The sequence below is a fragment of the Mytilus galloprovincialis genome, chromosome 8, assembly GCF_965363235.1.
Source record: "Mytilus galloprovincialis chromosome 8, xbMytGall1.hap1.1, whole genome shotgun sequence".
NCBI classification, from domain to species: Eukaryota; Metazoa; Mollusca; class Bivalvia; order Mytilida; family Mytilidae; genus Mytilus; species Mytilus galloprovincialis.
This window is the reverse complement of record NC_134845.1, coordinates 77,605,632-77,677,720: the sequence shown is the minus strand read 5'-3', so window position 1 is coordinate 77,677,720 and position 72,089 is coordinate 77,605,632. Positions and strand designations below refer to the sequence as shown.

At 33.8% G+C, this 72,089-nt stretch overlaps 1 protein-coding gene and 1 long non-coding RNA gene across 3 annotated transcripts; one reads left to right on the top strand and one right to left on the bottom strand.

The window, feature by feature from the left end:
* Positions 1 to 21,938: 21,938 nt before the first annotated feature.
* LOC143043539 (uncharacterized) lies at positions 21,939 to 23,027 on the bottom strand. Its single transcript, XR_012968450.1, has 2 exons — positions 22,710 to 23,027; positions 21,939 to 22,207 (listed from the first exon to the last, which is right to left on the bottom strand). It is a non-coding gene; the product is annotated as an uncharacterized LOC143043539 (long non-coding RNA).
* Positions 23,028 to 28,773: 5,746 nt separating this feature from the next.
* Positions 28,774 to 63,599, top strand: LOC143042615 (uncharacterized). 2 transcript variants are annotated; one of them, XM_076215018.1, is made up of 4 exons: positions 28,774 to 29,264; positions 53,340 to 53,378; positions 60,733 to 60,927; positions 62,836 to 63,599. In XM_076215018.1, exons 1-4 carry the CDS (start codon positions 28,820 to 28,822, stop codon positions 63,435 to 63,437), a joined length of 1,281 nt encoding a protein of 426 aa, XP_076071133.1. In that variant the 5' UTR covers positions 28,774 to 28,819; the 3' UTR covers positions 63,438 to 63,599. The 2 variants fall into 2 exon arrangements, with proteins under 2 accessions (XP_076071133.1, XP_076071134.1); XM_076215019.1 differs by lacking the exon at positions 53,340 to 53,378.
* The last annotated feature ends 8,490 nt before the right edge of the window (positions 63,600 to 72,089 follow it).

The following is a 72,089-nucleotide window of genomic DNA, read 5'->3' as shown; positions in this document are numbered from 1 at the left end:
ACTCTGGCAATGTAATTTTAAATTAAATTTTAAGGAATGACTGTAATATTTTGTCTGTCTATTATAAATGACATCATAAATACGGTGCACACAAGACAAACAGTAATCTGCTAAGATTTGATATATAGATTATTAGGGTGGTTTTTCACTATACTGACTACACATAAGTGTCTTGCACGATCGGTAGTTATTATCTAGAGGGATCAAAGAAAACTGAAAAATAGAGTTTACAGTTAGCTGCCTTTATTCAGATCTAGTTAATCTATTTTACGATTAAACAAGTCAAATAAAAACAAAATAAGTAAAAACATGAAATGAAGGATGCACTTATGTTAAAAAAATCAAATCTAGAATTTATTATTCATACTGTCAGTCATTAGAGCATTAGTAAAGGAACAGAGTGAGCTAAGATAAGTCCTGGTTGGATCGGACCGGGGTTCTTAACCAATTTATTTGTTTAATGAAACTATCAAACAAAACTCTCAGAGAAGTGTGATTATCAACTAGTTAAAAAAAACAGGTTTAACCCGCAATTTTTTAACAATGATTTAAAAGTGACTTAAAAACTCAACATGACACTTACCAAAGAGGAAATCCTTGATAATAGGTCTGTTCTATGCTCCTTTTGAATTTCAACCAAGGATTAAGAACTGGATCTTCCATAACTGTATTCGGTACCCCATAAGTGTCCTTACAAATAACAGTATACTGATAGGTCTTCCAATTACTCCACGAAACCTCTTTCTAAATAATCAATATCTATTCCATCAGCAATCAAAGCTTAAAAGCTATTGCGAAACTGTCTGTTTTAGAGGTGGCGTGAATTAGATGTTGATACTAAACAATTCCAAAGATCTATTAGAGTACATACAATCTAAGACTCTTTTATCTTACAATAGTATTACAACATTTGACTTTTTCTACACTTTACACGAGTACTCCCCATTCGAAATAAAAGACAAATTAAAAGAGTTGGTAATGTTTTGTTTCATAAAAAAAAATTGGCCAACTTAGATACAAGTATCTTATCTTAGGGAGGAATAAATCCTACCTTGATGAGAATTCCTCTTATTCAGACAAAACATTCTCGATTTCAACTTTTCTTACATATAGTATTTATGGTCTTTAACTCAGCCCAATAGAGCAGGAAACAGTTTGTTTGTTTTACATAAAATATTTTAGGTTTTTGTAAAAATCAGATGAATGTCAAAGATGGAAAACGTTGCAGTACATCAACCTGTTACCTTAGGCCAGTCTTAGATAGACGGAACTTGCAAGTCAGTTTGCGATCTCGTGTAACAAAGGTAATGATTTTCTGTTTCTATATGTTTACTTTAAAGAACGTCTATGACCATGCGCCATTCTTAGTACTCTACTATCAAATTCGGAACAATTAAGAGATGGCAAATAATGAAGAAGAGAGACAACTCGTTATTGCCTTTAGTAAATGTTGTGTAATAGTATTCTAGTACAAGCGGTTTTAATACTGGAGATATCTTTGCTACCATTTCCATAAAAGCAATAGGTTTTATAGAGAACACAACAGTTTCGATAAAACAGTGATACATGCACAACAATTTTGAACGGCAACGGCAGAGCATAAGCCGGCAATACATACGTATAGTTTATACTTTGACTTTGAATTTTACGCCATCATGAGTTGGTTAGCTGTTATGAAATAACCTTTTCACAAATGATATCGGATATGTTCCTTACGTCGTAACTACAATCCCCTTCCCTTTAATGAATGTGACCTACCGAATTAGACTATTTACCGGATTTGTTCTAAAATGAGCAAAACGGCGGGTGCCACATGTGGAGCAGAATCTGCTTACCCTTCCGGAGCATCTAATATCACTACTAGGTTTTGGTGGGGTTCGTGTTGCTTATTCTTTAGTTGTCTAATGTTGTGTAATGTGTACTATTGTTTGTCTGTTTGTCTTTTTCATTTTTAGCTTTATTTTTTTATTTATGAGTTTGACTATCCCTCTGGTATCTTTCGTCCCTCTTTTACTCTATATATAATTCAATAAGTAATTCATAACACTTGAATATGTCGCCAAGACTAAATGACATCACAGAATTCCAATGGACGGCAATAAAAAGTTCTTAAATTTGTTTATTCAAGGGCGAAAGTTATTTAATAAACCTTTCTAAAATTGTTCTTTCATAAATTTTGAAATTTTTAACTCCCTTAGACAAAGTTGACTTTAAATGAGTTTGGCTATTTATTTTAGGTATTTTTGTCACATAGCTCTTCAACGGTTTCGGTTTCGGATTTCAAATGTTTGGCCCTTTGAGCGTTTCGGAGGAAGGTAAATCCAGAAAAAAGCGCTTCGGACGCATAACATTTATTTTACGTGTTGTTTTAATTTTTTTACAATAAAAATGACTATGAATCTAATATTAAATTTGAAATTAAAATTTATCCTTCAACTTACGTGCATTCACATTTGAATTATGTTTCGATATACAAATATTTTACTAAATTATAATTGAATCCCATTGTATATCTTTCCTGCTTATAGATAAAACTAAACATTTATCTATTATCTATGACATACAGGTTTTAATAAGAAATAACAAAGCTGTTGGAGTTGAATTTGTAAAAGATGGAAAGAGGCTACGGATATTTGCAAAACATGAAGTTATTCTTTCAGCTGGATTTATACGCTCCGCTCAGATTTTGATGCTCTCGGGAATCGGCCCCCGCAAACATCTTCATCAAATGAAGGTAATATACAAAAAAAGGTGTTTTCACGTTTTGAAATTGGGAATAAGTATGATATCTCGCACGTTTTGATAGCTTTCATTTTGTTTTGTTTTTGCTTACACATACATTCTTACTTGAAACCGATTAACTCTGTTTTTCGTTATCGTTGGTCCAAAGCAGACATTGAAATGAATGCCACTCACCAATTTCATGCAAACTTTTGTTGGATTTAAACAAGTGTTAATCGAAGTAAGCAGCTGAACAGCTTATTCATATTCAGAAAACATTTCACTTCAATCTTCGATGCATATTTATTGATTTTTACTATGTTTTGTTTATTTGTGTCGTCTGCGTGATGTATACTTTATACTTTCATTGAATTGTAGTTGATTGGTTTCTTTTATGAAAATATGTCAATATGTACACTACTCCAAAATTCAAAACGTGATAAACAGTTTTTGAGTAAAATGTACTTACTCAAACACAAAGTGAAAAGCATTGAAATGTTTCGTGCAGACAATACAATAGCTCATTTGAACATAAACACCAAAAAACGTGTTTTATTGTATTGAATATACATATGCATACGTTGACAATAGTAGTTTATCAACGTGCAAATATCATAAATCGATGACGTACATCAATCAATGTAATAGACAAAATCTAACGACATGAACTCATGATAAAAAGAGAGCCACACATGTAGATATGGGAGCGCTTCTGCTAATCATTAGGTAATGTCAAAATATAACCGAAGAATCAGCTTTTACAAAAGGTTAAAGAAACTCATCATAGATACCATGATTCAAATTATACAGTTACGTTCCGTCTACAAAAGACTCATCAGTGCCCCTCGAATCAAAAATGTTCTGCTAAGAATATATCAAAGATGTGATAAAAAATTGAGAATGGAAATGGGGAATGTGTCAAAGAGACAACAACCCGACCATAGAACAAACAACAGCAGAAGGTTATAAATAGGTCTTCAATGAAGCGAGAAATTCCCGCACCCGGAGGCGTCCTTTAGCTGGCCCCTAAAGATATATCTTCTTCTACAGATACCATTAAAAGTTGATCTGCCTGTTGGACAGAATTTGTATGATCACTTGCTGTTTGCTGTTCAATATAACATAACTGCACCATTGAATATTAACAATAAAAAGGCTTCAGAACCAGAAAGAATTCTTGATTATATTTTCAACAGAAAAGGCAAGTAATGCAACTTAACTTTTCATGAAGTTTTTAGGTTCCAATTTTTCATCTTTACGTTTGTTTTATTTTTATTAAATGTGCCACGTAACAATTACTTTAAAGTGATAAGATTCGTGTATTGTGTAAAGTATTATTCAAAATACCGTCATGCATTTGTATAATATAAAGTAAACAAAATTGAATACAAAGTTTTTAAAAAAGGCTATTTGGTACACGCGTTTTTTCATTTTTTTATTTACTTAAGGAGGCTCGAGGGTATAAAAATTTCAGAAAAAAATTAAACATTTGTTTTTCATTACAAATTTTATTTATTACCTTTAGTAGTTGTTATTTTATCTTATGGTACAAAAATCATTCGAAACAATCAATTCGTGTTTCCCCAAGATGACTTTTAAAATGTATACATCTTTGAAAAAGTTCCAAGTGATCTCCCTTTGGTTGAAAAATGCCATTTTTTGGCTTTAAAATTGAAATATCTTTTTTAACTCATCGGTGACCTATATTTTTTAATATAATTTCCATATAAGCTGTACTTAAACTAAATTATTGTAAAATTTGAGCGAGTTCTGTAATAAATTTCCTTTTTTTATTTCGATATTAACTTTATTTCTCCTATTACTTCAACAGAAAAAAAAACACCTTTACAAAAATGTATGCTTCTTTCGAAGGCAGATTGTGAGCGAAAATGAACGGTGACCCCACTTTTTTATTTAATTTTTCTATTAACTATAAGATAAAGTTCATTTATAGAAAAATATAGAGAAATCCTATATAAATGATTTAGACCCGCGAACCCCCTTAAGACCAATCTGTAATGCTTGAGTAACAAAATACAAAATACAAAAAAAAAAAAAACACATTAAAACGGTCTAAATAGTAAAACAATGTTTTATCATATGACTACGCAGAGTAAACACATGAAAAGTAAATAATGAAAAACCTTCGAATTATAAACACGTCTATATCAATATCTTAATTTGTATTTTGTAGAAATTTTTTCAAGAAATGACGTTGAAGGAATAATTTTTCAAAATGTCAACCCTCTATATACAAGAGGTCCACAGATTGAACTTCTGTTCACTAACCGTGCATATGAAGAGGGTTTTGTTCGTAAGCCATATCCGGCATTTAAAAAAGAAGTATATACAATAACTTTAAAAGCTTATAACTAATAAAAGTCTGAAATGGCCTATATCTGTACTCGACTGTACTGATTTTTACTCGACCAGTCTGAATTGGTCTGAATTTTACTGAATATTACTCGACCCCAGTCTTAACCTTACTCGACTGTACTGATAAGTACTTGACCATTATTTATGCCATTGAAAAAAGTCTAAACCTGTACTCAACCAGTCTGAACCTGTTCTCGACCAGTCTTAACCTGTACTCGACCAGTCTTAACCTGTACTCGACCAGTCTTAACCTGTACTCGACCAATTTTTAAAGTCTGAACCATACTAGATCAAAGGTCTGAACCATACTCGACCAAAGTCTGAACAATACTCGACCAGTCTTAACCATACTCGATAAAATAACCTCTACTTTTTCAATTAAAATTGTTTACAAAGCTTTTTTGAATTTAATTTTATACAGATTCATTTAATAATTGCAATAAATGCTAGTGAACAATCTCCTGTACTGATATTATGACTTTTAAATAAAATAAAATGAAAATTTAAGAAACTGGGAACTTTTGACCTATCAATTTTGTAACTTAAGAAATAACCTTAGACTTTCTTTCAATTTTCTTTAGTGACAATGACCTTGCAATTTCTGTCATTTTAACTTCATAATGACCTAAGACTTTTTGTCAATTCACCTATTTAATATATCTATTATCATGGTAACTAGACAGTTATAAAAATGTCCCAAAGTCAACATGACAAAAAGTAAAAACTAAACTGGTTACAATTATTGTAAGACAATTTTGAATAGAATATTCTTGAAATGCATCATTTCATCTAAATGATTCGATTATTTTTGTAAATAAATAAGTTGTGCACAAACAGTGAATATATTTATATTACAGGGATTTTCTAAGATCAGGAATATTATAACTCCCTAAAATAATTAAATCAAAATCCCTGAATTGTTATAATAATTCTATAATATCACTGAAACTTTTGCTTTGGATTTTACTTTTAATCATTGAAATTGTTAAGCATAATATCATTTTGCCTTTTTATACGACCGAGCAATCGCAACCACGTCTTATTCTTTTTTTATTAGATGTAAAAGTAGTTTCAGAGTATGGATTTGAGAACGATAGAGAATTTCTTTTGATATGCTTAAGATAATGGGATGTACTCTTGAGGTCCCAACAGTTCATGAAGAGAGAGATCAAGTCAAGCGCTATTGGTAGTTTAATATTTCACTCGAGATTCACAATATAGTGCTGGCGAGACTAAATGTTAAACAGTAAAGATCTATAGAAGCTTAAAGTTTTTCGTTGATATATATATTAGGTGTAATTTCATACCTTTTGATTACGGCGATGTTGTTTAAAGAGTATGTAAAAGTAGAAACGAACTGTATAAACCTTTACCTTTGACTAATCATAGATTACTACAAAAGGTTATCAATTCAACGCCGTAGTATGCTCTTTGAATATTGTATATATCGGTACAAACATTGATTTCGTTATTATTAGATACTTTATTACCAATTGTGTATTGCCATAGTTATAAACGCTAATGCTATTACAACCTTTTGTTACTAATATTTTGGCATTACACAAGTTCATGCTCTTTTTTGTAATGCCTTTACACTATTCAATGACTATGTACTGATTGATATTTCATGCTTGAATGCATGATTGTTTTTTTTATATTAATCCATGTCAACTAGATTTCAGGAACTGCGAGTAATTATAGATCGATACTTTGTGCCTCTAATCTATTAAAGTTGTTTTGACTTTTGTGTCAATCTAATGATTTAAGCCTTTTGCAACTGTTATTATGTTAGTGCTTTTACACAAATGTCCCAGGTAAAAATGTGGAGTGAAGAGCACACAGACATGTTAACCCCTACATGTCTGCTTGTGTCTGTCCCACGTCACTTAGGATATAAATAAGAAGATGTGGTATGAGTGCCAATGAGACAACTCCCCATCCAAGTCACAATGTATAAAGAGTTAACAATTGTAGGTCAAAGTACGGCCTTCAACACGGAGCGTTAGCTCACACCGAACAGTATAGCTATAAAGCCTGTAATTCAGTTGTAATGGTGTTGTTGCTATAAAAAAGAAGATTTGGTGAAATTGCCAATGAGACAACTCTTAACAAGAGACCAAATGACACAGAAATTAACAACTATAGGTAACCGTACGGCCTTCAACAATGAGCAAAACCCATACCGCATAGTCAGCTATAAAAGGCCCCGAATTGACAAATGTAAAACAATTCAAACGAGAAAACTAACGGCCAAATTAATGTACAAATAAATGAACGAAAAACAAATATATAACACAGCAACAGCTGTCTATATGTGGTGTTCTTACATTTATTGTTTTGTACACCAATCAGGTCATTTTTTTTTTCTCTTTTTCTCTTTTAAACAGTGGCGTGGCTTGATATGCGCTTGAGGTTATGCTCATTGTTGAATTGTGAATTGTGACCTATGGTTGACACCTTCTACATCGTCAAGAGTTCACATAATGTTTTTTTTAGCGCTCTTGATGAAGCGCTGATAAAGTATATATAGTCTTTTGACGTGTGGGGATATCAAGCCTTCAGCTAGATCTGTAATGCTTTGTGCTGGAGGTATAAAGTCTTGCACTGTAAATACAAAAGCATCTATATTGATTACAGTTGCATATAAGACGTAGAATCTTGTAAAGATGCTTTAAGTCTTCCGATGCACGTGGAATGTTTTGCGCTGAAGGTATAAGGTATTATCCTGAATACCGTATATTATGTGAAAACACTTTTAAGATCGGGTATGTGAAAACACTTTTTAGATTGGGTCCGTTTGAAGCGCAAGACTTAACAGCCTTATAAATGAAGACTCACTAACATTGACATCTCCAGTAATAGGTTTAACACATCCGTCAGAAGACTTAAAACATGGTTAACTTTTTATGCAACCCTGTTGGTTTCATGCTCATAAGGACATATTATGCATGACTAGAAAAATAAAACTTATCAAAGATATCAGGCGAAATATTTGCACGCCAGACGCACAATTAGACTCATCAGTGACGCTCGCATAAAACAGCAGTATGTATTACTATAGTATTAATAAATGGGTATTTTCACAATGGCCCAGTTATATGCCCACGGTCTAATGATAGCCACGGATGCATGAACATGCACATGTTAAAAAGCTAAAAAATATAAAGTTGAAGAGCTTTGAGGACCAAATATTTGGACATAGATTATCCCAAATACAGCTAAGGTAAATATAAATGCCCGAGGTAGGAAGTCTCTAGTAATTTGAGTCCTACACTAGGATGTAAAGTATAGCGATGTTGTAGGTCCTATTAAGTCTAGAAAATGTTTAGTCTACCGCTTTAGATTTAAACTCAAGTTCTGAAGATGTATTTTCACGCAGAAAAGAGTCTTGTTTACTCCATGACAAAATCTAAGACAAACTCTAGACTTTATACATCTTCAATACTAAAACTGAAATTTTCAACGCTCGAAATCTTTAGAGCTTCAGTAAGACATCTTCAGCGCTTGAATTTACATTTCTTCAATCTACATTGCTTGCTCTGAATTTTATATAGTTTACTTATAAACTTTACCGTCATAGAGTTTGAATTTTTAAATACACCTCGAAATATTTATTTCTTAACCATTTTCAATAAAAACTTCAGTGCTGGAGCTTACAATTATAGTGTTGTTATATGTTTTAGCACTTCATTTCGAGTAAAAAGGGCTTCAGTTTATAACATCTTCAATTCTAGATCACCCAATATCTGCAACTTCTTTTCTGCACTCGCATTTGCAGTTATAAATCTCTTAATCAAAATACATTTATGACAAAGTCGTTCCTCTCTTGGGATTTTGAAACATCTTCCCTTTTCAATTAAGAGGGAGTGATCACTTAGTCTAAATGTAGTGATCAATCTCCTTATCTGAAAATTAGATATATTTAGATAAGATTCAAGTTTACAATCTTTTTTAAGTTTTTTATATAGATAAAATTTACTTTTATCATCAATGTTTTCAAATATAGTTTCAATTAAATCTTCATATCTATTTATCATTTTTAACTTTATATCATTTTTTATTTTATTTACATCTTTTATGTCCTTGCAAGTAGAAAATATATTAAGGTCAATATTAGTCTCTACAACAATATTTTTTGCATATGTATACCATGAATAAGTTCCATTCAGATCTAGAGACTGTGTTAGAGAAAAAGCTTCCTTTAACAATGGATTAATATTATCATTATATAGTCTAGCTAAATATAAAAGGGTTTGTGTTTTAATAAAACATGTTAAACCATAGACTTTACATCGTCATAGTATACTTGAAACACGGTAGGGTTTGTTATGTGCAATCAACAACACTGCAGTATGAGCAATAATCATGAGTATATAGCAAGGGTAATTTATATAGAGAACTTTAGAATCCAGGCATTGCCTGTTTGAATTTTGAGATGAAATCTTCATCCCATGGTGATAAGTTTATTTTACAGTGGTACTTATTTTCTTTAAAAACATTAGATGTGCTATTGTCTTTTAGACTGAACCACTGTGTTTGGCAAAAAAGACTATAGTAGTCTAATCAGATCTTCATAAAGTGGATTGACCCTTAATATTGCCCATTGAACAAATTATACAAAAGAGTATTTTAGACCCATTTAATAATCTGTTTGACCAAAGGGATAGAAGCTATCTCTTGTGGTGCTATACTCATTTTTGTTGGTGTTATATTATTTAATGAAATATACCACTAAAGTCCTCTGTACTGAAAGATTGGACCATAGGTGCTTGTGGACCAACGGGCCTTAATAATCACCTAAGACACTATAAGAGTGTTTAAGACCCCTTTTCCCATCTGTTGGACTAAGCGGAAAAAGCTACCTCTCATGGTACTGAGTCCGTTTTTGGTGGTGCTTACATTTTAAAATGAAATATACCACTAGACGCCTCCATACTGGAAGATTGGTCCACAGGTTCGTGTAAGTCAATGGGCCTTAGAATCACGTTAGATCCTAAAAGAGTGTTTTAGACCACTTTTACCCAACTGTTGGACCAAGGGGACAGAAGCTACCACTCGTGGTACTAAGTTCATTTTTGGTGGTACTCATAGTTTTAAATGAAATATGCCACTAGAGGCATCTGTACTGGAAGTTTGGAACACAGGTGCTTGTGGACCAGTAGACCTTAGAAATAACCTTTTACCCAAAAAGAGTGTTTAAGACCCCTTTATCCATCTGTTGGACCAAGGAGACAGAAGCTACCTCTCGTGGTGCTAAGTTCATTTTTGGTGATGCTTATATTTTTCTTTAATGAAATATACTATAAGAGACCCCTATATTTGAAAATTGGACCATTGGTGCCTGTGGACCAATGAGCCTTAGAGACCGACTTAGAACCCCAAAGAGTGTTTTAGACCTCTATACCCGTCTGTTGGACTTGAGGGAGGGAAGCTACCTCCCGTGGTGCTAAGTCCGTTTTTGGTGGTGCTTATATTTTTCTTTAATGAAATATACTATAAGAGACCCCTATATTTGAAAATTGGACCATTGGTACCTGTGGACCAATGAGCCTTAGAAACCGACTTAGAACCCCAAAGAGTGTTTTAGACCCCTATACCCGTCTGTTGGACCTAAGGGAGGGAAGCTACCTCCCGTGGTGCTAAGTCCGTTTTTGGTGGTGCTTATATTTTTCTTTAATGAAATATACTATAAGAGACCCCTGGATTTGAAAATTGGACCAATGGTGCCTGTAGACCAATGAGCCTTAGAAACCGACTTAGAACCCCAAAGAGTGTTTTAGACCCCTAAACCCGTTGTTGGACTTAAGGGAGGGAAGCTACCTCCCGTGGTGCTAAGTCCGTTTTTGGTGGTGCTTATATTTTTCTTTAATGAAATATACCATGAGAGTTCCCTATATTTGAAAATTGGACCATTGGTACCTGTGGACCAATGAGCCTTAGAAACCGACTTAGAACCCCAAGGAGTGTTTTACACCCCTAAACCCGTCTGTTGGACCAAAGGGAGAGAAGCTACCTCCCGTGGTGCTAAGTCCGTTTTTGGTGGTGCTTATATTTTTCTTTAATGAAATATACCATAAGAGTCCCCTATTGTTTAAAATTGGACCATTGGTACCTGTGGACCAATGAGCATAAGAAACCGACTTAGAACCCCAAAGAGTGTTTTAGACCCATATACCCGTCTGTTGGACCAAGGGGAGGGAAGCTACCTCCCGTGGTGCTAAGTCCGTTTTTGGTGGTGCTTATATTTTTCTTTAATGAAATATACTATAAGAGACCCCTATATTTGAAAATTGGACCATTGGTGCCTGTTGACCAATGAGCCTTAGAGACCGACTTAGAACCCCAAAGAGTGTTTTAGACCCCTATACCCGTCTGTTGGACTTAAGGGAGGGAAGCTACCTCCCGTGGTGCTTAGTCCGTTTTTGGTGGTGCTTATATTTTTCTATAATGAAATATACTATAAGAGACCCCTATATTTGAAAATTGGACCATTGGTACCTGTGAACCAATGAGCCTTAGAAACCGACTTAAAACCCCAAAGAGTGTTTAAGACCCCTATACCCGTCTGTTGGACCAAAGGGAGGGAAGCTACCTCCCGTGCTGCTAAGTCCGTTTTTGGTGGTGCTTATATTTTTCTTTTATGAAATATTCTATAAGAGACCCCTGGATTTGAAAATTGGACCATTGGTGTCTGTGGACCAATGAGCCTTAGAAATCGACTTAGAATCCCAAGGAGTGTTTTACACTCCTAAACCCGTCTGTTGGACCAAAGGGAGGGAAGCTACCTCCCGTGGTGCTAAGTCCGTTTTTGGTGGTGCTTATATTTTTCTTTAATGAAATATACCATAAGAGTCCCCTATTGTTTAAAATTGGACCATTGGTACCTGTGGACCAATGAGCATAAGAAACCGACTAAGAACCCCAAAGAGTGTTTTAGACCCCTATACCCGTCTGTTGGACCAAGGGGAGGGAAGCTACCTCCCGTGGTGCTAAGTCCGTTTTTGGTGGTGCTTATATTTTTCTTTAATGAAATATACTATAAGAGACCCCTGGATTTGAAAATTGGACCATTGGTGTCTGTGGACCAATGAGCCTAAGAAACCGACTTAGAACCCCAAAGAGTGTTTTAGACCCCTAAACCCGTCTGTTGGACTTAAGGGAGGGAAGCTACCTCCCATGATGCTAAGTCCGTTTTTGGTGGTGCTTATATTTTTCTTTAATGAAATATACTATAAGAGACCCCTGGATTTGAAAATTGGACCATTGGTGTCTGTGGACCAATGAGCCTAAGAAACCGACTTAGAACCCCAAAGAGTGTTTTAGACCCCTATACCCGTCTGTTGGACCAAGGGGAGGGAAGCTACCTCCCGTGGTGCTAAGTCCGTTTTTGGTGGTGCTTATATTTTTCTTTAATGAAATATACTATAAGAGACCCCTATATTTGAAAATTGGACCATTGGTACCTGTGGACCAATGAGCCTTAGAAACCGACTTAGAACCCCAAGGAGTGTTTTACACCCCTATACCCGTCTGTTGGACCAAAGGGAGGGAAGCTACCTCCCGTGGTGCTAAGTCCGTTTTTGGTGGTGCTTATATTTTTCTTTAATGAAATATACCATAAGAGACCCCTATATTTGAAAATTGGACCATTGGTACCTGTGGACCAATGAGCCTTAGAAACCGACTTAGAACCCCAAAGAGTGTTTAAGACCCCTATACCCGTCTGTTGGACTTAAGGGAGGGAAGCTACCTCCCGTGGTGCTAAGTCCGTTTTTGGTGGTGCTTATATTTTTCTTTAATGAAATATACCATAAGAGACCCCTATATTTGAAAATTGGACCATTGGTACCTGTGGACCAATGAGCCTTAGAAACCGACTTAGAACCCCAAAGAGTGTTTTAGACCCCTATACCCGTCTGTTGGACCAAGGGGAGGGAAGCTACCTCCCGTGGTGCTAAGTCCGTTTTTGGTGGTGCTTATATTTTTCTTTAATGAAATATACCATAAGAGTCCCCTATATTTGAAAATTGGACCATTGGTACCTGTGGACCAATGAGCCTTAGAAACCGACTTAGAACCCCAAGGAGTGTTTTACACCCCTATACCCGTCTGTTGGACCAAAGGGAGGGAAGCTACCTCCCGTGGTGCTAAGTCCGTTTTTGGTGGTGCTTATATTTTTCTTTAATGAAATATACTATAAGAGACCCCTGGATTTGAAAATTGGACCATTGGTGTCTGTGGACCAATGAGCCTAAGAAACCGACTTAGGACCCCAAAGAGTGTTTTAGACCCCTATACTTGTCTGTTGGACCAAGGGGAGGGAAGCTACCTCCCGTGGTGCTAAGTCCGTTTTTGGTGGTGCTTATATTTTTCTTTAATGAATTATACTATAAGAGACCCCTGGATTTGAAAATTGGACCATTGGTGTCTGTGGACCAATGAGCCTAAGAAACCGACTTAGAATCCCAAAGAGTGTTTTAGACCCCTAAACCCGTCTGTTGGACCAAAGGGAGGGAAGCTACCTCCCATGATGCTAAGTCCGTTTTTGGTGGTGTTTATATTTTTCTTTAATGAAATATACTATAAGAGACCCCTGGATTTGAAAATTGGACCATTGGTGTCTGTGGACCAATGAGCCTAAGAAACCGACTTAGAACCCCAAAGAGTGTTTTAGACCCCTATACCCGTCTGTTGAACCAAGGGGAGGGAAGCTACCTCCCGTGGTGCTAAGTCCATTTTTGGTGGTGCTTATATTTTTCTTTAATGAAATATACTATAAGAGACCCCTATATTTGAAAATTGGACCATTGGTACCAATGAGCCTTAGAAACCGACTTAGAACCCCAAGGAGTGTTTTACACCTCTATACCCGTCTGTTGGACCAAAGGGAGGGAAGCTAAGTCCGTTTTTGGTGGTGCTTATATTTTTCTTTAATAAAATATACCATAAGAGACCCCTATATTTGAAAATTGGACCATTGGTACCTGTGGACCAATGAGCCTTAGAAACCGACTTAGAACCCCAAAGAGTGTTTAAGACCCCTATACCCGTCTGTTGGACTTAAGGGAGGGAAGCTACCTCCCGTGGTGCTAAGTCCGTTTTTGGTGGTGCTTATATTTTTCTTTAATGAAATATACCATAAGAGACCCCTATATTTGAAAATTGGACCATTGGTACCTGTGGACCAATGAGCCTTAGAAACCGACTTAGAACCCCAAGGAGTGTTTTACACCCCTATACCCGTCTGTTGGACCAAAGGGAGGGAAGCTACCTCCCGTGGTGCTAAGTCCGTTTTTGGTGGTGCTTATATTTTTCTTTAATGAAATATACTATAAGAGACCCCTGGATTTGAAAATTGGACCATTGGTGTCTGTGGACCAATGAGCCTAAGAAACCGACTTAGGACCCCAAAGAGTGTTTTAGACCCCTATACTTGTCTGTTGGACCAAGGGGAGGGAAGCTACCTCCCGTGGTGCTAAGTCCGTTTTTGGTGGTGCTTATATTTTTCTTTAATGAATTATACTATAAGAGACCCCTGGATTTGAAAATTGGACAATTGGTGTCTGTGGACCAATGAGCCTAAGAAACCGACTTAGAACCCCAAAGAGTGTTTTAGACCCCTAAACCCGTCTGTTGGACCAAAGGGAGGGAAGCTACCTCCCATGATGCTAAGTCCGTTTTTGGTGGTGCTTATATTTTTCTTTAATGAAATATACTATAAGAGACCCCTGGATTTGAAAATTGGACCATTGGTGTCTGTGGACCAATGAGCCTAAGAAACCGACTTAGAACCCCAAAGAGTGTTTTAGACCCCTATACCCGTCTGTTGGACCAAGGGGAGGGAAGCTACCTCCCGTGGTGCTAAGTCCATTTTTGGTGGTGCTTATATTTTTCTTTAATGAAATATACTGTAACAAAATGGGGGTTCTTTGAAATGGAACTTGTTTTCCCTAAAATTGTGTGATGATGTTGTTAAAACCTTACCGTTTATTGACTGTTTTTATTTTATATTTCTTGTACAACTTTGTGTAAACATTGTTAACTTTTTATTATTCTTAACGTCCATGTTTTGAATTTATATTCGGAACTCCCCTCGATTGTTCATATCAAATGAAGTACATAAACGTTTACCAATCGTTCCGAACATTATTTTGGTAATTACCAATTCCGGTTTTGGTATTTTAGGTATTTTACCTAAATGGTAAATGGTAAATCATTTCGGTAAATGGTAAACCATTTCGGTAAATGGTTTACCAAAGTATAAATACTGAGGAGAGAAAGGAGAAGGCTGAGTACGACTTTACCCTGGGCAAGTGACACACGCTAATTCCAAGCGATTGAATAACCAGAAATAACCAGACTATTTCCGTATAATGTTGGCTTGTTAGTTCCATAACAAGTGGTATTTAGAGAATTACTTCTCGAGAGAAACGTTATCAGTTTTGACATTGAATTTCCGTTACCATTTGCCGATTACCAAACTATCTTGTTCGTAAACTTTCTAGGTATTTATGTATTATAGTTCCGCTATCCATTTTCTTTACGATATTCTAATAAAGTAAGGTATTTATTTGTTAAACTAGAATCCTGTTACTTAAGTTATTTATTATGTCTACGAATTGCTGATATTTATTGCACGTATAAAATACAAGTTGATTTTTATTCGACGAGTCTGTTATTCTTACAAAAACCTAAACGGAACCAAACTAAGATCTATCAGAATACCACAACGTACCACAAAACCTATACAGAACCAACTGTAGATCTACCCGAATACCACGATACCAGAGAACCACGTTACCAAAGAAGAGTCGCCAGTTATAACTTTAGTTCATATATTCCAGTCTTATAGCAACACACTAAGGGTTCCAATATTTATAGTTAACACCAAAGCTTGACCGCTCGGTTATCGTTACAGTGGTGGCAGCGGAGGCACGTACCTACATTTTTATATTCTTACAATAAGTTTAATAATAATTTAAGATAAGGCATAAATAAAAATAAGTAAAATGGATAGCGGGAAAAATAGATTTGAAACACCTACTAGGTTAACTGCCCAGGGTAGACCAGTACTCCCCCGATCTCGGTCCTGTGAAACTTTCCATGATCTGACGCCGACCGGAGAGATAAGCATAAGAGTGAACCAAGATCAATGGCCCTCACAAGAGAATACAGATAGATACGAAAAGGATGGTATACACCATACTGACAAAAGGCCATTGTCAGGAGGTCTATCACCATCAACGAAAGTGGCCATTGACCAAGCGAAAAATAAGGAAGTTTCAAATAGGGCAACGGTTGTGCATTTAGAACCAAATGCGACGTGGCCGGTAAAACAGAATCTTGGTGAAGAGTCAAGCACTCTTTATAACCATGCTGCCAGTTCTAGGTATGGGTTTTGGAGTCAGAAAGCAGAGGGTTCTACTATAGCAGAGGGTACTGCTATAGCAGAGGGTTATGCCGGGGCAGAGGTTACTGCAGAGGCAAAGGGTTCTGCTGAGGGAGACTCCGGGAATACAAGACGAGGCGCAACGTCTTGTGAATCCAGATGGGATTCGGGAGATTTACCTAGAACATTGGACCGGGGCGTACTCCATAATATGGGGGCAACGTACCAAGCATTACCTTTGACGTCCCGCGGACGATTCAGAGTTGGGGTTAACAGGACCGACCATGAACACCGTACTGATGAAATGACCAGTAATTTAAATTATTCTGGCATTAGTAATAAACCAATTTTTGACCATGATTATGATATAAACTTACCAAATAAAAACTATTACAAAAAGAAACCAGTGCTTTATGATGGAGAGACTAATTGGGAAGACTATTTAGTTCAGTTTGAATTAATTGCAGCAATTAATAAATGGTCTGACCTAGAGAAAGCTTTAGAATTAGCTACTAGCTTAAGAGGTACCGCCCAAAGTATTTTAACCAATTTAAAACCAGAGATGCGGACCAATTTTGTACAACTGACTGCAGCTTTAGCGTCACGTTTTCAACCAGAAAACCAAGCAGAAATGTACAGGGCGCAAATGAAAAGTAGAATACGCGGTCGCACGGAACAAATACCTGTATTAGGCCAAGACATAAAACGCCTTGTAAGATTAGCGTATCCATCAGCTCCAATGGAAGTTAGGGATTATTTAGCACGTGATTGTTTTATTGATTCTCTAAATGATGCTGACATGGAATGGGCTATTTTCCAGGCCAAAGCAAAAAATATTGATAACGCCATTCAAGTAGCTCTGGAGTATGAAGCCTTCCAAAACAATAGACGTAAATTACGACACTAAGCCAGTCCGTGCTGTAAATAAATATATAATAATTTTGATTTAGATAGGGATTTGTCTGAACAATTTGATGACATTTCAGGTCGTCTTTCAAAAATTTAATATAACAGAAATAACAATTTTTAATTCCAAGAAATAAAAGTGGTAGACCAAATGACTGGTCGGGGAAACTATTAGTAACTGAAACTGAGTACCAAGTTTTAGCTGAGACTAATTATGATTTATAGGAGAGTCCAATAATTTTGAAAAATTGAGTCAGATAAATATATTCTGATAGTTTATATGTAATTGTCAATGTTTTTGACATCGAATTAAATTGTTTGATTGATACCAGGTCCATTGTATGTGGGTAGTTTTTTTTATTATATGTTATTCATCCATGAATAATACCATGTCCAAGATTGTGAAGACAGTGTTAACCAATACACGTAGTGGGATACCCCTGCATGACTAATGGAAGCGTAGTTATGACGATGGGAACTGCTGTATTACCAACACAGTCTGATAAATACTCGGTATCGTGTCTCATTATTGCTGACATAGATATACTTGTATCAATGATTATTGAGTGTGATTTTTATAGATAAAAGTCCATGTATTTATTGGATAAGGGAAAGAGTTTTTGTAGATGAAATGTAATTTTATTTCAGATTTTTATTGATATTGTGTACATTTGATGATTGTTGTGTAATATGTAATTTGTTTTCAGGAAAATTATTTGTAAATAGCGCAATATGATCATTCGTCCCGCAGAGAATATTTGATGGTGCTCTATAAACATTTGTCAGAATACACAGAATCATCATAGTATTTCTGATGCGAGAACATGCATAACGAGAAGAAGAAGTGTTGCTGTTTAATGAACATTCGTCTAGAACGTCAAGTGAAGAAGATTTGTCAGTACTCTATATAAACATTTGTTAAAAATAAGCAGAACTCGTATTTTATGAACTTTCGTAATGAGAAGAAGATGTGTTGGTGTTTTATGAACATTTGTCAAGTGAAGAAGATATGTCTGTGTTCTATAAACATTTAATTGTTAAAATAAACAGAACTCGTGTTTTATGAACAATCGTCATGTGAAGAAGAAATGTTGGTGCTATATGAACATTTACAAAATTAAAAGATCATAAAGAACTGTGCGGAAGCTTCAACTTTGCGGGAAGATGAAAATGAACAATGTACACTCAGAAGATTGTATTTATATTTGATCAAATATTGTTTTATAATTTTGAATATGTATGCTATAGAATATTTTAATGAAAAATATTGGAGAACTTGTTTTAAAGTTTAGGGAATGGCTATTCATGTTTGAGGGCAAACATTATTTTTCAAAGGTGGGGAGAGTGTAACAAAATGGGGGTTCTTTGAAATGGAACTTGTTTTCCCTAAAATTGTGTGATGATGTTGTTAAAACCTTACCGTTTATTGACTGTTTTTATTTTATATTTCTTGTACAACTTTGTGTAAACATTGTTAACTTTTTATTATTCTTAACGTCCATGTTTTGAATTTATATTCGGAACTCCCCTCGATTGTTCATATCAAATGAAGTACATAAACGTTTACCAATCGTTCCGAACATTATTTTGGTAATTACCAATTCCGGTTTTGGTATTTTAGGTATTTTACCTAAATGGTAAATGGTAAATCATTTCGGTAAATGGTAAACCATTTCGGTAAATGGTTTACCAAAGTATAAATACTGAGGAGAGAAAGGAGAAGGCTGAGTACGACTTTACCCTGGGCAAGTGACACACGCTAATTCCAAGCGATTGAATAACCAGAAATAACCAGACTATTTCCGTATAATGTTGGCTTGTTAGTTCCATAACAAGTGGTATTTAGAGAATTACTTCTCGAGAGAAACGTTATCAGTTTTGACATTGAATTTCCGTTACCATTTGCCGATTACCAAACTATCTTGTTCGTAAACTTTCTAGGTATTTATGTATTATAGTTCCGCTATCCATTTTCTTTACGATATTCTAATAAAGTAAGGTATTTATTTGTTAAACTAGAATCCTGTTACTTAAGTTATTTATTATGTCTACGAATTGCTGATATTTATTGCACGTATAAAATACAAGTTGATTTTTATTCGACGAGTCTGTTATTCTTACAAAAACCTAAACGGAACCAAACTAAGATCTATCAGAATACCACAACGTACCACAAAACCTATACAGAACCAACTGTAGATCTACCCGAATACCACGATACCAGAGAACCACGTTACCAAAGAAGAGTCGCCAGTTATAACTTTAGTTCATATATTCCAGTCTTATAGCAACACACTAAGGGTTCCAATATTTATAGTTAACACCAAAGCTTGACCGCTCGGTTATCGTTACAATACTATAAGAGACCCCTATATTTGAAAATTGGACCATTGGTACCTGTGGACCAATGAGCCTTAGAAACCGACTTAGAACCCCAAGGAGTGTTTTACACCCCTATACCCGTCTGTTGGACCAAAGGGAGGGAAGCTACCTCCCGTGGTGCTTAGTCCGTTTTTGGTGGTGCTTAATTACTGAAGTCCATATAAACGTTTTTTTTTTATTATTATTTTTTATTTCAACTTTTCATTTAAATGAATATTTTGATGTATCTTAATCTGTTACTGTACATAAAATAACTCAAAGTTGTCTAAATTTATTAATTTTACTGATAAAGTCCGTGGTGCTTCTTTGTTACGTGATGCACGACCTCTGAGTGTTGTGCTAGAGTAATATGAGGCAGGTGTTACCTGTGAAAGAGGACGAAGTATTTGCAATTTGGGAGCTCGCTATTTAACAATAAATTTTGGAAAAGTTCAGTTTTAAGAGGGGGGGGGCAAGGGGTGTTCTGGGCCAATTTAAATCTTTGTTATCTGTTATTTTGAAAAAAATATTTGCTGTTGATATACCGGATGACGAACATGGCGGACCCATTTTTCACTTTTCTGACCGCTGAAGAAAAAAGTGTTATTTTAGTGTTTTAAACTTAACATTTTACATACACATAATTTTAATACACCACCTCTACTCCTAATGAGTGATAATATGAGGCAGGTGTTACCTGTGAAAGAGTACGGAGTAGTTCAGTTGGGCTTTTCATGTGGACATAGATTTTTCTTGCCTGCTTTATATGTTGGCTAGAATATTTTTTCCTTATATGTTGAATGTAGGACATTTATTTGGGAATATTTCTTTTTTTTGGGGGGAAAATTCGGGCAAGATTATTTTTTTCAATCCAAGCATGGCCAGATATTTTTTTTACCAAAATCAGGGCCGGGATTTTTTTCTAAAAAAGACCAGCTAGCCCCCCTCCCCACCCTTTTTCCGCCTATACTATAGTAACACTATACAGGGGCGGATCCAGGAATTTCGAAAGGGGGGGGGGCGTAGAGAAAATTATATGAATTATCTCGCGTAGCGAAGCGAGGCGATATTTTTTTGGACCTTTTGTGGGCTAAAATCATGTAAAATAAAAAAAAAAGTGCAAGTAAAGGGGGGGTCGTACGCCCTCTACGCCCCCCCCCCCCTGAATCCGCCACTGCTATATATGTCCTTGACCTAAGAAACACTGCATATTAAATGCATTTTGCCTCTATGTTCTATTTTTTAGCAATATCATATAGCTGAAGTATGGATGAATTTGTTAATTAGTTTCAGAGGAGAAGATCTTTGAAATAGTCTACACTGTACAGACGGATGGATTGACAGACAACAGACACCATGTGATAGCAGAAGCTCAGATTTCCATTTAAATTGACAAATAAGCTTTATTAAAATCTAAACTTTTTGTCTTGTCTTTTTGATAGTTATGCCAAGTATTGACATGTATGGTAAATAAACCCTTACCAAATGAATTTTGATAATTTAGTTCATTCTTATACTGTGGATTAACACACGTATTAGTAAAAAGTAGGGCTGATCCATTACAAATATGTCTCCTTTTTGAACACATTCTGTATCTGCCTATCCAAATCAGGAACCTTTAATTCATATATCTGTTATGGCTGGTTTACCATATCTGTTTTATGTGCTGAGTACATGTGTACAAATTTTAAAATACATGTATTTGTTTTCATGTTTACATTGTTACATGATGTTTTCCTGATGTCATGCATTTCATGACACTGAATGGATTTTGCTCATTGTTGGTAGCTGTACTGTCACATTGTGCTAATAAAGGTGTTTACATCTATACCGTTTAATCTCTGCTGGATAGTTGTCTTACATGCAAGTATACCACAACTATGGACATGCAAGTATAAGCTTAACCCTTGAGACCTCTGACATAAGATTGATAACATAATAGCAGCATATGTTTGAACTTATAACAAATAAAGAATTATACAAGGGCATGCTCTCTCTCCCAACAAATATCATGCAGCATCCAGTGGTTATAAAAATAAAAAAAATTTCATGATAAATCCTGTGAAAATAATAATACACTTTAAAGCAGCATATTTATCAATACCATGATCAATCATGTTGAAAGGCTCCTGAAAGAACACTGCAGTGATGTTTCTTTTATAGTGAAAATAGTTATGACAAAACATGATTTATAATCTGAATTTATTACAAGTTTATACATTCAACAATAACCAAATCTATGTTAAATTAGTCTTTCTTAGTCCCCTTTTCAAAGATTTCAGTACTGTATTAGTATATAATTATTCAATTTTAGAGTCATAAAATGTAGCCTGAAAAGCAAACAGTTCTGTTGTTTAAAATCACTTGAACAACTTGATTATCAGCTGGTGAGGTTGTTGGTATGCCAACAAGGAAACAAATCAAACTTGAGTAACAATTTTCTAATGTTGAATTCTGAAAATAAAAAAAAATGTTAATTTGTATTGAATGGAAAATGTTTTCATGACAGATATTTTTCATATTGTATGAGAGTTATGTCCCTTATAACATGAGTCAATATTTGAAATCTTCACTCAGTAATAATTTAAGATTCAACAACTGTTATCAATAATTGAGTTTTGTTTAACACTGAAATTCAGTCAAGGTGAAGCTCTCAAAAACAAGTTGTCAGAATGTTTTGTTTTGTTTTATAATTAATGGTAATGAAACCGCAATAACATACAAAATGTTCATATATTATGACTTCAGTGGTTGTATTTTTTATCTTGTACAAAACAATCAGGACATCAGTTTTCTTTTGAATTGTTCTGCACTTTTGATGTCTTTATATAGATGCTAATGTGCTTGGTTTGGCTCATTGTTGTAGGTTATATGGTTGTCAAATAACAGTCATACATGTATATTTTACCATATACATGTATATATTAAATTTATATTTTGTTCACTCTGTGCTTACCAATGATTAACTATCCATTTGAGTTATTCCTTCTAACTATAGCTATTAGAGCTTGGTAGCTATTTTACAGACACGCTTCATTTTTTGTTGTTGCAACCATTTGGACATGCATATTTCATTTTCCTTCTTAAGTATCATATATGATTTCCAGTATCAGATATCTTTCTCCACTCTGAAAGTGCATAAAATTTAATCAGTATTAATTTCATCTAAGCAAAAATAAAGTATTTATTGCATAATTTTATTGCAATGTAAAATTTGTTAAAAAAAACAATAAAACATGTGAAAAAGAGTTCATTCATCTGTTATCTTTTTCAGTTTTTTTTGGTATTTGTTTGAAGTTTTACATTGACTCATTAGGCCAATTAAAAATATGTGTGTGTTCCAGTTACCTTACATCCCCTACTATTTAGTCTTAAGGGAGCTACCATTTGATTTTTATGGGGGGGCTAGGATGAAAAATTTTGTCCTGCTTTTTTTTTTAGTTGTAATCTCTGTCCTGCCTTTTTATTTTTTTCTCTATTCGGTCCTGCCTTTTTTTTACTAGTTTATCCTGACTTTTTTTTTACACAAATTGTCATCCTGCCTTTTTTTTTTACCAAGTTGCTCATCCTGCCTTTTTTTTTTACTCAAAACTCCTGTCCTGCCTATTTTTTTCAAATTTCATCCTAGCCCCCCCATAAAAATCAAATGGTAGCTCCCTAATAATAGCCTACCCTAAAAATTGTTTTGTCATATTATATTAAGCAATTATGTTCAAAGTCAGATTGTTGCTCCTATAGACTCAAACTAAAAAAAATCCCTACTTACCTACCCTAACTTTTTTTAGATGTGACTGGAACCAAACATACTAGTTTATTTGGCCTTAGCAACATTCATATCTAATTATCACAGCAAATCTTCCAATCAACTATCTTAATTTCTCATTTGTTTATTGCAAGTGTATAAATTACTTTTTGTTGTTAATGTACATTTTTATTTTTAATGTGCAATTAATGCACTTTTTTGTTGTAAATGTACAATGCACTTTTTGTTGTAAATGTACAATCCACATATTTGTTGTTGTAATGTACAACATAAATGATGGGTCCCGGTAAAGTGAGAAACGGAACAGAAACGAAACAGAGCGAAACGAAACGAAACATGACGAAACGAAACGAAACACGGCGAAACGAAACGAAACAGAGTGAAACGAAACGAAACAAGTAAACTGAGAAACGAAACACAACGAAACGGAACACAATCTGTATTTTGAGGAACGGATTTTTTTTCATTTCGTCTTTTGTCTTTGAATGAGAGTTTACGAGGTCTTTATACGACTGCAAATTTTTTTTGGGGATACGGTATAATGGTATGATGTCGTCTGCGGCGTCGTCATCGTACAAAGTCACATTGGTTTCTAGTCCAAATAATTATGACGTTTTGCAAGGCTTTTTTATAATTTTTTTTTTATAAAAAAGCCTTTCAAGACGTCATGATTATTTGGACTAATTGGTTTCCGGACAGTAACCAGTGGCCGATCCAGAACTTTTCATAAAAGGGGGGGGGGGGGCGCTGACTGACCTAAGGGGGGCCCGCTCCAGTCATGCCTCAGTGATTAATTATATATAATCAACCAAATTTTTCGCACGAAAAGGGGGGGGGGGGGGTGGCACGCCTATGTTAAGTTTAGGTAAAAAGATCTTTATGAAATTTTTACAGAAGATCCAATACCACAAAGGAAAGTTGGAATTGATATTTAGGATGATGGTCCCAATCGTTTTGAAATAAGGGGCCCAAAAGGGGCCCAAAACTAGCATTGTTCTAGTTTCCAGACAATAACTTGTGTTTAAGTGTATGGATCTCTCTGAAATTGTACTACAAAGTTCCATACTTCAAAGGAAAGGTTGGGATCGAGTTTTGGGGTTATTGCTCCAAGGGGGGTTTCAATAAGCTGTGGGGGTGTTTACAATTTTTTTAAGGGGTTCATAATTTTTTTCAATTTTTTGAATATTTCAGAAAAAATCTTCAATTGCACAGTATTGCACAATAGATTATAAGATCTTTGACCACATTCATTTTGTGTCAGACGCACGTTTCGTCCTCATAAGACTCATCAGTGACCCTCAGATCTAAATAGTTATAAAGCAAATGAAAGTACACAAGATTGTTACAAAATACAGTTATTTCATCAATTTAGTTGTATATATTTAATTTCATCCAAATTCCTTTATCATGTTAATTGAACATTACTATCATCTAAAAAATAAAACGGAATAAGAGTAATGTATGAACTGTCGATAGGTGTTATATTCTTCTGATTGGACAAAAACACTGCAACAGTAAACGGTCAAGTTTTAATATTGCCTTCTCTGAAAGTGAAATACACAGACCAAACTATACTCACTCAATCTTTCTTTTTATGCCCCACCTACGAAGAGGGGCATTATGTTTTTTGGTCGTACGTCCATTCGTCCGTCCGTCCGTCTGTCCCGTGTCAGGTTAAAGTTTTTGGTCAGTCAGGTTACAATTTTTGGTCAAGGTAGTTTTTGATGAAGTTGAAGTCCAATCAACTTGAAACTTAGTACACGTGTTCCCTATGATAATATCTTTCTAATTTAATGCCAAATTAGAGTTTTGAGCATCATTAAACGGTCCACTGAACATAGAAAATGATAGTGCGGGTTGGGCATCCGTGTATAATGGACACATTCTTGTTTTCAATGTAAGGTGCAGGTCAATGAGATAGCAACTCATCGACACATAACCTCGAAAGGCATCTATAGTTTATAGTCAACAATAGACCAGGGTTCTCTTGTCGTTAATGGCTGTTTAAATCCATAATGAAATAGTATTCATCAATCAGTTATTACATTCAATTCAATTCAAACTTTTATTGCCATATAAATCAACTCATACGATTTTTGACAAAAACAAAACATTTTTACAACTGTATCTGTTTTCTGGTCATATTCTGGAAGTCCTTTGGTAATTTTAGGCTACGACAATTGCAAAGCCGGATCTTAGTCTTCTTCGTTACTAACACCGAATATTCCATTGATGATCATTTAACTTAGAAAAAATGACCCACCATTTGCATGGGTATCATCTTGCATGAATTAGCCTTTTTACCCTCTCTTGATGGTTCACACATCTTTTATCTTTTCGTGTAAAATCTCTTGTTGGTAAAAAGAATATAATTTTAACACATTATATCATTTCATATAAATTAGATAGATTGATTTCTATAGTGTTGACAAAATTGAATTTCAAAAAATATGATCAATATCAAATTTTTCCAGTTTTTAACGATTTTTAGCAAATTTTGCCTTTTTTCACCCAAAATCACTTTTTTCTTTTTTGTTTTTTAATTGATAATTGTTTGATCTAATCAACATTAAATTTATATTTGCCTTAGTTGAAATTTGGAACGATTTAGAACAACAAAAAAACTTATGGGAGTTTTTCCCAGTTTTTAACGATTTTTGACTAATTTTGCTATATTTTACCCAAAGTCAGCATTTACCCAAATTAGATATTGCTGTTTAATTTTAAAATGATTTAGATAAAGTGTTTGTCCTTTTTGGAAATAACCAATACACTTCTGTTACCATGTTTACATTTTTCTTGTCTGTTTTGAAGTCAATTCACATTATTTTCATCACAATTTTCACAAAAATCTGATGTTTTCACCTAAAATCTCATGTTTTTTAAAAAAATATCGTTTTTTTTATTATTTCATTTCATAAAGGCTTTATAAAGTGTTGTTAAATTTTTGATTTGAAATGATTATCTTCAAAAACAAATATTCTATTAGCTTTTCCCAGTTTTCCACTATTTTTGATAAATTTTGCTATTTTTCACCCCAAAAATCCATTTTCCCATCAGAATAACTTGGTAGACTTTTAGTATGTTACAAAGAAAGCCTTTCAGAATTGAAAAATGGCCAAAACAATTCTGTTGCAATTTTTTTGAGGTTAGCCTCATTTTTGGTCTATTTTGACTAAACTGTATGGAGTTGTGTTCACGTCAACTCGAAACTATACACATGTTCATTATGACATGTTTTTTTGAAATATAAATCGAGTCATACTGTCCTCTGGATCATACTTGTTTTTTTATTCGTTTCTACTTCTTTTTTTTAAGTTTAAGAGATTTTTTTTTATTATGGCAGTCCATGACATTTTCCTTCTTTTATCTTGTTGCAAACCAGATACAATCTCGTTTCAATTTCAATTCAAATTAACCTTTTAAGTATTTGCTACCGTTCCACTTGACCTCAACTTTATGGAGATCCCGCATGTACTTCGTAACTTGTCTTTTGAAAATGTTGTAGATACTAGTTATAGTAGATCATAGTAACACACGTCTGTCAAGATAAACTGCGATTACCAAAAACACAAACTTCGGTGAGTTACCTTAGCCGTATTTGGCCTAACTTTTTGGAACTTTGGATCCTCAATGCTCTTCAACTTTCTACTCTATTTGGCCTTACAATTATTTTAATTCGAGCGATACTGATGAGTCTTGTATAGACGAAACGCGTGTCTGGCGTAGTAAAAAGCTATAAGCCTGGTACATTTGATTATTATTTAAAAGAGAACGTAGAAAATGAAGAGTCGAACATGAAATATTGTATGAATAAAAGGAGAAAAGGTGTGCTCCAGTTACAACTTTTATTATGTCACAAGGTCACAATTAAAAATTTCCTCGGGTCACTAGGTCACTTGTAAGCAAACTATTTAAATTATAAACTGATTTGATTCTTGGTTTAAACATTTTAAAGGTCACATGTACTTTCAAAGGAGACTTCAGGTTGCAACATGGTCAGCCCCCTTAATCAACGTCCAAGGTCAGATTTGACCATGTTATAGCAACATATAACTCCACCCTGGTGAATGCATCCATCCTGAACATTCAGATCCTTCTATATAGATACCGACCTTAAGGTATATGTCAAAGTGTCCATACCATTGGGACCGCCTCGGTGGTGTAATGGTTAGCGTGCTCGCCTCGAGTGCGGTAGGTCGTGGGTTCGACCCTCGGCCGGGTCACACCAAAGACTTGAAAATTGGTATTTGCTGCTTCTCCGCCAAGCACGCGGCATTAAGGAGTTAGAGCAAAGACTGGTCGGCCCGGAGTCAGAATAATGTGTCCGGGTAAGGTGACATGTCTTCCTGCGAACTGTTACCTTGTGAGCTAGCACGTTAAAAATCCGGCTTAGCGTGTCGGTCTAGTACAAAGCGGGGTTAATATTCATTTATCATTATCATGTTCTCGTCCTGAATATGCATCTGACTTGCCACTGGACGTTAAACAACCATCCATCCATCCATCCATACCATTGAAGTATTTTGGCTACATGGTTATTTCACTTGCGATACATACATGTAAATGTTTCATTCATGAATACAAATACCTTAAATTAATTGGCACTAAATGCATTAACAACAAATGACCTATTACAGATTATTGCATATACAATGATATTAATCATACTGTTATTAACTATAACAATGTTCGAGACTATAAAGCACAGATAGAACTTGACTGGTACGGAATGCGTTGTTTTCGTAGTCAGCAAGCCGCAGTACGTGGCGGATCCAGAACTTTTCATAAAAGGGGGGGGGGGGGGGCTGACTAACAGAAGGCGGGCACACTCCAGTCATGCTTCCGTGATTATCTAATCACCGAATTTTTTCCCATGAAAAAGGGGGGACCCCCCCCTCGGAATCCGCCTATGGCAAGATATGCACACATTCAGATTAAATCCGATCTCTTGTAAAAAATCGGAGATCGGAGACAGATCCAGGCTCTAAGAAACAGGGCGTGATTGTTCGTTTTAACGATTTTTGAGCAAACAATTAGATGATTTAGATCAAAAGGGCTCTCTATACTAGCATTGATTTTTTATGGGTCGTTCCTCAAAATACAGATTTTGTTCCGTTTCGTTGTGTTTCGTTTCGTTTCGCCATGTTCCGTTCCGTTTCGTTTCGTTTCGCTCTGTTTCGTTTCGTTTCGCCGTGTTTCGTTTCGTTTCGCCATGTTTCGTTTCGTTTCGCTCTGTTTCGTTTCTGTTCCGTTTCTCACTTTACCGGGACCCCTTTATCTCCCCTGATTTACTGGAAGCAATGGATTCTGACGTGCCGTCCTGCTCTGGAGCCAAAAAACGTCGCAAATCAACAGATCAAATAGACGATCCTGTTTTTGTTGAATTCCACTCGAACGAACCATTGATGGCGTTACTTAACAACAGTGTCTCGGCTTTAAAGAAAAGAAACGAGTTCTCTTTATGTATGCTTAAAATTTCCCATTGTAATGGAATGGCTCCAAAAAACTTCTCAAAAGCTTTTTGCCAAACAGAACGATATAAGTGCACTGATGAAGCTTCTTCATCATCATCTACATTGAGCTCAAAGCATGTTATGTTGTTTTCCATGTCCAGTATCTTTTGTTACGGAGAAGAATTGTTGTGTAGTTTTCTGAAACCAAAAAGTGAGACTTGCCTTCCTCAAAGAAAAGGTGCAAAAATTGCATTATCAAAGCTTTTGTATTTTCTTTCAGAAGAAACTGGCGGTAAGATTTATAAAAATATTCTATGGGCATTACTGGTCCAAGACCAGTTACTATATGAAATTCTTTGTTTTTATCAAATATTTTTTTTCAGGAACATCTGTTGAAAATATTCTTTTAGCATAAACTGATAAAAGCGCTTCTCCCCAGGATTTTTGGATAGCACCATGGTAGCGCGTGACAAGTTCTATAAACGTGTTGACTTTTGTGACGCGTCGCATAGTTTTTTATGGTGTTTTATTCATAATATGGTTATACCCTTATGAAAGGTTAGTTTTTGCATTCTTTTAATTGTTTTCTTCTTAACCCTGTTCTAAGTTTGACATATTCTGATTAAATAATTGAAAAGCAATAAAGATTTAATATTATTTATTCAAGAATAATAAAACAAGATAAAATACATGTACATAACATATGACAAGCACTAAGGAAAGTTACTATTGTTTTCAAATTTGCAAGTGCTCACTGATTAAAATCTAATTATTCTTTACTTTCTATATAAAACATTTAGGCTTAAGAACTAAAGTTAAAACAATTTCATAAAGTCAATTTAAAGCAAATAAATAACCAGTAAATAAAATTATTTCATTTCACAAGAAGTTTTATTATTATTTAATTTCAATAAAAAAAATACTGGAAAGGCACTGGAAAGGTTTATATTAAAACTAAGAAAGGAAGGAAAGGATACCTTTTTCATCTTGGGTAATAATTTAAAAAAATACTTGAAAGATTTATATTAAAACTAAGAAGGAAGGGATGGATACCTTTCTTATCTTGGGTAATAATTAACCAGGGATTGGTCTTCTGTCAATCACTGTCTATACAAAGTTAATAACAATTCTAAATAACAAGGGATGTTGGTGTGGGGCTTATCGCGCCCTTTATTTTACAATTTTAGTTGGTTTTTCCGCTGGGCTCCAGTCATTATGAGTTTTGATTCCCCATTTTCGGTATCGTATCATATTTATGTCAAGTGAAGCTTTGACCACGTGCTTCATAAAGAATCAAAATATGTATGATCCTTAAAATATATTCTTAATCCAACAATAATTCATCTTAATCCAACAAGGTTATGTAATTGTATCACTTCCCCGTGGTGTGTACAACTGTCGGCACTGTTTGTGTACAAAGGTAAATTTGCCGGTGTCACTGGTCAATGCTTGGGTGGTGAGTGAAGCCATAAAATTATAATCTCCAGTCATAAATTAATCCAAAATCAATTAAAACACAAAGGAATTCTGTTACAAGCGATAATCAAGTGATTAAATCCAATCAACAAGTTTCATCGATCACCTGTTGTGCAGCTCAAATAACGCCCGGAATTTTAGACCGCGGATAAAATCCTACCGATTTAACGCTTTTTCGAATACAATGTCCGGAAAAATATAGCACCTCGGTCAAAAATTATAGCACCGCGGCAAGACCAATAGCACCGCGGCCCAGAAATATAGCACCGTGGGGCCGCGGTGCTTTAAGGCCTTGGGGAGAACACTGAAGCAGTTACCAAAAGTTATACTAAACACCATAATCTCGGGCTGCTTTCCATTATGAGGTTCCTACCGACTGTACCAGTCGAACCGGAAATGGAACACGAACCCTAGGTTTGGTTCAATTGGATTGTCTGTTGAGACGAACTAGAAGAACCAAAATAGTCCGCAGTAAATGGTTCAAACCCGGTACAAACCGCATAATGGAAAACACCCTCGGACTTTAAATCATTTTGTAAACCAGTGGACCATAAAATTGGGGTCAAAACTCTAATTTGGCATTAAAATACGGGACCTCACGGTTAATGACGCCATATTGGATAGGGGGCAAATTTTCATACTGGGGGTGAAAACGGTATGAAAAATAGGGGAAAACATCATGGAAACTGAACAGTTGCTTGGAAACACACATAGCTTTTCCCGTAGTTTCATACCATTTCCCCCTCCAGCCAGAAAATCTGCCCCCTATCCAATATGGCGTCATTAACCGTGAAGTCTCGTATTAGAAAGATCGTATATCATGATCATAGGAAACATGTGTAATAAGTGTCAAGTTGATTGGACCAACTTCATTCAAAACTACCTTGACCAAAAACTTTAACCTGACACAAGACAGACTATCATAGGTGGGGCATAACAATGAAAGTTGTGTGAAAGTGTGCTGACTTTTGCATAAAATTTTATGGTTACGAGGACCGGTTACTGTCCCTCAATCATACATGTATGACCATAAATTCACAATTAATATGAATATTCCTGTCATATGCATCTACAGCTGGAAGAGATATACCCAAACATGCCTGAGTACAATGTATGTCAATGAATTTTATAGCTATTCTTCCTTAAATCTGATCTGATCATGAACTGGTCCTTAAGACCATCAAAATACACTGTATTAAATAGGAGCATAGCATATGATTTTTATTTTTATGCCCCACCTACGATAGTAGAGGGGCATTATGTTTTCTGGTCTGTGCGTCCGTCAGTTCGTCCGTCTGTCCCGTGTCAGGTTAAAGTTTTTGGTCAAGGTAGTTTTTGATGAAGTTGGAAGTCCAATCAACTTGAAACTTAGTACACATGTTCCCTATGATATGATCTTTCTAATTTTAATGCCAAATTAGAGTTTTGACCCCAATTTCACGGTCCACTGAACATAGAAAATGATAGTGCAAGTGGGGCATCCGTGTACTATGGACACATTCTTGTTTTAAGCTGTTCACAATTTCACGAAACAAATTTGTTTTCTAGAAAAAACTTTGATATTTCTTGTTTAAAAACAGTAAGTTTTGAAACATCGAGGACATCGGGGGGTGGATGGAGGAATTTTCAAAAGGGGTGGGGGGTGCAAAACATATGTCCCGATACAAATGCATTGATCAGCCAAAATAAAGGGGGGTGCGCACCCCTGGAACCCTGCAGATAATAGCAGTATACCAAAGTTAACAAAAAAAGTAACAAAAAGATGGAATCGCTCTAATATACATGTTCACCCTAGGTTCTGTTCGTAGTAGGTTTGTTTGCCCATGGGTTCTGTTCATCCTGGGTTTGTTCGTGTTATATTTATTTTTCTTATGCAATGATTTTGATTGGATGACATGATGTGTAAAATTCTTTATCTCCCTTTCTGTTTTAACTAAGGAAGCCAACATTTTGAATTCCGGAACATATTGACATGTAATTTCTCCAATAATACATTGTAAGCCAAAAAAAAACCTCATATGATATTGCACCTATAACATATCCAAATATGTATGATATCACGTGACTTTGGTGCATTTCAAGCCGTCATCTTGTTCTAATATGTCCCATAGAAAATTCATCTATTTAAATCCAAATTTCTCATTATTCTGACCTGTTTTCTGACTTTTGCAGCTATTTCCTTAATATTCAAGTGTAATTCAATTTAGAAATTTTGGTCCTGACAGTTTCAGCTCAGGGCTATTCCAGAAAAAAATGTATGGGGGTGTTGGAAGGCACTTTTTGTCAGCACCCACCACCCAGACAATTGTAATTGACAATCATAGTGCATTAGAGTGTGAAAAGGTGTCCTGATACCCATCACCCATGTATTATTCATATAAAGTGCCTTCCAACCCCCCCATACATTTTTTTCTGGAATAGCCCTCACCCAAAGGGCCATGTGAGCTTATGCATTCGTGTAGTCCATTGTCCGTCGTCGTCGTAAACTATTTCAAAGATCTTCTCCTCTGAAACTTAACTGGGAAAAATACCTCTAAACTTTAACTTAATGGTCCTTATGGTATCTAGTTTATAAATTATGTCCGTTGTTTTGTTCCATTGACAAACATGGCGGCCATAGCTAGAACATAGGGGTCAAATGCATATTTTTGCTTATATTTTATCTCAAAAACTATAGCATTTAGACGGGGTAAAAATGTTCAATAGGTCAAGATCTATGACCCCTGAAATTTTCAGACAAATTGGACAATCCATTGTTGGATTGCCATAGGGGGGGCCTGGGGGGCCCGTCCCCCCCCTTTCATGGGAAAAATTTGGTTGATTATATAGGGAATCACTGAAGCATGACTGGAGCAGGCCCCTCTTAGGTCAGTTAATGGCCCCCCTTATGAAAAGTTCTGGATCCACTGGTTGCTGCCACTAAAATGGTAATTTTAAGGAAATTTTGCAGTTTTAGGTTATTTTCTTGAATATTATAATAGATAGAAAGAAAATGTAAATAGCAAAAATGTTAAGCAAAGTAAGATCTACAAATATGTTATTTATAATAACCAAAATTGTCAATTGACCCCTTAAGGAGTTATTGCCCTTTTAAAACAATTTTACACAATTTTGTCATATTTGCTAACATTCAAAAATCTTCTGCTCTGAAACTACTGGGCCAAATACTTTGAAATATTAACTTAATGTTCCTTAGGGTATTTTGTGTATAAATTGTATCCAAAATTTTGATCCGTCGACAAACATGGCTGCCATGGCTATAAATAGAACATAGGGGCAAATGCAGATTTTGGCCCATATCTCAGAAACTATAAGCATTTAGAGCAAATCTGACATGAGTTTAAATGTTCATTAGGTCAAGATCTATCACCCCTGAAATTTTCAGAAATAATTGGACAATTCATTGCTGGGTTGCTGCCACTAAAATGGTAATTTTAAGGAAATTTTGCAGTTTTAGATTATTATCTTGAATATTATGATAGATAGAGAGAAAGTTTAAATGGCAAAAATGTTAAGCAAAGTCAGATAGATCTACAAAAAAGTTAAATGACCAAAATTGTCAATTGATCTCTTAAAGAGTTATTGCCCTTTATAAAAGACAATTTAACACAATTTGCTAACATTTAAAAATTTTCTGCTCTGAAATTTATTATTTGGCAAAATACTTTGAAACTTTTAATAACAGTCAGAGCTCAGACATAAATAAGTCTCAATCTGCTTTTGACATAAAGAAGTCAAAACATGTATTCATTAAGACTTATCTAAGTAAAAAATGACAGACTTGTTTAGGTCTATTTATGTTGATGAAAAGACTATCTTACTTGGTACACCACCTATGACAGCAAAAACTTCATGGTCTTGTCTGAGAGTTCACAAGGACTTGAGCTATCTATATTTAATTATATATCTAATTGAACATCATTACTAAACACGGATGTTTTACCTCATTAAGTGTGGTTCCAGGTGGTTGCATTGCAAGGTTAATTAACATTATCTCTGATTTTTTAGACTCATTCATATTTTTCTTTAGAAGACAAAGCATTGTCAGTCAATGATGTCATTATTTCATTTAGTTGCATGACCTTTTTATAAATATGCGTGGGTCTTGAAGTTAACCAATTTTGGAAACTTATCGACTTCAAGGAGTCCATATTTGCAATTTTTTATTCTGGTCAATTATTTCTTGATTAACAATATTTGACTTATTAAAGTCGTATTTTGTCTTGCATTAAAGGGAGACAAATCTTAAAACTTACAAATTTAGACCTCTATGTGTTAAAAGCAGATTCAGACTTATTTATGTCTGAGCTCTGACTGTTTTTAACTGAATGTTCCTTATGTTATTGAGTTTATGAACTATATCTAAAGTTTGTTCATCAAAAAACATGGCTGCCATGTCTAAAAAAAGAACATAGGGTCAAATGCAGTTTTTGGGAAAAGGCAGCGTTCATGCTGGCTGTCTCCTTATGTGGTTGCACGGATCATCTCCCCTCATTTACCGTATCTGTTCCGTACTTTACAATATATCTAGTGCAGGTCAAACAGATCATATATATCATATTTACGGTTACCTGACAACTTTCATTATAATGCATGCCCTACACGATTTTGAACCTTTATCCCGATTACTGAATCATGATCATAAAAATAGCCCCAAAGTACGATTTTAATCAAATAATCAAATAATTTTTAACCCGTTCATGGTAAAATTCTTCTAAACTGATTAACCAATCAAAATCGGGATTAACTGTAACACACAGCTGATCAATCAAAAGCAAAAAAGCTAATACAATCGTGAATCGAAAGATTGAATGGGATTTTGAAATGAATCTTTTGTCAGAACTCAGAATTGTTTAAATTGTACGTCATACTGTTGAACTATTTTCAACTTGCAAATTCGGTATTATCTTTAACATGTTTTCAGCAGCTGAAGCTAAAACAATCGTGAATCGAAGGAATGGACCATTGAATGTGAATTACAAGTGAATCGAAAGAATGAACCATTGAATGAGATTTTGAAATTAATTTTTTGTCAGCAAGCAGAATTGTATAAATCGTTATACAGTTGAACAGGCCCTGTGCCGTATTTGATTGACATACGTTGTTAAATTCACTTCATTGGGGAACTGATTAGATTTTGCAGAATGTAATACAGTCGGAAAGCAAGTCCTTAGAAACGTCCGTTGTTGCTACTTTCATAAGACAACAATGAATCGCATGGATAAGCCCGCCATTCTGATATTACGTTAATTTCACAGAAAAAAATATTTGGCGGTAAAATTGGATTTTTTTCATTTTTTTTGTTATACGACCGCCAAAATTTTAATTTTTTGGTCGTATATTGGTATCACATTGGCGTTGGCGTCGGCGTCGTCCGAATACTTTTGGTTTTCGCACTATAACTTTAGTTTAAGTAAATAGAAATCTATGAAATTTAAACACAAGGTTTATGACCATCGAAGGCAGGTTGGGATTGATTTTGTAAGTTTTGGTCCCAACAGTTTAGGAATTAGGGGCCAAAAAGGCCCCAAATAAGCATTTTCTTGGTTTTCGCATTATAACTTTAGTTTAAGTAAATAGAAATCTATGAAATTTTGACACAAGGTTTATGACCACAAAAGGCAGGTTGGGATTGATTTTGGGAGTTTTGGTTCTTCTAACTGTTTAGGAATTAGGGGCCAAAAAGGGCCCAAATAAGCATTATTCTTTGTTTTTGCGCAATACTTTTAGTATAAGTGAATAGAAATCAAGGAATTTAAACACAAGGATTTTGACCATAAAAGGAAGGTTGGGATTGATTTTGGGAGTTTTCGTCTCAACAGTTTGGGAATAAGGGGCCCAAAGAGTCCAAAACTAAACTTTGTTTGATTTCATCAAAAATTGAATAATTGGGGTTCTTTGATATGCCGAATCTAACTGTGTATGTAGATTCTTTATTTTTGGTCCCGTTTTCAAATTGGTCTACATTAAGCACCAAAGGGTCCAAAATTAAATTTAGTTTGATTTTAACAAAAATTGAATCCTTGGGGTTCTTTGATATGCTTAATCTAAAAATGTACATAGATTTTTGATTATTGACCCGGTTTTCAAGTTGGTCCAAATCATGGTCCAAAATTAAATTTTGTTTGATTTCATCAAAAATTGAATAATTGGGGTTCTTTGATATGCCAAATCTAACTGTGTATGTAGATTCTTTATTTTTGGTCCTGTTTTCAAATTGGTCTACATTAAAGTCCAAAGGGTCCAACATTAAACTAAGTTTGATTTTAACAAAAATTGAATTCTTGGAGTTGTTTGATATGCTGAATCTGAACATGTACTTAGAGTTTTTATTATTGGTCCAGTTTTCAAGTTGGTCCAAATTGCGGTCCAAAATTAAAAGTTGTATGATTTCAGCAAAAATTGAGTCCTAGTTGTTCTTTGATACGCTAAATCTTAACATGTACTTAGATTTTTAATTGTGGGTTGACTTTTCAAGTTGGTCCAAATTGTGGTCCAAAATTATACTAAATGTTTTGTATCAACTAAAATTGAATCCTTGGATATTGGAATACTTCAAAAGTGATTGGTGTTCTTTAATATAGTAAATCTAATCAATATTTAAATTTTAAATATATTGGAAATTTACCAGAGGTGTTAAAAGGATAAATTTGATATAATTTTGTGTATTGACTTTAATCCGGACACTTATTATCTTAGCAGCCTCCTCAGTCAAATAGATAGATAAGAAAGAAAATTTAATTGCCATTTTATATACATATAATAATTAATTGATTGTAATGATTACTGTTTGTTTGTTCTTTGTGTATGTGTTGATGACAATCCAGATTTGGATTTTTATATCAATAAAATCTTATCTTATCTTATCTAAATGAACTCTAAAGAACTGTCAAAGTAATTGTTTAGTGGTGTTTATCTATGGACATAAAGTCAAGTTATAAAGTTTTCTCTGCAGAACACTTAAAGATTCTGATTAACTTAATCTGTTTCATATTCAAAGATAAAGACTTGTTTAATGTATATTCTGGTCAGTTTTAAGGTTGTTGCTGGATGTGAAAAGTTGGTTACATGTTTGCAATATATAAATATTGTATATGAACTTGATGTTGTATTTTTTTGGAAAAAAATTTATGGGGTCAAATTTTTTAGGGGGGGGGGGGGGTTTCAATTTTAGGATTTCTCACAATTTTTTTGCTATTTCTTTGTCTAAACATATTTACTAAGTATTGCACAACAGCACAGTGTATTGCGCAACAGCAAATTGTATTGCACAACAGCATGAAATCTTCAATTGAAAATAAATTCAAATCATTTAACCTATTTCAAGTTCTTTAACTACATTTATTCTGTGACAGAAAACTATCATGTGTCAAATATTTAATTAAAATCCAAATTCAGCCTCTATCAAGCTTGAATATTGTGTCCTTATTTGCCCAAACTGATCAGGATTGGACCTCTGCGGTCGTATCAAGCTGCGCTCGGCGAAGAACATTTTTTTGTTTGCGTCAAAGAAAATATTTCAAATCTGATTAAATATCAGATGTCTCCCGCTATATAGACCCTTTAGAAACCCCTTAATAAACAGAATTCCATAGGAAAGACATTCTATGACATTGTAGTTTTTAGTCTCCCACATTGATGTCAACAAGTTGATGTTCTGAAGTCACAAGTGTGTATCAGTACACATGCAAGATTTTAAAATATAAGTGTATGTCATCACAGTTTTTTTTGAAATATTATGGCAATTGTTCAGCAGGGAGTTTATATTGTGGATTTATTCTCCTTGAAAATCCAGGGGATTTTATATCAAGACAGGTTTTTTTTAACCATGCAAACCAAGCAAGATTTTTTTTGTCTCGCCTGCGACTTTTGTCCCAAAAAGCGAGACTTAGGGATAGTGTTAAGGCGAAGGCGATGGCGGCATTAGCTCTTGACTAAAAGCTTAATATTTCAGAAGGTAGAAGACCTGGATACTTCATACTTTGTATATAGATGCCTCATGTTACGAACTGTCCGTCTGTCATATGACCATTGGCCTAATTGACCTCATTTTCATGGTTCAGTGACTACTTGAAAAAAAAGTTAAAAATTTTTGCAATGTTAATTTCTCACTTATTATAAGTAATAGGATAACTATATTTGGTGTGTGCGTACCTTGCAAGGTTCTCATGTCTGTCAGTCAGTTTTCACTTGACCTCGACCTCATTTCATGGATCAGTGAACAAGGTTAAGTTTACAGGGTTAAGTCCATATCTCAGAAACTATAAGCAATAGGTCTTGTATATTTGGTGTGTGGAATGATTGTAAGGTGTACATGTCCAACTGGCAGGTGTCATCTGACCTTGACCTCATTTTCATGGTTCAGTGGTCAAAGTTAAATTTTTGTGTTTTGGTCTATTTTGCAGATACTATTAGCATTTAGTCAATTATATTTGGTGTATGGAATGATTGTAAGGTGTACGTACATGTCCAACTGACAGGTGTCATCTGACCTTGACCTCATTTTCATGGTTCAGTGGTCAAAGTTAAATTTTTGTGTTTTGGTCTATTTCTCAGATACTATTAGCATCCAGTCAATTGTATTTGGTGTATGGAATGTTTGTAAGGTGTACATGTCTGTCTGGCAATAATCATCTGACCTTGACCTCATTTTTATGGTTCATTGGTCAAAGTTAAATTTTGCAATTTGGTCTATTTCTCAGATACTATAAGCATCAAGTTGATTATATTTGGTAAATAGAATGTTTTTAGGGTGTACAAGTCTGTCTTGCAATAATCATCTGACCTTGACCTCATTTTCATGGTTCATTGGTGAATGTAAAATCATCAATGATTTGGTCTTTTTTCAGATACTATAGGGATAGTAGAACTATATTTGGTGTATGGAATAATTGTAAGGTGTGTACATGTCTGTTTAGTAGATGTTAGTTGATCTTGACCTAATTTTCATGGTTCATTGGTCAAGGTTATTTTTTTTATGAGATTTATTCGGAGATACTTTTAGCAATAGGTAAACTAGATTTGTTGTATGGAATGAGTGTATGAACTACATTTATGTCTGAAAGGGTTTATCTCACCTTCATTTCAAGTACAGTTAATTTAATGTAATGCTTGTGGTATACAATGCTTTTTTATACTTTCAACATAAATTATATTATGAACACTAGAACAGGCGAGACATTTCAGTGTGTCCACTCTTGTTTAGTCAATCCAAAGCAAGATATTTTGTTTTCACATCATACTTGCTGCAGATCAAGCCAGAAAATATTTTTTAGCATCTGAATACATTCGGCAAAATTATAATTTTTCAACAAAATAGATTTCAATGAATTTGATTCTAAAGTTTTCTTTTCTAACATTTCACTCATATTACCTGTTAATCATCTTTTTTTAGCTCACCTTTCCTAAAAGGAAATGTGAGCTTTTCTCATCACTTGGGGTCCGTTGTCGTCTGTCGTCGTTAACAATTTTTTAAACATCTTCTTCTCTGAAACTACTAAATGGAATTGAATGAAACTTAGCATGATTGTTCCTTAGGGTATCCTGCACAAAGTGTGTGCTTCGATTTTTGATCCATCGAAAAACATGGCCGCCATTACTAAAAATAGAACATAGGGGTCAAACAACAGTTTTCCCAAATATCTCAAAAATCCTTAGGTTAAGGCAAATTCTGTCAGGTTGAAAGTGTTTACCATAATGAGAGCTACCTCAGTGCAGATTTTCCTGAAAATCTGTTAACTGATAATTGAGTTAGTGCCCTTTTTAGCTCACCTTTCCTAAAAGGAAATGTGAGCTTTTGCCATCACTTGGCGTCTGTCGTTGTCGTCGTCCGTCCGTCTGTCTGTCTGTCCAGTGTAAACTATTTCAAAGATCTTCTCCTCTGAAACTACTGAACCAATTCCAACCAAACTTAAGCTGAATGATCCTTAGGGTATCTTGATTTAAAGTTTATGTTTTATTTTCTGTTTCATCAAAAAACATGGCCACCATGGCTTAAAATAGAACATAGGGGTAAAATGCAGTTTTTGGCTTATATCTCAAAAACTAAAGCATTTAGAGCAAATCTGACATGGGATGAATTTGTTCATCAGGTCAAGATCTATCAGCCCTGAAATTTTCAAAGGAATCAAACAACCCATTGTTGGGTTGCTGCCACTTAATTGGTTATTTTAAGGAAATTTTGCAGTTTTTGGTCATTATCTTGAATATTATTATAGATAAAGAGAAACTGTAAACAGCAAAAATGTTTAGCAAAGTAAGATCTACAAATAAGTAAATATGACCAAAATTGTCAATTGACCCCTTAAGGAGTTATTGTCCTTTAATTACAAATTTACACAATTTGTTCATCATATTTGCTAACTTTAAAAAATCTTCTTCTCTGAAACTATTGAACCAATTTCAACCAAACTTAAGGTAAATGATCATTAGGGTGTCTTGAATAAAGTTTTTGTTTTATTTTCTGTTTCCTACAAAAAGATGGCCGTCATGGCTAAAAATATAACATGGGGGTAAAATGCAGTTTTTGGCTTATATCTCAAAACATTAAGCATTTAGAGCAAAACTGATATAGGTGAATTTGTTCTTAAGGTCAAGATCTATCAGCCCTGAAATTTTCAGAGGAATCAAACAACCCATTGTTGGGTTGCTGCCACTTAATTGGTAATTTTAAGGAAATTTTGCAGTTTTTGGTCGTTATCTTGAATATTGTTATAGATAAAGAGAAACTGTAAGCAGCAGAATTGTTAAGCAAAGTAAGATCTACAAATAAGTCAATAATACCAAAATTGTCAATTGACCTTTTAAGGAGTTATTGCCCTTTGAAGATATTTAACTCAATTTCTTTTACTTGTAAGCTTACTTAAAAAAAAAACTTCTCCTTTGAAACTGCGGCATAAATTTCAGCCAAACTCAGGCTGAATGAGTTTCAGAGTATAAATTTAGTATAAATTTTATATTTCCTTGTACATTGTTTGGCTAAAATAGAACATAGGGGTAAAATGCAATTATTTGCTTTTGAAGAAGATATGACCAGATTCAAGAATATTTATATAAATTGAAAAGCCAAAATAATCATTGATGAAAGATTTAAGGGGGTACCCTACACTATACCCCAAAAAAAAGCTGTTGTTTAATTTTAATTCTTTTTATATCATTGATAGATTACTCCTAGTTGAACATTATGTAAAAATTTTAAGAGATTTGAACCAACGGAAAAAAAGTTATGGTTACCCAAATATGGCATGGGCTACATGCAAATTTCAGCAAAATTTGGAAGTTCCAGAAATATGGGTATAGGGGTATATATGTTATTATTTTTTTTAATTTATCCTAAATTGACAATAACATAGTTAAAAGTGATAACTAGGACAATTTTTAATTGATTGGTACTGTTTTTTTTGTATTTTTTTTATTTTGAATTTAAATTTTAGTCTAGGATAAATAGGGGGGTCTGAGACTTATATAGGGACCAAAAATTACTATGATTTGTCAAATATTTAGGAAAAAAAATATCAATTAAAAAAAAATGTGTCGTTTATTTTTTGTAAAAAACTAATCATTTGTTGTGCTATATAAGTCTATTATTCTTGCAAAAATTTTAAACAATTGAACCTACAGATTTTTTTTTTATTCAATTTTTAAATATACCTCCACCCTCAATAAATAAGAGCAAGTTCCACTCAGATAGTACATATGGGCCATAATTTTTTTCATCTTTTGAACCAGGTCTTAGATATTGAGTTTAAGTGTCTTGTACCCTGATGACCTGAATGTGACCTTGAATTTGACCTCAAGGTCAACTTATTGTATTTTTTCGCAAGAAACACCACCAGGCCATAAATTTTGGTCTGTTGACATAGACCTTACATCTGTGGCATGTTGATGTATCATTATGAGAAGGTGTGCCCTGGTGATTTTTTACATGTACCATGTATATCAAACTTGGGTCCATTTAAGGCGGTAATGGGTGGACGCCCCCCCCCCCCTCTTTAAAAACAAAAACACATTACATGAGTGCATTTTACAATTATTTTATGTTTTTAGCAAAAAAAGTCCAAAAAAATTTCTGCATTACAATTTGATCCTCTTTCAAAAATCCTGCAAAGGTACCTGTTACACTTATATTTCAGTTTAAAGTGTTCAGATCAGGCAGTTATGTTTATGAAGTCATCAGTTTTATGTACAAATGCATTAATAAAAGTAAAGAACTGACTATCTTAATCTTCATTTGGCTTTGCTTCTAAGTACTTTTATAGTTTATCATAGAAGAGATCATTATAATGATAAAATCATAACCATAAACAGGTTAACTTTACCCAGGGGTAGGTGATTTATCCCTTTTTTTTGCCTCCTGGGGCCTCAAGTTTGCTGAATAATTCTTTTATTACAGAAAATATTGAATTCCAAGCCTGTGTTTAGGTGAGAGAACACTACAATGCAATTATACTAGTATATTTTTGGTTGTCCAACATTATATAATTATTTATTTGAAAGAAAAATCACAAGGCAATAAATGCTTTTGTTAAGGCTTACCTGAGGTTTTGGACTGGACAGAGTACAAATTTGTCTATGAAACACAATAGGTTCAACAGGTAGTGAAAAGTAAATATGAGCCATTTTGTACTTAATATATATATGTGAAGATCATAAATACAAATTTATGAAAATGCTAATGCCGGTTATTAGCCCATGTGAACTGTCCTAATTAGATACATGTTTCAAGAAAAAAAAATGAATTTATATATCTCTTACACTTGTAACTGGAGTAATTGACAGCAAAGGCAGTTGGATCCCCCCCCCCCTTTTTTTTGGACGATGAATGCATTTATATCGAGACAAATATTATTTAGACCCCCTTATAAAATGGGTGGATCTGCCCCTGCCAACAATAACATGATAAATATAAATTTCAAGGAAATCATTACATGCATACTAGAGTTATCATATAATTCATTAGTGTTCAACATGTTAAAAAAGCTTTATTCAAATGGTTAAACTCTAAAAGGACATGACCAAGCTGGAAAATATTTTTAATAGAAAGGGAACTTTTTCACCCTGATTAAAAAAATAGCAAAGTAACCAAACACATAATTTTTTATTTTTTTTAGGCCAAAGTATAAATTTATGAATTCAAAATCTTAATCAATCAACAAGATACGTGTACATGTATATATAGGCAAATCCATATCTATATACCATGTATACATGTACATATTGTATGACATATTTTGTGCATGGCAGCAAATAATATAAATTGTCTTTTTACATATTTACATGTATATACATCTAGAAATGAACATGCTAGTTCCTATGTTGTACTGTTACACCACTGTCCCAGGATAGGGGGAGGGTCTGGATACCACTAACATGTTTAACACTGCCACATGGTGTAAGTATGTGCCTGTACCACATCAGGAGCATTTCATTCAGTGGTTGTCATTTGTTGCTGTGTTACTTAGTAGTTTTACTTTAATTTATTTGTACAATAATTAGGCCATTAGTTTTCTCGCTTGAAATTGTTTTACATTTGTCTTTGTCAGGGCCTTTAATAGCTGACTATGCGATATGGGCTTTGCTCATTGTTGAAATCCATATGGTGACCTATAGTTGTTAATTTCTGTGTCATTTGGTCACCATCTCTTGTAAAGACTTGTCTCATTGGCAATCAACCACAATTTCTTTTTTATATTTTAAATGTATTAAAATAAAAAGCAATCACATTTTATAAGCCTAAAACAGTGGGCAGGATTTAATGTGCAAATATGTGGGATGTGAACAGGTATTAATGGAAGCAAATAAAATCAATAACGCATCAACCTGCAGTGCAGCAACTAAATGATAAAAAATCTTCATGACCCTGTCCAAAAAAAAAAATGCCCTGAACCTTAATGTAAACATGAACTGTCACATGCCATGGTTAAGACACTATTAAATTCATAAGTTGCAAGTATCTACACAATTAGTAAGAGGCATGTTTTTGTCCATAATGGGTCAGCCTGGCCTTTTTTATGTTGTTGTTGGTTTTTTTTGTGGGGGGGGGGGGGGGGGTGTCACTGACACTGAGCAACAGTTTTTGCTCAGAAGTTATTTAAGCTTGCCATGCTGCAAGGGTTTAAAAGACACATTCACCCTGTTGATCTAAAGTGCACAGTTGTTAAAAATAACTAGAGACCATGTAAAACACTGACCTTCATCTCTTTTGGACTTTTCACCCTGAGGCTGTTGTTTACAAACAAGTTTTTGTATGTCTTTATCCGAAAAATAATGTGTGAACTGCTTCACAAGCTACCAAAATGAAGATTGATATATATAGCTTTCGATCTGCATTATGGTATTCACGAAAAGCAGTCCACTGTTTACGTCTGAAGCAGTTTGCCCTTGGCAACATGTGATCCTCAAAAACAACAACTTCACAAGTTTTACCTTTCTAAAAAGGTAGTAAATGCTTCGTAGTATCATAAATTACGTGTTCTAGTGTGTTTTTATGTTTATATATTTTTACAGAGAATATTGATTATTTATTTCATTTCAGAGTCATTTAATGCGTGTAATCTATAATTGTTATCTTTTAGGGGGGGGGGGGGGGTACTTTTAAGATTATCTTTATCAATATGACAGAGCACCCGTACAAATTTAAATTTAAACAAAATACGAGTCTAAATTGATATCAGTTAAACACGAAATTACATAAAGGTTGCATATGAAATTCATTCAATATTTATCAGACCAGAGAAAACGTATTCAGTATATATAACACTTCTATTTATATCTCACTCATATTCATTTGGACTAATGACATCTGTATTCGCAAAGTTCGAATTTATCAGGTAAACGTAATACCTATAAGTTTATTTGGCGTTCCATAAAAAATTTTGATAGTTCACCTATGTTTGCGTTCCATATATATATGTTTATTCTATTTATATCTCATACAGATACAATTTTATAAACATTGAATCTTGAAATAAATCGTGTATATTGCTGATGAACAAAGCAAAGGGTCGTGTATTAACAATATTTATTTAAATATTGAATTTTAGCAATTCATATATATGCATCATAATCATTTAAATGCGTACACGATTTACCAACTGTTGATCGGGACTATAAATACACATATTATTTTTTCCGGCATTTGATGCTTCTCCTCGCACGAGAAAATCCACAATTCTTTTTCTTAATCTAGCCAATGGCTGTTGCTGTATCTCGGCCACATCAAAAGGCAACCAATCAGAATGCATGTGTGATACATTATAATTTCAAGATGGCGTGGATATCACTCGAAAATCAGTTGATCTGGGTCTCAAAATTCTTGCATATTGCAATATGATTTAAAAACGCTTCAGTGAAACAGATCATAAAACAGATTATGGGAAGAGTTATCTTTCTTAGGTGTTGGGTACCCCCTTAAGCAAATAATTTAAGGTGAGCGATTCAGGCTCTTGAGAGCCTCTTGTTTGACATTTTTGGCCATTTTTGATATTATTATTTCAAAAATCTTCTTCTCTGAAACAACTTTTCAAAATCAAATGAAACTTGGTAAGGTTGTACATTAGGGTATCCTGCAAAAAGTTTATGCTTGGATTTTTGATTTGTCGAAAAACATGTCCGCCATTAATAAAAATAGAACATAGGGGTCAAAATGCTGTTTTTGCTATTTTTTCCTGAATAATAGAAGAAAATGAAGATGAAAGCTACTTTGAAAGGTAAACATGGTATCCTGAGTTGAATGGTGATGGTGAAAATTTGTTTTGGGCAGCCATTTTCCCGCCAATTTTCACAATTGCTCGGATTTGAATGATATTTGGTTAATATAGTAAACATGGTATCCTGAGTTGGATGGTGATGATGAAGTGGCCATTTTTTAAATGGCTGCCATTTTCCGGCCAATGTTTACACTTGCTCAGATTTCAACAATATTTGTTTTTTAAAGTAAACATGATATCCTTAGTTGAATGCTGATGATGAGAATGTTGAATAACCATGATTAAACTTCTTAATATGTTTTAGCTCAATTTACAACAAACATTAATATATTAATTTAGTTTAAAGGTCATTGTTTACCAGGTGAGCGATTCAGGCTCTTGAGAGCCTCTTGTTTAATATTAGTGTAAAAACATGTAGTAAGTTGCATTTCACATCACATGGAATGTATTTCACATCACATGTAATGTCATATGCATAAAAAACAATTTGCATATACATATAAGATTTAATTAACAAATGATAAGTGTAAATTATTTTAAATTTTTACTTGTTTTAAAATTTGTGACCTAATATTAATCAGCTTTTGTATAATATACTTTATTTGCAATCATTCAAATATAATAGCTGCACTATTTCAGTAACCTGAACGATTAAATTTTATAAATCTATAAGGATTTTTTTTTTTATTTGTCAAAAGTTATCATCTTTTTCTGCAAATGATTTTTAAAAAATGCAATTTTTAATTTTGAGTTCATTTTTTCTCAAACTTCTTTTTTTTACACCTTTAATATCAAACTCTGAGCTGAGTGAGAAGTTAAAGTTTCACATATTTTTTTAAATTCAATGATTTTTAAAAGAGTTCATGATTAATTTATGAACTTTTTGATATCATAAACTGACTTTATTCAGAAAATGATTATGACAAAGTTAAGGAAATTACTTTAATCTTTTTATTTGTTGTTGAAAATTATCATATCAGTCAATGTTTACAGTAGAAAATTGAGAATGAGTCCCATCCATGTTGTTTTGTTGTTGAAAATCATAAAATTTGTTAAAAAAAGGGGGGAATGTAAAAAAAAAAAGAATTAAAAGCCAACAAATAATGTGATAAAGATATAACATTACCAATATGGATTTATTTATATTATATCACATCACGTAGCCGGTAGTGTGCTTAAAACATGACAATAATCAAAGTTTTATCAAAATTTTGACAAAGATTGTACTGTCAACAAAGGGAGATTACTCGTAATTTACCTATCGGGAACGCTTCGTCAGAAATTTGACACATCGAAGTGGCACATTTCCGTCTCCCGAAATTCGAAGTGGCACAAATTTGATATGATGTAGTCCAAGTCATGCCTCAATACATATTTTAAATTCAGCATAGGTTTTGGAGAAGTTAAGAAAGAAATTTTTGTTTTAATTTTCAAATCACAGCGGTTTTCGATGACCACCTCAAGTTTGAAGACGTAATATGAGAATTTAAAGTAGTTTATTACAAAAATGAGGTGATAGAAATATTATTAGCTCACCTTTCCTAAAAGGAAATGTGAGCTTTTGCCATCACTTGGCGTCGGTCGTCGTCTGTCGTCGTCGTAAACTATTTCAAAGATCTTCTCCTCAGAAACTAGTGAACCAATTACAACCAAACTTTAGCTGAATGATCCTTAGGGTATTTAAAATAAAGTTTGTGTTTTATTTTCCATTTTGTCAAAAAACATGGCCGCCATGGCTAAAAATAGAACATAGGGGTAAAATGCAGTTTTGGGCTTATATCTCAAAAACTAAAGCATTTAGAGCAAATCTGACATGGGGGTAAAAATGTTCATTAGGTCAAGATCTATCAGCCCTGAAATTTTCAGATGAATCAAACAACCCATTGTTGGGTTGCTGCCACTTAATTGGTAATTTTAAGGAAATTTTGCAGTTTTTGGTCATTATCTTAAATATTATTATAGATAAAGAAAAACTGTAAACAGCAAAAATGATCAGCAAAGTAAAATCTACAAATAAGTTAATATGACCAAAATTGTCAATTGACCCCTTAAGGAGTTATTGTCCTTTAATGTCAATTTTTCACAATTTGTTCATCATATTTGCTAACTTAAAAAATCTTCTCCTCTGAAACTACTCAACCAAATTCAACCAAACTTCAACTGAATGATCAGTAGGGTATATAAGTTTGTGTTTTATTTTTTATTTCGTCAAAAAGCATGGCCGTCATGGCTAAAAATAGAACACAGGGTAAAATGCAGTTTTTGGCTTATATCTCAAAAACTCCAGCATTTAGAGCAAATAAGACAAGAAGTAAGTATTAATTAGGTCAAGGTCTACCTGTCTTGAAATTTTTAGCGGAATTGGGTAACTGGTTTTTCAGTTATTGCCCCTGAATTGATGATTTTAAAGAAATTTTGCAGTTTTTGGTTATTATCTTAAATATTATTATAGATACAGATAAACTGTAAACAGCAAAAATGTTAAGCAAAGTAAGATCTACAAATAAGTCAATATGACCAAAATTGTCAATTGACCCCTTAAGGAGTAATTGCTCTTTAAAGACATTTTTCAGAATTTGTTCATCATGTTGACTTACTTTAACCCTTTAGCCCCCAATCCCGCCTGTAGTCGTGATGGCAACAGTCATTCAGTTATGGTCAATATGGCCCTCCATAATTTATCAGGAAATGACCCTGCTGAACTGTGTTGATGGCAGGGTGTTCAATCTTGTAATTCATAGTCAATTTACTGTTTTCAGATGTGTTGTTAAAAAAATATGACAACTTTAATGCCCTCCTAGGAGTCAAAAATCGGAAAACTGTAAAAAGTAGCCAAAATCAGGTGGGGGTGGGTGTCTTTTGATGACCACCCAGTGAATGGTATTGGCCACAGGTATTAACTATTACCCTTAATACATGCATGGGTAGTTGAGGAACACAAAGAGGTAGCAAATAGCCCCAACAAAGCTGGTCTGTAAAAATTAGGGCACTGTTTAGTCAGAAATGTGTAAAAATTGACATTTTGGCAGACCTGGCTTGTCAATAATGATTCCCCAGCAACACAATCAAGTCAAATTTACTTCCAATCAGCATGGATGGTTAGCAGTTACTACAAGGTAATAGTTGAATGACCAAAAAACACATTTGTGTCCATGTTCACCTCTCAAGGTCATTTCAAAATCGGAAAATAGGCTGAAAATGACCATTTTTCAGCTGGGGTGGCTTCAATAAAGCCAGAAAATATACCACCTCCCACCCCCCCCCCCCACCCCCTCCCCCTCCCATGCCGTCCGCCCCCAAAACTCAATACTTAGTTTTACAGATCAGCATCAGTTGCAGCATCAGGGTTCAACTTATTTGCATATAATTTGCATAAGTTTGCAAATTTTTGAAAATGCTTGATTTTCCAAAAATCTCTCGGGGTCGAATGAGTTATTATAAAAAATAAAATTTTCCGATTTATAACCTTAAAAGTGTGTTTTGGGCAGTTTTACACCCCAAAACACTCATAAACGGCCACAGCAGTGAAATTAAAAAAAAATTGATACAATAATTAACCCTTTAGCCCCCAATCCTGCCTGAAGTCGTGATGGCAACAGTCATTCAGTTATGGTCAATATGGCCCTCCATACTTTATCAGGAAATGACCCTGCTGAACTGTGTTGATGGCAGGGTGTTCAATCTTGTAATTAATAGTCCATTAACTGTTTTCAGATGTGTTGTTAAAAAAATATGACAACTTTAATGCCCTCCTAGGAGTCAAAAATCGGAAAACTGTAAAAAGTAGCCAAAATCAGGTGGGGTGGGTGTCTTTTGATGACCACCCAGTGAATGGTATTGGCCACAGGTATTAACTATTACCCTTAATACATGCATGGGTAGTTGAGGAACACAAAGAGGTAGCAAATAGCCCCAACAAAGCTGGTCTGTAAAAATTAGGGCACTGTTTAGTCAGAAATGTGTAAAAATTGACATTTTGGCAGACCTGGCTTGTCAATAATGATTCCCCAGCAACACAATCAAGTCAAATTTACTTCCAATCAGCATGGATGGTTAGCAGTTACTACAAGGTAATAGTTGAATGACCAAAAAACACATTTGTGTCCATGTTCACCTCTCAAGGTCATTTCAAAATCGGAAAATAGGCTGAGAATTACCATTTTTCAGCTGGGGTGGCTTCAATACAGCCAGAAAATATACCAACTCCCACCCCCTCCCTCCCATGCCGTCCGCCCCCAAAAATCAATACTTAGTTTTACAGATCAGCATCAGTTGCAGCATCAGGGTTCAACTTATTTGCATATAATTTGCATAAGTTTGCAAATTTTTGAAAATGCTTGATTTTTCAAAAATCTCTTGGGGTCGAATGAGTTAAAAAATCTTCTCCTTTGAAACTGCTGTATCAATTTCAGCCAAACTTAGGCTGAATGAGTTTCAGAGTATCAGTATAAATTTTATATTTTATTTCCTTGTATGTCAAGAAACATAGCTCCTATGGCTAAAATAGAACAAAGGAGAAAATGAAATTTTTTTTTTTGCTTTTGAAGAAAATAGGACGATTCGAAAAACATTTAAATAAATTGAAAAGCCAAAATAATCATTGATGAAAGATTTAAGCAAAAAAAATAAGGTGAGCGATTCAGGCTCTTGAGAGCCTCTTGTTATTTATCACATTTCATTGCATATATGTTCTAGTTACTAAATCCAGCTGGAATAGGCAAAAAATTGAAACATATTTTTTTTAGATCATTTTGTTGAATGCCAATGCACACAAAAATCATTAGAACACACATATAATTACATAGCTGTTTTCTCCAATTTAAACTCATTAATTAAATGTGTTTTTATTCCCAAAAGATAACAACAGCAACATAAATCTTCATAATCTTGCCTTGAAAATGATTTAAAAATGTACTTCTCTTGAAATAAATATTTTTTTAGCATTTTCTAAGACTTAAAATTCTCATGTTGCTTCTATAAGTTTTTATACTGCTAAAAAATTGAAATCCAGATAAAGTAAAAATGTATTTTTTTTTAAAAGTATGAATCAGGAATGTTTAACTGCAAAAATTTTGTCAATCGGTCAAATAGTAATAGAATATTTGATATTTACAATAGAGTCTTGTTTTAGCAACATTTGTTGCACTCCTGACACAAGTATTACACTACACTTAAGTAGGCAATAAACAACTATTGATTGTTCTATTTGCAAAATGCAATTATTTGAAAGTAGAAATAGCATTTTTCTTCGATTTCCATTTCATAGGTTATCATTTTTGTACAAAATGTATGGGCAGTTTAAAAATAAAATGGTACTGGCAGGGTAGCTGCACTTTCAGTGCCCTACAACAAAGCCTTTTGAATATTTTTTAATTGGTATGTTTCAAAATATGTGTAAAGGTATGAAGTTTAATTGTGCAAAATATTTTGTGAATATCTTTGAAAATAAAAAAGTTTTTGATAAAATAGATGCTAAAACTGTCAGGAGTGCAACACTGATTTGTGACACTTTTAAAAATCATAAATTTTTAAATAGCCAGCAAAATTTCAATTTTTAATATGCACTGTTAAATGTTATTTTGTCAATATCTTGCATATATTGGCCTTGTTTAGATGTATATGATTAAGTATTGCAATGATGGTTTCATGTAGATTTTTTAGTTGAAATTAAATGGTGCCTTGTCAGGAGTCAAGGATCTTGATTAAAAAATTAATACTGGATTATTTCTATTTTTCCTAACAGCAAATACTAACTCAAACAAACCTACATAAAAAATACCCCAAATGAATCCAGGAAGTAATGATTATTCAATGATTGCAATATGCATATAGGCCCTGTGAATTGTCAGGAGTGCAACATTTGATGTTTTTTTAAAGTTTCACAGTTCTACAGATTTTATAATAATATCTTGTGTCATTTTATTTTTAGCTCACCTTTCCTAAAAGGAAATGTGAGCTTTTGCCATTACTTGGCGTCCGTCGTCGTCGTCGTAAACTATTTCAAAGATCTTCTTCTCTGAAACTACTGAACCAATTACAACAAACTTTAGCTGAATGATCCTTAGGGTATCTAGAATAATGTTTGTGTTTTATTTTCCATTTTCTCAAAAAACATGGCCGCCATGGCTAAAAATAGAACATGGGGGTAAAATGCAGTTTTTGGCTTATATCTCAAAAACTAAATCATTTAGAGCAAATCTGACATGGGGTAAAAATGTTCATTAGGTCAAGATCTATCAGCCCTGAAATTTTAAGACAAAAAAATATCGGTTGTCTGTCGTTGTCTGTTTGTCATAAACTATTTCAAAGATCTTCTCCTGAAACTAATGGGCCAATTACTCCCAAACATGGCCCCCATAGCTATAAATAGGACATGGTGTTCAAATGCAGATTTTGGCCAATACATGTATCTCAAAAGCTAAAGCATTTAGAGCAAATCTGACATGATGTAAAAATGTTCAATAGGTCAAGATTTATCATCCCTGAAATTTTCAGACCAATTGGACAATCCATTATTGGATTGCTGCCACTGAAGAGGGAATTTTAAGGAAATTTTGCTGTTTTTGTTGTAGGTTATTATCTTGAATATTATAATCAGAAATGGGTCTGATTTATACTTTCAATGTACTTGATTAGATTACAATTACTTTGTCAATTTGACAATTAAATTAAATTAACGATTACACCATTTCTTAAAGTATTTGATTATTTACAATTATAGTATTTTGTAGAGGACGATGTGAGTTTAAATAGACCTAAACATTAATATTGAGCGAAGCCGCAGGCGGAGGTTCAATATTAAATGTTTAGGTCTATTGAAACTCATAGCGGCCAATATAAAAGACTGTACATGTTTTATTAGATAATAATAGTAAAAGCAAGTCAATATGACTTTTAGTCAAATTGATTGTGACGTCAAACATATTGCAATGGAAGGTAAAAGTGAAAGCAAGTCAATATAAGGGGTTTAATCAAACAATATCAAAATTTACAGAATATCATGTGACAACATTTCATCCAATGAATTTAATTAATTAAAATCATTATGTAATAAAATTAATGATTACATTGGCAAAGTAATCATGATTACATCTGATTACAATGAATTTCTAAATAACCTATTTTGAATGATGTTTATAAATAAAGGTTAGAAGCACATATTACAGACTTTATATTCATTACAGGGTGCACTCTCTGGAAGATACATGTAGATAAAGTCATCAGTCAATATAAGTTGTTAAAAGAAGTCAAAATATAAGCATTAAAATCATTGAATTTTACATGTCCTTATAAAATATACCAACATTCGTTATTTTTAATGACATTAATTTGTCACAATTTTTGTTTGTGCTAATCAGATAAATTTTCACAAGTCCAGTGTATCTTTTATCACATTGCCCTGAGGGACAGCTGTATGTACACACAATTGGTAATTAGTCCCCTACCAACTAAGTTGAAGGGGACTTTAGGTTTGCACTCTGTCTGTCTGTCGTACCGTCTGTCCGTCCATCAGTCCGTCTGTCCGGCAAATCTGGCTTTCAACACTTTTTTGTCGTGCTTGAAGATATTGCTTTGATATAAATTTGGTATATAGTATATTCATGACAAGTTACAGATCAAGTTCTAATTTTGTTCGGGTCGGATGATTTTTTGCAGAGTTATGGCCCTTGGACTTAGAAAAATCACATAAGTAATCTGTTTTCCGCACTTTGTTTTGTCATGCTTTAAGGAATTGACTTCATATTTGCCATATAGTTTAACCATAATAAGTTATCGATCAAGTTTGAATTTTGTTCAAGTCTGATGATTTTTTGCAGAGTAATGGTCCTGGACTTAGAAAATTCACTCAAATAATTAGTTTTCCACATTTTGTTTTTAAATGCTTTAAGATATTGACTTGAAATTTTGCATATGGTTAAACCCTAGTAAGTTACAGATCTTGTGTGAATTGTGTTCCGGTCTGATGATTTTTTTGCAGAGTTATGGTCCTTGGACTTAAAAAATTCATGCAGAAATACATTTTCCACTATTTTTTTGTCGTAATTAAAGATTTCGATTTGATATTTTGTTTATAGTTTTACCATCATTTTTAATATTTTTTCTAATCTGATGATATTTGGCAGTTATTGTGATCCTTAGACCTAGAAAAATCACACAATTAATCAATTTTCTGCATTTTTTTTTAGTCGTGCTTGACTTCCAATATATATATTTATTTGAAATTTGGCATACAATGTATATAGTTTTAACATGACAATTTATACATCAAGTTCAAATTTTATTTTTGGGAACAACGAATTTTAACTGGTAGGGGACTAATTGTATTGCCATGCAATTCTCTCAGAATGCTGGATACTATCCATGCTGGTCTGTGTCCACACTTGTTGAAATAAAAACAGACCTTAATTAGTTTCCTATTTGTTAATTCAGGGTTAAATCAAATATACAGATTTGCATCCTACGGTGTCTTCCCTCTATTCCCACTTTTTACAAATCAGTATTCCTTCTATTCCCACATGCAAATAACAATAGATGTTTTTATAACATTTAAGGTTAATTAAAATTAACCTGAGATTTACCTGTATTTTTGCAATATATTATATACATTTTTAGCTCTCCTTTCCTAAAAGGAAATGTGAGCTTTTGCCATCACTTGGCTTCCTCCGTCGTCGTCGTCGTCCGTCCGTCTGTCCGTCCAGTGTAAACTAGTTAAAAGATCTTCTCCTCTGAAACTACTGAACCAATTCCAACCAAACTGCAGCTGAATGATCCTTGGGGTATCTAGATTAAAGTTTGTGTTTTATTTACTGTTTCGTCAAAAAACATGGCCGCCATGGCTAAAAATAGAACATAGGGGTAAAATGCAGTTTTTGGGTTATATCTCAAAAACTAAAGCATTTAGAGCAAATCTGACAGGAGGTAAAGTTGTTCAATAGGTCAAGATCTATCAGCCCTGAAATTTTTAGACGAATCGAACAACCCATTGTGGGGTTGCTGCCAATTAATTGATAATTTTAAGCAAATTTTGCAGTTTTTGGTTATTTTGTTGAATATCATTATAGATAAAGATAAACTGTAATTAGCAAAAATAAAAATGTTCAGCAAAGTAAGATCTACAAATAAGTTATTTATAATAACCAAAATTGTAAATTTACCCCTTAAGGAGTTATTGGCCTTTAAAGACAATTTTACACAATTTGTTCATCATATTTGTTCACTTTCAAAAATTTTCTTCTCTGAAACTACTGAACGAATAGCAGGTAAAAAGACATGGCCGCCATGGCTAAAAATAGAACATAGGTTAAAATGCAGTTTTTTGCTTGTATTTCAAAAACTAAACATGTCTGTCAGTCAGTTTTTACATGACCTCAACCTCATTTCATGGATCAGTGAACAAGGTTAAGTTTACAGGGTTTAGTCCATATCTCAAAAACTATAAGCAATATAGGTCTTCTATGTTTGGTGTGTGGAATGATTGTAAGCTGTACATGTCCAGCTGGCAGGTGTCATCTGACCTTAACCTCATTTTGATGGTTCAGTGGTCAAAGTTAAATTTTTGTGCTTTGGTCTTTTAAGCAGATACTATTAGTATTCAGTCAATTATATTTAGTGTATGGAATGATTGTAAGGTGTACATTTCCAACTGACAGGTGTCATCTGACCTTAACCTCATTTTGATGGTTCAGTGGTCAAAGTTAATTTTTAGCTCACCTTTCCTAAAAGGAAATGTGAGATTTTGCCATCACTTGGCGTCCGTTTGCGTCCGTCGTCGTCGTAAACTATTTCAAAGATCTTCTTCTCTGAAACTACTGAACCAATTTCAACCAAACTTTAGCTGAATGATCCTTAGGGTATCTAGAATAAAGTTTGTGTTTTATTTTCCATTTCGTCAAAAAACATGGCCGCTATGGCTAAAAATAGAACATAGGGGTAAAATGCAGTTTTTAGAGCAAATCTGATTAGGTGAATTTGTTCATCAGTTCAAGATCTATATATTGTTGGGTTAATTGCTGCCACTTAATAGGTAATTTTAAGGAAATTTTACAGTTTTTGGTCATTATCTTGAATATTATTATAGATACAGAGAAACTGTAAAAAGCAAAAATGTTCAGCAAAGTAAGATCTACAAATAAGTCAATAATACCAAATTTGTCAATTGACCTCTTAAGGAGTTATTGTCCTTTAATGACAATTTTACACAATTTGTTCATCATATTTGCTAACTTTTAAAAATCTTCTCCTCTGAATCTACTGAACCAATTTCAACAAAACTTAAGGTGAATGATCATTAGGGTGTCTAGAATAAAGTTAATGTTTTATTTTCTGTTTCCTTAAAAAAGATGGCTGTCATGGCTAAAAGTAGAACATTGGGTAAAATGCAGTTTTTTGCTTATATCTCAAAAACTAAAGCATTTAGAGCAAATCTGACTTAGGTGAATTTGTTCATTAGTTCAAGATCTATCAGCCCTGAAATTTTCAGAGGAATCAAACAACCCATTGTTGGGTTGCTGCCACTTAATTGGTAATTTTAAGGAAATTTTGCAGTTTTTGGTCATTATCTTGAATATTATTATAGATAAAGAGAAACTGTTAACAGCAAAACTGTTCAGCAAAGTAAGATCTACAAATAAGTCAATAATACCAAAATTGTCATTGACCTTTTAAGGAGTTATTGCCCTTTGAATATATTTTACTCAATTTGTTTACTTGTTAGCTTACTTTAAAAAATCCTCTCCCTTGAAACTGCTGAATAAATTTCAGCCAAACTCAGGCTGAATGAGTTTCAGAGTATCTAGTATAAATTTTATATTTATTTCCTTGTACATCAAGAAACATAGCCTGTATGGCTAAAATAGAATATAGGGGTAAAATGCATTTTTTTGCTTTTGAAGAAGATATTACCAGATTCAAGAATATTTATTTATATTGAAAAGCCAAAATAATCATTGATGAAAGATTTAAGCAAATAATTTAAGGTGAGCGATTCAGGCTCTTGAGAGCCTCTTGTTTGTGTTTTGGTCTATTTCTCATATACTATTGGCATCCAGTCAATTATATTTGGTGTATGGAATGTTTGTAACTGTAAACTGTGCATGTCTGTCTGGCAATAATCATCTGACCTTGACCTCATTTTTAGCTCACCTTTCCTAAAAGGACATGTGAGCCTTTGCTATCACTTGGCGTCCGTCGTCGTCATCCGTCGTCGTCATCAACTATTTCAAAGATCATCTCCTCTGAAACTACTGAACCAATTACAACCAAATTTAAGCTGAATGATCCTTAGGGTATCTAGAATAAAGTTTGTGTTTTATTTTCCATTTCATCAAAAAAAATGGCCAGCATGGCTAAAAATAGAACATAGGGGTAAAATGCAGTTTTTGGCTTATATCTCAAAAACTAAAGCATTTAGAGCAAATCTGACATGGGTTAAAAATGTTCATTATGTCAAGATCTATCAGCAACGAGCATGTGTTGATTGTGCCAGGAATCCCTATCCCACAACATAGAATTTCACTTTTAAGAGACACTTTTACCATTTTTAATTAGTTTATTGAACATTGAGATATTTTCGATATTCCCGGACTACTCTGACATGATTGTTAAATATAGTTACATCTAAAGCCACAAAAAATACAATTGCTCTCAGTGATCAGTAATGATGTAGTCAGAGAAGGCATGACTTCGATCATCCGCTAGAAGGCACAACGCAATTTTCATAAATTCTGACTCAATCTGCCAAGGGTGAAGAGGAGGGGCACCGGATCGTAATCCTTGGCTAGCGAAGATGGATGACTGTCAGCAGGGGGACATTGTTTAACATAGGACTCTATGTGTAAAACATACAAATGTTCAAATAAGCTTATCAAAGCCAGGTGAGCGATCCAGGCTCTCATGAGCCTCTAGTTTCATTTGCATTTGAAGCATTTGCATTTGCATTTCAATTTCTTTTGATTTTAAAGCATCAACCCAGAAAATTTTAATTAGTTCCAAAGCATCCTGATCCATAATATCCTCCTCTACCAAATTTGTAACTTTTATGTTTCGAACTTCAAATTTCAACATTGAACATTTAACTTCTTATTCTAAATGTTTGCCTAACGCTAACAATTCAGACTTTTTCAGTGCCACCAGCAATTCCCTATTTGGATTCTCCATAAAGTTCTTTGCAGATAAACTTATAGTCATACTAGTTGTGATATGAAAAAAACTCATGGTTGTGATATGAAAAAACTCATGGTTGTGATATGAAACAATTAATTTAAACTTTGATTACTTTGTTTATTCTAAGTGAAATATTTGTGATCCCAGACAAGCCCCCAATTTCTGCTACATGTATGTGAAGTTTTTATAATAATATACTATATACAGAAAGACAATCTGATTAATTTCTAATATTTATTTTAAAACGAAACAATTTACAACAAATATTTATCAAGTTATGAATAATGTACATTGTAAGGACTGGCCTGAATATCAAAAGAATGTACTTGAATAATTAATATTCCTTTCTTCCAAGATGCTATATTCCAAGATGTACTTTTATTTTCAATTAAGCTTGTGTTTATAAGTCCAAGAAGTGATATCACTAAATATGTATATATCCAAAAATTTCCAAACATCCAATGATGAATCCTTAGTATCCCAATTAATCCATTACATGAAAGATACAGTAAACTCAGGCCGTCAGCCTTGTATAGGGTTTGAGCGTCATGCATGACCACAACTATTTGTTCATATAAAATTTACTACAAAGTATAAAAAATAAATGATTCACAGGTTTGTCTACAACAAACTTGTATTTATATAAAGTTATTAATAGAATGATGTAACAATAGACTGAGTTTTCTATAGAATATTATTATAAACATACTGAATTTAATATTAGATATAATTTACAAGACAAATACATAACATTATTTACATTTATTGCTCCTTTTTTTAGCTCACCTGACCTGAAGCTTTTCTAATCACTTGGCGTCCGTCGTCCGTCGTCCGTCGTCTATAAACTTTTACAAAAATCTTCTCCTCTGAAACTACTGGGCCAAATTCTACCAAACTTGGCCACAATCATCCTTGGGATATCTAGTTTAAAAAATGTGTGGCGTGACCCGTCAAACCAACCAAGATGGCCACCATGGCTAAAAATAGAACATAGGGGTAAAATGCAGTTTTTGGCTTATAACTCAAAAACCAAAGCATTTAGAGCAAATCTGACATGGGGTAAAATTGTTTATCAGGTGAAGATCTATCTGCCCTGAAATTTTCAGACGAATCGGATAACCTGTTGTTGGGTTGCTGCCCCTGAAATGGTTATTTTAAGGAAATTTTGCAGTTTTTTGTTATTATCTTGAATACTATTATAGATAGAGATAAACTGTAAACAGCAATAATGTTCAGCAGAGTAAGACCTACAAATAAGTCAACATGACCAAAATTGCCAGTCGACCCCTTAAGGAGTTATTGCCCTTTATAGTCAATTTTTAACAACTTTTCATCATTTTTTGTAACTTTTCTAAAAATCTTCTTCTCTAAAACTACTTTGCCAAATTTAATCAAACTTGGCGACAATTATCATTGTGGTTTATAGTTTAAAAAATGTGTCCGATGACACAGCCTACCAAACAAAATGGCCGACATGGCTAAAATTAGAACATAGTGGTAAAATGCAGTTTTTGCTTTATATCTTTGAAACCAAGACATTTAGGGCAAATCTTTCAAGATTTTAATGTCCATCAGAATAAGATATATCCCCTCACAAATTTTCAGTTGAATCGGACAACCTGTTGTTGGGTTGCTGCCCTTAAATTGGTTATTTTAAGAAAATTTTGCAGTTTTTGGTTATTATCTTGAATACTATTATAGATAGAGATAAACTGTAAACAGCAATAATGTTCAGCAAAGTAAGATCTACAAATAAGTCAGCATGATCAAAATTGTTAGAGGACCCCCTAAGGAGTTATTGCCCTTTAGAGTCAATATTTAACAACTTTTCCTCATTTTTGTAACTTGTATAAAAATCTTTTCTAAAACTACTTGGCCAAATTTAACCAAACTTGGCCACAATCATAATACTAGGGTATCTATTTTTAAAAAGAGTGTCTAATGACCCCGCCTACCAACAAAGATGGCCGACATCAGTAAACACATTAACAGGTGAGCGACACAGGCTCTTGAGAGCCTCTAGTTTGAAGAAGACTTAAATTGTGAATATTTTGAATAGCTATCACATTTGTTTTCTACCGAAAGCAAAACAATTATGAGTTCCTAGTTTACATCAATTCTTGGTTTAAGACCCTGAAAATATGTTTACCTGCGTCTGAAAGTGTACTCTTTGTGGGCATCTTGAAAAGCCATTTCCTGTTGTTATTTTAGTCATAAGGGAAAACCAATTAACTTCAGGGGGTTTAATGATTGCTCCCTTAGGTGATTACTTCTGAGATATCTTTTAAAATATTATAGAATATGACAAGATTGTACAATAACTAGCATTCAGCTGATTCATTTGCAATATTAATTTTAGAAAGAACTGTGTGATGCATACTAATGTACACTGAAATTCATTTCTTTTATTTTCAGCTGCTGAAAAGGCTTTTGCAGAGGAAGACCGGAAGTTGACAGAGGCAGAATGGGCAGTTGTTTTAGCTCATCACCTGTTTTCAAAACTGTCTGTTTCATCATATTATCTTATTGACAAGGGGTACAGCAAATATGCAAGATGTCCATGTGGTTGTGACGGAATTTTAACCGTGGACTATGGGGACACAAGCATAGGTATTGGAGATTATTCTAGTAACCGTATATTTTATTTAGAGTTAAGTGATACATTTACATGTACAATGTAATACCTCAATAATATTTTTTTTAAAAATGCGTTTGTATATTGCTATCATATTGTGGTCGGAAGACATATTGGTTTCTTGACAATAACTTTAGTTTAGTGAATGGATCCCTATGAAATTTAACCAAAAGGTTCAATACCACAGAAGGAAGGTTGTGATTGCTTTTGGAGGTGATGGTTCCAACTGTTTATAGCAATAAGGGGCCCAAATCAAACATTTTTCTAGTTTTTGGACAATAACTTGTGAAATAATTTTTTGAATGCTCTGAAATTTTACCACAAAGTTCAATATTTTTTTCGTATCCAGCTAACTCGGCAGAGCACATTTTTAAAGCAGTGCATTTATGTCATGGTGTAACTAACATTTTGTTAACCCGATGTTGATTACCTGATATAGAGTGCACACATGTTTCATTGTTTTTTTTTCATCTGTGACTTCTGTTGCAGAAAGTGAGCCTATATGGATAATGAGGCAGCAGCTTTAGCTCATTACCTAAGAAATTTCAGAAGGTAGACAACCTTGTTGCTTCATGTGTAGAACTATTAGTCAGAAAGTAGTATAATTATTTGAGACAAAATGGTTCCTGTGCATTGCTATTACTTTTGAAATATTTAGAATATTTTTGTATTTTCTGCTACCTGGAGGCTTGTCATGTGCTTATGAAGAAAAGAATTTCTTCTCTTCAACTTTCGAACCCCTTTGCATTTCATTTATGAAACTAATGATGATTCCCCCATATGCTCATTGATATCCTGGTCAAATTTACATCACAATTTTTTTGCTGCATTCATGCACATATATATATTCTTTTTAAACGTGTACTGAAGTTCTTGTTTTTTTTTCACAAAATATATAGATACATATGTATATGTAAACTGTAAAAAAATGGTTTTATTTCCAAGCCAAGGAATTATACCTTCACCAAATGACAACAAACATTCCTCAAGCAGTTGATGATGTTTCTGCAAGTTAACTTTTTATATGATTTGCTTACTATTTATATGCAATGTTTTGCATTACAACATAATGCTTTTAAAAATGCTACTAGTTAAACAAATAGGAGAATTTAAGGTGTCACAATACAAAGATTTTTTCCCTACAATCACTAACCTTTAAAATGCTGTAACTTTCTTTAGAATGCATAAACATTAATAAAAGAGGTATATATATATAGATAAAAGATTAATCTTTTAAATGAATGCAATATTTTTATTATGCAATTATTATGTAATTAGTGGCAAATTATCGGTCAGTTCACTTGAATGAATTTAGCTCTGTCATCTCTTTAACTATACTGAAAATTGTAACGTAATCTTAATCAACACATTATGGGCTTCAAAAGGGTGTCTCAAAATGTCCCTATGGTATGCCATTCTCTCATTAATCACTAATTAGTGTAAACATCCTAACCACATAAAAGAAGATAATGTTTGAATATGTGTAAAATTTGTTCTATACATTCTATCTGAAATCTGAGACACCTTTTGTAGATAATGGCCATAGGAACAACATATAACAAAATCAGCCCTCTAGGGATACCTATGCAGAAGCTAATTTCAATTGAAAGTGGAAATTTCATGAAAAATATTTAAGGCACAGTTAACATTATAATTGATTACATAATTGTAGCATACTACTAACATTGCATTAATTTGAGAGAGTAATCTGTTAGCTATCCATAACTACCACATTTATAAATTTTCAAGCAATATTAAGAAAGTTACAGCATTTTAAAACTTGGGAGTTGTTGGAGTTATGAAATCTTTGTATTGTGCTACCTTAAAGGAAGTTAGTATAGGTGGTGTTTGTTATAGATTGCTTTTCAAGTTTTGTTTTACAGGTTGTCCTGAAGTTTGGCATGGTTTTGTTGATCTCATGATTGGCATGATTGGCATAAATATAGCAACCATTGAACCAGATTCACCTGGTGGGTCAGGAAACCGTTCTTCAATAGAAGTAAAAATTGAAAATACAGATTTGAAATCTAATAAGGAGCAAATGATAGCACAGTCCATTGTATTTTCATTTCTGCAACAAAAACTGCATCCTGAGTTTGTAAACCATTTAATTCCAAGCATTGGTATATCAAAAGAGATGTTAGTTATATACTACTATGATTGTAAAAATGATGTACTTATTGAAAGTTCTCAGATGCCTTACATTCAAGATGAAAAACTGTGTATTCCGACCATAGTTGCTTTGTGGTTAGCATTGAATTTCAACTACTTTTGTTCTGGTATAACCAAGGGCATGAATAACTCCAGTTACAAAGCAGGCTTCTTTGAACAAGTTGATGAAAAATTAAATCTGTATATGAATGTTAATATGCCATGTGGTAAGCACTATTCAAAGGAGGATAATACCTGGACATGGTTAGGAAAGCCAATAGAAGATGAACCTGCAGAAAAAGTCAAAGATATCAATAAGTTAGAACCTTGGTGAAATTTCTCATTTAGACAAAAACTTAATGTACACCATTGATCTTCTTTTTCCTGCCTAATCAACATCTTCTTTACCAATCAAAGAACAATACTTTATTTTGGATCTTCTTCAAGTGTTGTTGTCTATGTCTGCAGTAGTAAATAAAAGTTTCAGGTCAAAAGATTGATGAACATATGTTTTCCTACTTAAGGCACTCTTGCAAAACGAGGATATCTTCAATCAAGATGATTTTTAATGCAACTGCTCACATTTTCCTGTGAAAAAAATGTGACATAAGTCGCCACTTTGTGTTTAAAGACCCTGACACTTCATTGTTAACAAATCGTAAATGGTAGATTCCATTTGAATGGGTAAAAACCAGAACCTGATTGGCAGGTCTAAAAACAGGAAAGTTATTTTTTTATACATTTTTAAAACTCTATAAAACTTAAACTAAAAACTGCATATATATATATATATATAGCAAAGAAGTGATTTTTATTAACTTTATTGGTATATTTATTTGAAATATGTGATGTTGTATCTAGGCAATATTTTTTAGGGAAAATATTGATTTAAGTTGAAATGATAGAGCATTATTTTGAGTTGGAATTTACTCTTGTCCACTTACTGTATAACTTGAAAACAGCAAGTGATAAACACACCTGGTCTTCAGTTATGATCACAGTACCATTAAACTATTTAAATGAGGGTGAGTCCCCTGGGTAACCCCCCACCACTTGTAATTTGAGAATGTTCTTAATATCTTGTAAATGGTTGTGATCCCCACCACTATTTAAACCATATATATTCTTGTTTGGGACAATAAAACTTTGGCAAATGAAATATAGCGCGAGTCCCTTGGGTCTTGACTTCTTAAGACTGGAGTTTGATGTGTCTTAAATTTTCATGAAATTAACCGAAATTTGAATTGTAAAGTTAAGTATTAAATTTACAAGCACTTCTTTGTTTCATTGTAAAGTTTATTTCATTGTCTTTTTGAAAATGTTAAGTTTTAAGAAATCAGTAACCGTTAACCCAAAAATAATTTTACTACTGGTGATTAACATTTTGAGATAAAAAGTATATATGTTCTCATATTATTCATCTAAATATTATTTTATTGTTAACAATCTGTGTCAGAGATTCAGGACACTCCATTCACTATATTCTTGTTTTTCAATAAACTGACCGACAGCACTCATAGTGCTTTCATTAATAGGTTTAGTAATTTACTAATGTTGTTTTGTAGCATGACAACATGATTTCTACTACCGCACTTTTTCCCTTTTTTTACTAATTTATTTTCTGAAAACACATTATAAGATCTATCATCATTTATTTTGACATTCATTTGCCTTCTTTTTACACAAAAGTGATATATTGTATACCACGTCTGTTTATTTTGCAAAAACCTAGATCAAAGACTGGCTTGGGGAAGAATACTTATTATGTTTTGAAAATAGCAGGACAAACGGTACATTTTCGCTGTGACTTTTTTTTTATCGTCTTAATTTTTAGAGAGAGGTGAAAAATACCAGAGTGACATTCAAACTCATAGATTTAACTGACCATGCCATGTGGGCTAAAAAAGAAAACGACAAACAGACATTAAAAAGTACACAAGACACCACATGGAAAACTAAAGACTAAGCAACAAGAACCCCACCAGAAACTGGGGGTGATATAAGGTGCTCTGGAAGGGTAATCAGATCCTTCTCCACATGATGCACCCTTCGTGTTGCTCATGTTATTACAAACCCGGTAAATAGTATAATTCGGTAGGTCACATTCGTGAAAAAGGAACGGGATTGTAGTTACGACATAAGGAACATATCTGATATCATCTGTGAATTGGATATTCCATAAAAGTCAACCAACCCATGATGGAATCCGTAAAATTTACAAAGGGATAATTTCAACTTCACCATTTGGAACTATTGGTTTATTAGCTTTCATGTGAGCAGCAACCCTATATCAAGGAATTCATGATAGGAAATACAATCCCGGGAATATCGTATTAACTGGGAGATATATACTCCGTATGCAGGTGCTGCTGGAATGTTGCTACATAGAAATGGAAAATTGGGAAGCTGAAATCATCTCTTTTGTCGTAAAGTTTTGTTTTCAACCGACAATCTTTGTCAATTTCTATATGTAGGCATATGAGGCAGACTTAACAGTATCTGTTGTATCCTGTATCTCTAGTTTTTGTATCGTCTTAATTTAAAGTTAATGTACCTTTACATGCTAAACAGCAATGCAATTCTGAAGATTCGCATGTCTTATGGAGTGTTAACATACTTTTCAAGTGATATGATTATATATTAGACGTACTTTAGATACACTTTAAAACTTTGTCATAATGTTTTACTTTATGAACAAAAATCGTTATTTTTCATTATAGTTAACAGTTATGTAAAATAAAATAGCAACCCCCATGCAATACCGAGCTTAACTAGTTTATCTACCACAATATTAGAAATATGTCGTATTTGATGACTTATGTGTTTCCCTGTTGCACAAAATATTTGGCAAAGTGTTCGCAATTATTAAAAATTAAGTTGTACGCTTTATTTAGGAATCCATCTCTAGCACGGTAACAAATGTAATGAGCCATTTTCTTTGCTTCAACATGCGATATTCCTGTATTTCCATGGTCTAAAATATCCATAAATGAATTTTTATGAAATATTTTCTCATTTTCTTTGATTGAAGCCTTCCCTGTCTGTGACCCATTCATATTTGGTGATTGCTCATAAGCTGTGTATTTGCCTTTTCCTTAGTCAACGTCACCGACGATAGCATGATGACCATATATATTGGACTTTCCACACCCTCTTTCGTAGACGACATGAAGTCCAGATTTCAATTGCTTTATATCTTCAACTGGAATTTTTGTGCCTTCGACCTGCATATTGAAATAGTAAGAGTAAAGTATGTTATCTTCTCTTCAATAACTTCTACTACTAATACTAATTATATTAATAATATGTACACTAAGTATTTTTACAGCGCTCGATCTTTGTTGTGGTGATAGGACAAAACTATCCATCAAATCAATCTCGGATCTTTCCTTTCTGTTAACTGAAGGATTAAAAAGGACTTTTTCGTTTACCTTCGCATACAGATATGTTCAAAATGTGTATACTTTCACAACAACCTTTATAGTCCAGCAGATAGGTGAATAATTGTGCACTTTGTGTTAAAAGCATAAAATTTGGTAGAAACCTAGTTTGGATCATTCTAAACAAAATTAGATATGGAGGCAAGCTTAATTTTATCCACTTCCGGTTTAATCATCAAAATGGCGGACATGAATTTGATAACTGATTAATGGTTATTTAATTTTCACAACTGGTAGCCATAGTTTGCTTTGTAGACAATATTATATTATATATATTCAAGTTTGAAATAATGTATCATTTCTTTGAAACCTTCAGGGATTTTACTCAGAATTTTGTCATTTCCGGTACAAAAAATATCACAAGAAAACGTAATTAGAGACAAAATACATATGCTTTATAAAATAATTGATGTGTAAAAAAAAGGTTGAATATCATTGACCTTTTCTGATATATTTGTTCCATCATACATCAGAATAACGAATCGTTCGATATATTGCGTAATAGTGGTTTCGACACTCATAGTACTCACATTGGTTGCGTTCAATATCGTAGCGGCTACATAGGGCTACATAGATGTTTGACTATTGAGCGTGTAGCTAGCCTAGCTGCTACATATATATTGATAGCAGCTAGCCTAGCTGCTACATATATATTGATAGCAGCTAGACTAGCTACTCGTTCAGTAGACAAACATCTAAGTAGCATTACGTAACTGCTTCAATACTGAACGCAACCCTGGTCCCTCATAACGGTTAATGCTCTTGTAAGTTGTGACATCATTCAATGCCATCCATATATCCCATGGTGTTTTTTCCTTAACCAGCGATCGATTTCACAGTATCATATCGAGTGAATGCATGGAAATTAGGCAATTCATAAGCTTTTTCTTGTCCTAAAAGTTGGCAAGCTCATGAATTGTAATGTATCCGAAGTGTTTTCCAGTCCCAAAGCAACCCATGAATATCAGCTGCATGTGTTACATGAAAGCAGGACACAACAAGTACTACTACATCAGTATCAACTGAAGCAATACTTCTCTTCCTGAAAATGTGTTCATCCATCAGTTTATTCGAAAGAAAATGAATGAGCTTTTGTTTTCATTTACACGCGAGAACCTCTATCAGTTTTGAGGTTAGCATGTTTGCCTTTGACAACGTCTCCTTGTACCGTCAATCTTAATATTGTCTACAATAGTTACATCTTGTCAATAGTTTTAAAGACTTCGTATTTAAGTAAATCAGACTGAATGCTGGTGGATAGATTTGATATTCTTGTGTAAAGGACTCGTCCAAGTTTCCTCTTAGATAAACTTTTCATACTGTTACTGCCCAACTATTTCTATTTAACGAACGTTGAATAGTATCAACAACTGCTGAGGAAGCTATATCTTTAATTGGTATACAGAACAAGCAGTTCGTTGCTGTTTTCAAGAAATTGATTTCCTAACTCTTCTACCATAGAAGCTACATGGATAAACAGCTTTGAGCACTTAGTTTCTGCTCATGGTCAGTTGTGTCCTTTTCATCAAGAATTCGATATATGACTCCCTATGGTATCTTTCGCTCCTCTTTTCAAACTCTTAGCAAGTCTTGCAATTTCTTGTCAACATTACACATCTTCGCAGGGCTAATGGATTTTTTGTTAATAGTGCCAGTGAACCATTATTCCTAGATGCGTATATGTAAGGGATTTCTTTAGATGGATGATGACGGATCTTTGGAGAGTTAATGTTAAGGATTCGTTTGTAGTTGTTGAATATTAACATATACGCAATCGTTGGTGTTTCCTGCTAATAAGTACCCGGTTGTTATTACTTGTCCACACAACAACATGCTAACAAGAGTAACGAGAGATCTTGGAACAGAATTCTCCTCACAGTGCACGGAAAAACTAACGTCAAACCCAAATGTAACAATAAACATGTCGCTGAGAATTATTGTTACTGCTTTATAAATCTGTATTTAGTTTGAGCCAGAGTAATCCTCGCCTGCTTTCTGAAACGAGGGTCCTATATCATCTTTGAAAGCAAGGCAATTCTCTTTCCCTTGGTTTTTATTCCTGAATATCAGGTTAATAAGCAAGCATTACCGGTAGATATACGAAGTTGTTGTATGAATGCCATTGAGACAACACTCCATCCAAGTCAAACATGTGAAAGCTTTCTCACACGCAAACAACCCATAATTGGAAAATGTAAGATGTCTATTCTTTTATCTTGTACTATGAACTATGACTTCAATGTCAACACCTAGATTCCATTTTCGCCTAGAAAAAGGCTGACATCAGGAATACTGGTGCTAAATCTCCTTCGGTTGCCAGAGAACACTTTACATAATTTATTAAGTTGAGCTGATTTCAAAATTTAGTGAGTGGAAGCCATCAATTAAAAAGAAAAAAAGGACCAAGGAAGGCGCGTAATCAAACATCACAAGTCATAGAGAACAAGCAATAATATGACCAAAAGAAAAATATCGAACGAAAAAATGCGCAAACCATTATCAAACAAAAATAAAGAATTAGTAGTGCAAACCTAAATAAAAAAAATTATAAACGCAGGAAAAAAGATAACTTTGTCTGATAGTGTCGATTCCATTTTACATGTTAACACCATCTTCATTTAGACAAATGGTCCGTTCCCTTACCCATTGACATTTACTCACATTCATTAAAAAACAATTCCAGCATTGTTTGTTTAATTCGGAGAGATGAGGGGTCTGAATTAAAGACTATATCTTTTTCTAATAATTTGTCCAAAGGTAGTTTATGTCATGCTTTTTTAGAAATATGATATAAAATTTTGGTCCCCAGGCTTTTTTTAACGCTACAGGTTGTGTATAACAATTGTCAGATTTTGTATAGATTATTCATGGAAAATCCAGTTTTGTGTGATAAAAGGAAACTACACCATAGAAAGTTAAGATAAAGTATGAGAATATAGCTCTAATTATATGCTTTCAGATAATAACAATATAAGAACAAGACCAAATGGGGTCACGGACTCATTTTCTTGCTACATAACAAAATAGGTAGATTCACGACACATTCTATTATAAATAGTACTTGATCTAATTTATCTTCCCTTATATCTGAATTATCTCCCCTTATTTGGCAAAGTTGAAAAACAATGAATGAAGCAAAAATGATCTGTTTTTTTTAGTGAAATACAGCCGTCAATATAATCGAACACATGAGTTTCTATATCAACATGAACAGACTTTCACATGAGTTACATACTACTCTTGAATTTTGCACATTTCATTAAAGATCAGACCGTTTGTGATCTGATATATCAAAATCAAAGATGAAGCAAGACACAAAAGATACCTTATATACTTATTTTCAACTTCTGGCTAATCACAAAGCTAGTATTTCCTTTGGAAAATGATGAGAGGTATTTGAGATAATTGAAAATATTTTCAACCAGCAGTAACAGTGTGCCAACCATAAATTAACATAGTTTGCACTTATTGTAGTTAATGTGCCAGGCAACCATACGTTTGTCGAATATGGGTGTAAAAAGCAAGTAAGTCAACCGCAAAACAATAAATTGTTTGGCAAAAATAATAAATCTTATCACACTAGTGTGCTTTTTTCAATCCAAGGTTTTTTTAACAAGTATATGCATAACATGCCATACCAATACATTTTGTAAATGATGTAAAATTCTTACACATCATCATTAAACATGTTAAAGCTCGTTTGAACCCACCATATTAACATATGCCGACTTTTTAATACATTTGATTTCATTAGAGGTGTCGGGTACGGCATATATACTTTATATGTTTCGGCGTTTTTAGTGATGTTCACTTTCACTGCATAAGTACACTTTTTTGTTTATGGGCCAGCTGACACCCGCCTACGGCTGTGGGATTTGCTTGCTATGTTGAAGACCCATTGGTGACCTTTGGTTGTTTTCATTTCTTTGGTCGAGTTGTCATCTTTTTGACACATTTCCCATTTCCGTTCTCAATTGTGTTTACTAAAGTGCTTGATCCCATTTAAATGTTGAACGAAGGCATCCATTCCTCCTTGGAAAAGTTCTGTAAAACGAATGAACTTTCTCATAGCTAGTAGACGATAGCACTGTAAACTCGCAATGTTTAGCTTCTAAACTGCGGTTAACTCGGAGTTGTAACCATATGTTACTGTAAACAGTGATTCACCTCGGGCTGAATGATTTTTGTCGAGCCTTCGACTTTAGTCGAAAAAGCGAGACTAAGCGATCCTTCATTCCGTCGTCGTCGTCGTCGGCGGCGTCCACAAATATTCACTCTGTGGTTAAAGTTTTTGAAATTTTAATAACTTTCTTAAACTATACTGAATTTCTACCAAACTTGGACAGAAGCTTGTTTATGATCATAAGAAAGTATCCAGAAGTAAATTTTGTAAAAATAAAATTCCATTTTTTCCGTATTTTACTTATAAATGGACTTAGTTTTTCTGCGAGGAAACATTACATTCACTCTGTGGTTAAAGTTTTTAAAATTTTAATAACTTTCATAAACTATCCTTGATTTGTACCAAACTTGGACAGAAGCTTGTTTATGATCATAAGATAGTATCAAGAAAAAAATTTTGTAAAAATAAATTTCCACTTTTCCGTATTTTACTTATAAATGGACTTAGTTTTTTTGCCAGAAACAAAACATTCACTCTGTGGTTTAAGTTTTTAAAATTTTTATAATGTTCTTAAACTATCCTGGATTTCGACCAAACTTAGACAAAAGCTTGTTTCTGATCATAAGATATTTTTTAGAAGTAAATTTTGTAAAAAAAAAATTCACTTTTTCCGTATTTTACATATAAATGGACTTAGTTTTTCTTCCAGTTAACATTACATACAGTCTGCAGTTAAAGTTTATAAAACATTTATGAGATTCATAAACTATCCTGGATTTTTTACCAAACTTGGAAGCTTCTTTCAATCAAAAGACAGTATCGAGAGGGAAATTTTTATTGATGTTTTTCCTCATTTTTGTTCAGTCTGCGATTAACAGCAAAAGTAGGCGAGACACTGGGTTCCGTGGAACCCTTACGAATTTTTATTCTTGGATGCAGAATTCCGTATTAGACATGTGTGCTTGTTCCATTTCGATACCTTAACTTATATGTTTATTGAATCTGTGCATCATTCAAGTATGGTTATGGTAAACATGAATTGTAGGAGTGATGCATAAACCCAAGTGAGATTAAGAGATATATCAACAGCTCCCATGAATGACAAAGCAAAACATATTTCATTTAAAAAATAATTATTTTGTAAAACAAAGAAAAGTTCTTTTTCAATTTTTACAGTGAAACATATTGATCTGAATGTTTGAATATAGCAAAAAAAGAGTTTGAATATAGCAAGATACGACTACTAAGGCTAAATTCATTATTTATTTCCAGGTAGCAGCGAATAAAGAGAAGAGAGTAAAATACAATGTGGTACCTAGAAAAGGGGGCAGAGGTTTCTTTATGCTTAATATTATTTATATTGGTCTTAAGTTTCGGTTACAATAACAAGAATAATTTAGTGTGAACCAGACAATAACGAACC

Excerpts from the sequence above, each read along its gene's own strand:
- LOC143042615 (XM_076215018.1), top strand. The coding sequence starts at position 28,820 with ATGGATTCTGACGTGCCGTCCTGCTCTGGAGCCAAAAAACGTCGCAAA. Across the intron at positions 53,379-60,732 it reads ACATGTAGATAAAGTCATCA|CTGCTGAAAAGGCTTTTGCA; the intron begins GTCAATATAAGT and ends TTTTATTTTCAG. Across the intron at positions 60,928-62,835 it reads CTATGGGGACACAAGCATAG|GTTGTCCTGAAGTTTGGCAT; the intron begins GTATTGGAGATT and ends TTTGTTTTACAG.